The sequence below is a fragment of the Giraffa tippelskirchi genome, chromosome 10 (assembly GCF_054371585.1).
Source record: "Giraffa tippelskirchi isolate mGirTip1 chromosome 10, T2T-mGirTip1v1.2.pri, whole genome shotgun sequence".
Taxonomy (NCBI): Eukaryota; Metazoa; Chordata; class Mammalia; order Artiodactyla; family Giraffidae; genus Giraffa; species Giraffa tippelskirchi.
This window is the reverse complement of record NC_137284.1, coordinates 51,677,465-51,749,553: the sequence shown is the minus strand read 5'-3', so window position 1 is coordinate 51,749,553 and position 72,089 is coordinate 51,677,465. Positions and strand designations below refer to the sequence as shown.

The 72,089-nt window shown below is 37.6% G+C and overlaps 1 long non-coding RNA gene across 1 annotated transcript; it reads right to left on the bottom strand.

Moving 5' to 3' along the window:
* Positions 1–29,191: 29,191 nt before the first annotated feature.
* On the bottom strand, positions 29,192–70,396 carry LOC145523745 (uncharacterized). Its single transcript, XR_014066868.1, has 2 exons — positions 70,257–70,396; positions 29,192–29,404 (listed from the first exon to the last, which is right to left on the bottom strand). It is a non-coding gene; the product is annotated as an uncharacterized LOC145523745 (long non-coding RNA).
* Positions 70,397–72,089: the final 1,693 nt, after the last annotated feature.

Sequence of the window (72,089 nt, the reverse complement as noted above, 5' to 3'; positions counted from 1 at the left end):
GTTTCCCCATCTATTTCCCATGAAGTGATGGGACCAGATGCCATGATCTTAGTTTTCTGAATGTTGAGCTTTAAGTCAACTTTTTCACTCTCCTCTTTCACTTTCATCAAGAGGCTCTTTAGTTCTTCTTCACTTTCTGCCATAAGGGTGGTGTCATCTGCATATCTGAGGTTATTGATATTTCTCCCGGCAATCTTGATTCCAGCTTGTGTTTCTTCCAGCCCAGAGTTTCTCATGATGTACTCTGCGTATATGTTAAATAAGCAGGGTGACAATATACAGCCTTGACATATTCCTTTTCCTATTTGGAGCCAGTCTGTTGTTCCATGTCCAGTTCTAACTGTTGCTTCCTGACCTGCATAAAGTTCAGGGTGTGTCTTTTTAGCCAATCCTCTGTCTGATGGGAATATCCCATGGGAAAACGATGCTGTTGCTAAAATTCAACACCCCACACTGACTTTCTGAATCGACTATTATGGTACCCAAGTCTTAACTCCATCTCTGCTTGCACTGAGTCTGGCCTCTTTTTCTATCTTCCCAAGTTTCTGATCATACTGATTCCATCTGTGTTCTTTGTTCATGTGCTTCTTTGACTTCTGAAACAGATTCAGTTTAGGCCGACTTTTCTTTCTTCTGAGTGTTCTTTTTTTTTTTCTTCATAAATTTATATATGCCTTTCCCACTGTCTAGAACCTTTATCATTAACCATTTCTTCTACTTAATTCCTGACTATCTTTAAGACTCAGCTCCTCTGTGACTTAATCCTTCATCACCTCCAACTGAGCTAAGTGGTGCCCATGTTGCACCAGATTATTCCTGTGTGTACCCTACAGATAAGTGGTGCAAACACCAGGCTATAGTGTTTATTGTTGCATTACATCTTACCATTACACAGTTTTTAGCTTGCCTTTCTGGTCAGTCCATTAACTCTAGGAAGGTCATGGCTCCTTCTTTTGTCACAGACTAACCAAGTAGACTTTAAGTAAATTTTACAGGTTAATTTTTGTGTTTTTTCTGCATGAGAGTGCGTGTGTACTCAGTTATATCTGACTCAGCAACCCTCATGGACTGTAGTCTGCAAGTTCCTCTGTCCATAGGATTTTCCAGGCAAGAACACTGGAGTAGGCTGCCATTTCCCATGCCACTTGTGTTTTTTCTACATTGTTTGAAACACCATTTGTGGTTTTGGCCTCTTTTACCAGACCTGTGGATCCAAAAACTGGGGGAGAAAATGGAGCGTGAACCTCTGATGGAGCAAAGGTGGGCAGACAGATGAGAAGTAGTCAGGATTCAGGTCATTGCATTTAATCCTGCTCTGGGTCTTTTTGCCCCAGGCATGCTTTAAATGCCTGGATAAATATGCATTTTATGGCATCTTAAAAAATAGTTAAACTCATGCCTGGGAAATCTGTACTGTTTTGCATTAATACATTTTTCTACGGTTATGAGAAGAAACACAGAGTGTGAATTATTTAACTGAACATACAAAAAAGAAAATCAGAACTTGGATACATATATTATATCTTGGGGCCACCCGTGATTGTGAGTTGAGTAGGAATAGCTATGGGTCAATCTCTCCTTTCCAAATTCCTGGTGTGAGAGAGATTTATAAAGACTCAATCATCACTCACTAGGCTGGGGAGTCCACTGGGTCTCTACCCAAATGTAAACTTGGCTTTTTACCTGAATGAATAGATGCTTAATGATTCTTGGTTGGTTCATCAATCCCGGCAGATTTTATTGCAAATATAAAATGGGAATTCTAGTGAAACCCAAAACACTGAAAATATCTTTTTATTCCCAAAAGAACTGATAACTGTGGATACTAAGTAACGTCTGCTGAGAGTTATGAAGAGGGATTGTATTTCAGGTGAAAGAAGGGGAAAGCATACTTAAATCCAACCTTTGGGCTTGGATTACATTTGAAATATTCAAGTAAGCATAAACATTTTTTTTAAACTGTTTTCACTGTATTGCTTTAGTTTTGAAAATGGTATCCTGGTGATAAGAGAACTGATAAAAAAGAATCCAAAACCTGTTTACATACAGAGTTGTGATAATTGCTGTGTCTTATCAATAATGATACAAATTTAGGACAAACTACAGAGTTAAAAATATTTTTCCTTTTAATTCCACATATAAATTATTAATTAAGATTTTATTTTGTCAGAGAGCCATAATGTAGTGTGCTTAGAGACTTGGATAGCAGAGAGGGCCTTTGGGTTATAATTTAGTGTTTTGTTGTTGCTGTTTTTCTCAAAGGAAAGCTATTAGAAATGAAAAGTAAAAATTTAACCACTAATAATTATGCTTTAGGAATTTTAAAGAAAATGTGTGGTTCAGAATTTGTTTTAAACTCATGTACATAAGTTATAGCATGCGTTTTCTCATTCAAACTAAAGAACCTGCAGAATTCCCAGGCATCATTGAGCTCTGACACAGTGTGCTAGATATCTCTTGCTTTTCTCTCCAAAATCATTTCCTCTTGTTCTAGAAAGTACAAAGTTTCCTACTTTTGCCTCCACCACTCAACATATTCTTGGTAAAATTTTACATTTTCCTACTTTTCCATCTAGGGTTTCTGGCCAAGAGGGAGGACCTGACCCATTATTGGTGAGTCAAGAGCCCTCTTTCATAGGTTTGCAGCTTGGGCTGAGTGACACTAGGACAAGAGAGTCACAGATGACCACATCCCATTTCTCTAACCTCTAGCTTTTAGATCTGACTTTCCAGATTCCTCATTCTGCTCCAAGTTCTGTCTTTTTGAGGCATCATTCTTCAGATTACACTCGGTTTTGAATAAACCCTTATCTATCCAGTAAGCAACCAAATTGCTTAAATTTTCTAAAGTTCACTTATGTTCATTGTTTACAAAGACTCCTCTCAATACAGCTGACATCCCGTCAGCTGATTAAATGAGCTTATAATTTTACCTTTCTGACAAAAACACTTTGATTCAGATTTTCTTCCTTGGCAAGCAAACTGATCTTGACTAGACATGATGATATTGGTAGCAGCATCCAAATCTGTATAAGATCTGTAAGTACCTCTCTAGGCTCCAGGTATTAAAAGTTTGACCATTTTTTACTAATACATACATATGCTATTGACACTATATATCAGGGACTTTAAGTTCTTTACCTAGGTAAACTCATTTAATTTCTCACATCCTTGGAGTAAATCTAGCTCTAAGAATTTGCTTTAAAAATACAATGTAGTACTCCCAGCAAAGAACCCCAGACGCTCGCATCATCCGCCACCAGCAAGTGGGGGCTGAACGGAGAGGAGCGGGCGGCACTGCCTAGGGTAAGGACAGGGCCCGAGTGCCCCGAGGGCAATCTGAGGGAGCTAACGTGAGATAGTAACCTAAACTGTGGGACAGCCAGAGAGAGAGAGAACTATCCCGCGAAAAGCCCAACTCTAAGGCACTGCCGGCCCGCTCACAGAACAAAGGACTGAGCGATACCAGAGGAGAGCTAGCCGGCTGCGGACCGCCCCATCCCCCGCCGGACACAGTGGGCAGGGGGGGCCCGCCAGAGCCGGAAAGGGGCAAACTCGGCTCCAGAGAGGGCACCCCCTACCAAACTGCAAACAGGCTCCCAGTTTCTAAGCAAAGACTGCCTGAGATCCCGGAGGGTCGACAGCCGCCGGGAGGGTCGCAGCCAGAGACCAGCTCCCCTGAACCGACACAAAGCACACTGGAGCCGGGCGCGCCCGTAAACCGAGGCGAGGACCAGGGAGGTGATAAGCCGCACCGCCCCAACAGGGGAGAGTGTGCTCGCCAAACTCCTGGCCGCCTGAGCAGCTCCGACCGGGAACTGCACAAGCCGCGGGCGAAACCGAGTCTGCGCCTTTGTGGAGTAACCGGGAGCCTGAACCTGAGCGGCTTAGACCTGGGAAGTGCACGCAGCTCAGGGCCCGCTCCCCGGCCGAGTAACCTGAAGCCTGAGCAGGGTAGACGGGGAAAGCACACATGCCGTGAGCGGGGGCGAACCCAGTGCGGCCGAGACACTGCGAGCTTACCACACACACGCCAGATTTGCAGTGTTCCTTCCTCCCCACAGCACGATTGAACAAGCGAACCTAAAGAGATCACCTCCACCGCTTTGTTGCAGGGCGGAAATTAGATACTGAAGAGATCTCCAAACAGAAGCCAAATAAACACAGGGAAGCGCTTTGGAAGGGACAGGCCAACAGATTAAAATCCCTGTAGTTAATACCGACTGCGTTGAAAAGGACCTATAGATCTTGAAAAGTATAAGCAGGAATAAGGATCTATCTGAAACTGAGCAGATCCCACACTGCTCACAACAGCTCCAGAGAAAGTCCGGGATATATATTTTTTTTACTATTATTATTATTTTTTTTTAATTAAAATTTTTTTTTCTCTTCTTTCCTTTTTATTCAAGTCCTCTATTACCCCTTTAACTTTCATTTTCATAACCCACTATTAACTTGCAAAAAAAAAACCCTATTTTTGAAGCAAACTACATACATATATTTATACCTTTTGTGTTTTCTTTTTTTAATGTTTTTTTTCCTGTTTTACTTTTTTTTTTACTGTTTCTTTTTTTACTGTTTTACTGTTTTTTTTCTTTTTACACTGTTTCCTTTTTTCTTTTTTTTTCTATATTGTAAGTTTTATAAGAGTCTAACCTCTACTCTAGATTTTTAACCTTTGTTTTACATATTTGATATCAATTTTGTACATTTAAGAACCCAATCTTTAGGACCCATTTTTACTCAGGAGTGTGATCACTGGCCTGATTACTCTCTCCCCCTATTGATGCTCTTTCTTCTCCCCCAGGGAACCTCTATCTCCCACCCTCCTCCTTCTCTTCTCAACCCAATTCTGTGAATCTCTGAGGGTGTTCTGGGTACCGGAGAACACTTCAGGAACAGGATACTGCCCAGATCTCTCTCTCCCCTCTTGATTCCTCCCTTTCTACTCATGCTCACCTCTATTACCTTCCTCCCCCCTCTCTATGTATCTCTGTGAACCATTCTGAGGGTTCCAAACTGTGGAAAGCACAGAGGGAAGTGCTTACTGGCTAGATTTCTCTCTCCACATTTGAGTTCCCCTCTTCCCCTCCTGGTCACCTCAACCACCCCCCCCCCACCTCATCTCTCCATGTAACTCAGTGAAACTTTCTGGGTATCACTCACTGTGGAGAATCTTTTCACCATTAGCCTAAAAGTTTTATTATTGAGGCTGTATGGAAGGAGAAGTCTTGAGGCTACTGCAAGAATAAGACTGAAAGCCGGGGAAACATTAATTAATAAGAGACCATCCAATAGCCTCCATATATACCCTGAAACCAAGCTCCACCCAAGAGCCAGTAAGTTCCAGAGCAAGACATACCACGCAAATTCTCCAGCAACGCGGGAACATAGACCTGAGCATCAATATACAGGCAGCCCAGAGGCACACCAAATCCATAGACATCTCAAAAAATTAACACTGGTCACTCCATTGCACTCTAGAGAGCAGAAATCCAGCTCCACCCACCAGAACACCGACACAAGCTCCCCCACCCAGGAAGCCTTGACAAGCCACCTGTCCAACCCCAACCACAGTGAGGAACCTCCACAATAAAGAGGAACTTCATACTAACAGAATACAGAAGGGCCACGCCTAACACAGCAATCTAAACAAGATGAAAAGGCAGAGAAATACTCAGCAAGTAAAGGAAAATGAGAAATGCCCACAAAACCAAACAAAAGAGGAGGAGATAGGGAATCTATCTGAAAAAGAATTTAGAATAATGATAATAAAAATGATCCAAAATCTTGAAAGCAAAATGGAGTTACAGATAAATAGCCTGGAGACAAAGATTGAGAAGATGCAAGAAATGTTTATCAAGGACTTAGAAGAAATAAAAAGGAGTCAATATAGAATGAATAATGAAATAAAGGAGATAAAAGACACTCTGGAGGGAACCAACAGTAGAATAACGGAGGCAGAAGATAGGATAAGTGAGGTAGAAGATAGAATGATGGAAATAAACAAAACAGAGAGGAAAAAAGAAAAAAGAATCAAAAGAAATGAGGAAAACCTCAGGGACCTCTGGGACAATATGAAACACCCCAACATTCGAATCATAGGAGTCCCAGAAGAAGAAGATAAAAGGAAAGGCCATGAAAAAATACTCGAGGAGATAATAGTTGAAAATTTCCCTAAAATGAGGAAAGAAATAGTCACAGAAGTCCAAGAAACCCAGAGAGTTCCAAACAGGATAAACCCAAGGCGAAACACCCCAAGACACATATTAATCAAATTAACAAAGATCAAACACAAAGAACAAATATTAAAAGCAGCAAGGGAAAAACAACAAATAACACACAAGGGGATCCCCATAAGGATAACAGCTGATCTTTCAATAGAAACCCTTCAGGCTAGAAGGGAATGGCAGGACATACTTAAAGTAATGAAAGAGAATAATCTACAACCCAGATTACCCAGCAAGGATCTCATTCAGATATGAAGGAGAATTCAAAAGCTTTACAGACAAGCAAGAGCTGAGGGAATTCAGCACCACCAAACCAGCTCTCCAACAAATGCTAAAGGATCTTCTCTAAACAGGAAACACAGAAAGGATGTTTCAACACGAACTCAAAACAACAAAGTAAATGGCAACGGGATCATACTTATCAATAATTACCTTAAATGTAAATGGGTTGAATGCCCCAACCAAAAGACAAAGGCTTGCTGAATGGATACAAAAACAAGACCCCTATATATGCTGTCTACAAGAGACCCACCTCAAAACTAGGCTGAAAGTGAAGGGATGGAAAAACTAATTTCATGCAAACGGAGACCAAAAGAAAGCAGGAGTCGCAATACTCATTTCAGATAAAATAGACTTTAAAATAAAGGCTGTGAAAAGGGACAAAGAAGGACACTACATAAAGATCAAAGGAAAAATCCAAGAAGAAGACATAACAATCATAAATATATATGCACCCAACATAGGAGCACCACAATATATAAGCTAAATACTAACAAGTATGAAAGGGGAAATTAACAATAACACAATAATAGTGGGAGACTTTAATACTCCACTCACGCATATGGATAGGTCAACTAAACAGAAAATTAACAAGGAAACACAAACTTTAAATGATACAATAGACAAATTAGATTTAATTGATATTTACAGGACTTTCCACCCCAAAACAATCAATTTTACCTTTTTCTCAAGTGCACACGGAACTTTCTCCAGGATAGATCACATCCTGGGCCATAAATCTAGCCTTGGTAAATTCCAAAAAATTGAAATCATCCCAGCCATCTTCTCTGACCACAATGCAGTAAGATTAGACCTCAATTACAGGAAAAAAAACTATTAAAAATTCCAACATATGGAGGCTAAACAACACGCTTCTGAATAACCAACAAATCACAGAAGAAATCAAAAAAGAAATCAAATTATGCATAGAAACAAATGAAAATGAAAACACGACAACCCAAAACCTATGGGACACTGTAAAAGCAATGCTAAGGGGAAGGTTCATAGCGATACAGGCGTACCTCAAGAAACAAGAAAAAAATCAAATGAATCAACTAACTCTACACCTAAAGCAACTAGAGAAGGAAGAAATGAAGGACCCCAGGGTCAGTAGAAGGAAAGAAATCTTAAAAATTAGGGCAGAAATAAATGCAAAAGAAACAAAAGAGACCATAGCAAAAATCAACAAAACTAAAAGCTGGTTTTTCGAGAAGATAAACAAAATTGACAAGCCATTAGCCAGACTCATCAAGAAACAAAGGGAGAAGAATCAGATCAACAAAATTAGAAATGAAAATGGAGAGATCACAACAGACTCCACAGAAATACAAAGGATCATAAGAGACTACTACCAACAGCTATATGCCAATAAAATGGACAACTTGGAAGAAATGGACAAATTCTTAGAAAAGTATAACTTTCCAAAACTGAACCAGAAAGAAATAGAAGATCTTAACAGACCCATCACAAGCACAGAAATCGAAACTGTAATCAGAAACCTTCCAGCAAACAAAAGCCCAGGACCAGACGGCTTCACAGCGGAATTCTACCAAAAATTTAGAGAAGAGCTAACACCTATCCTACTCAAACTCTTCCAGAAAATTGCAGAAGATGGTAAACTCATTTTATGAGGCCACCATCACCCTAATTCCAAAACCAGACAAAGATGTCACAAAAAAGGAAAACTACAGGCCAATATCACTGATGAACATAGATGCAAAAATCCTTAATAAAATTCTAGCAAACAGAATCCAACATCATATTAAAAAGATCATACATCATGACCAAGTGGGCTTTATCCCAGGAATGCAAGGTTTTTTTAACATCCGCAAATCAATCAATGTAATACACCACATTAACAAATTGAAAGAAAAAAAAACCATATGGTTATCTCAATAGATGCAGGAAGAGCCTTTGACAAAATTCAGCATCCATTTATGATAAAAACCCTCCAGAAAGCAGGAATAGAAGGAACATATCTCAACATAATAAAAGCTATATATGACAAACCCACAGCAAACATTATCCTCAATGGTGAAAAATTGAAAGCATTTCCCCTAAAGTCAGGAACAAGGTAAGGATGCCCACTTTCACCACTACTATTCAACATAGTTTTGGAAGTTTTGGCCACAGCAATCAGAGCTGAAAAAGAAATAAAAGGAATACAGATAGGAAAAGAAGAAGTAAAACTCTCACTGTTTGCAGATGACATGATCCTCTACATAGAAAACCCTAAAGACTCTACTCGAAAATTACTAGAGTTGATCAATGAATATAGTAAAGTTGCAGGATATAAAATTAACACACAGAAATCCCTTGCATTCCTATACTCCAATAATGAGAAAACAGAAAGAGAAATTAAGGAAACAATACCATTCACCATTGCAACAAAAAGAATAAATTACTTAGGAATATATCTACCTAAAGAAACAAAAGACTTATATATAGAAAACTATAAAACACTGATGAAAGAAATCAAAGAGGACACAAACAGATGGAGATATATACCGTGTTCATGGATTGGAAGAATTAATATAGTGAAAATGAGTATATTACCCAAAGCAATCTATAGATTCAATGCAATCCCTATCAAGCTACCAATGGTATTTTTCACAGAACTAGAACAAATCATCTCACAATTTGTATGGAAATACAAGAAACCTCGAATAGCCAAAGCAATCTTGAGGAAGAAGAATGGAACTGGAGGAATCAACCTGCCTGACTTCAGGCTCTACTACAAAGCCACAGTCATCAAGACAGTATGGTACTGGCACAAGGAGAGAAATACAGATCAATGGATCAAAATAGAAAGCCCAGAGATAAACCCACGCACCTATGGACACCTTATCTTCGACAAAGTAGGCAAGAATATACAATGGAGAAAAGACAATGTCTTTAACAAGTGGTGCTGGGAAAACTGGTCAACCACTTGTAAAAGAATGAAACTAGAACACTTGCTAACACCGTACACAAAAATAAACTCAAAGTGGATTAAAGATCTAAACGTAAGACCAGAAACTATAAAACTCCTAGAGGAAAACATAGGCAAAACACTCTCCGACATAAATCACAGCAGGATCCTCCATGACCCACCTCCCAGAATATTGGAAATAAAAGCAAAAATAAACAAATGGGACCTAATTAAAATTAAAAGCTTTTGCACAACAAAGGAAACTATAAACAAGGTGAAAAGACAGCCTTCAGAATGGGAGAAAATAATAGCAAACGAAGCAACAGACAAACAATTAATCTCAAAAATATACATGCAACTTCTGCAGCTGAATTCCAGAAAAATAAACGACCCAATCAAAAAATGGGCCAAAGAACTAAACAGACATTTCTCCAAAGAAGACATACAGATGGCTAACAAACACATGAAAAGATGCTCAACATCACTCATTATTAGAGAAATTCAAATCAAAACCACAATGAGGTATCATTTCACACCAGTCAGAATGGCTGCTATCCAAATGTCTACAAGCAATAAATGCTGGAGAGGGTGTGGAGAAAAGGGAACCCTCTTACACTGTTGGTGGGAATGCAAACTAGTACAGCCACTATGGAGAAGAGTGTGGAGATTCCTTAAAAAACTGGGAATAGAACTGCCATATGACCCAGCAATCCCACTGCTGGGCATATACACCGAGGAAACCAGAATTGAAAGAGACGCGTGTACCCCAATGTTCATCGCAGCACTGTTTACAATAGCCAGGACATGGAAGCAACCTAGATGTCCATCAGCAGACGAATGGATAAGGAAGCTGTGGTACATATACACAATGGAATATTACTCAGCCATTAAAAAAAATACATTTGAATTGGTTCTACTGAGATGGATGAAACTGGAGCCCATTATACAGAGTGAAGTAAGCCAGAAAGAAAAACACCAATACAGTATACTAATGCATATACATGGAATTTGAAAGACGGTAACGATAACCCTATATGCGAGACAGAATAAGAGACACAGATGCATAGAACAATTTTATGGACTCTGAGGGAGAAGGTGAGGGTGGGACGTTCTGGGAGAATAGCATTGAAACATGTATATTATCATATGTGAAACAGAACACCATTCCATGTTCGATGCATGAGACAAGGGCTCAGGGCCAGGGCAATGGGATGGCCCAGAGGGATGGGATGGGGAGGGAGGTGGGTGGGGGGTCCAGGAAGGGGAACACATGTAAACCCATGGCTGATTCATGTCAATGTATGGCAAAAGCTATTACAATATTGTAAAGTAATTAGCCCCCAACTAAAATAAATAAATTTATTAAAAAAATAAAAAATAAAAATAAAAATACAATGTATACTATGCCCTCCATGAGGGAAAGAACTCAATCTTATCTCATATAGTACTCCATTGTCTGCCATTGTGTATGACTTATAATAGGCCCTCAATACAAATCTGTTAAATTAATCAAATAGCACCTGCAAATCATTATATGCCCATGATTATAATGGATATCTATTAGTTATCAGAATGCATTCTTTCTTAAAATAAATTGCTATTCCTCTCTCTCAGTCCTTTTGTATGCATATATTGTTATTAGAACATCCATGTCAGGCTAGTAATATATGACTCTGTATCACCATCTTTTTCTTTGGGAGATTTGGACATGAACTAAGAGAGTAAATTTGTTCTAAATTCAATGATTGAAGCCATAAAATAAAATAAAGGGGAAGTTGGTTGCCATGTTCTGCATCATGTGGGTAAAGCAATCTTCTTTCTTAAGAAACCAGAATAAAAGTAGCATATTAAATAAAAGCAGAAATGAGAATGAGAAGTCAGGATTTTACTTCTTTCTGAGATCCAAATGAATCCCTGCTTTAGATCAACCTCAAAGCCCATGATACATCTCTTTTTCTTCCAATAAAAATGTTATTTCCCTATACAGATGGCAGCATGAATTGTTATCCTTTTGTTTTGCAATATGGTAGACTTACATTAAAGCATTCCTTTTCAAATGCATAATTTATACAATTATTTACTAGTACCTTATTCTTCATGACCTTTATAACCTGTAAAAACAAAAACCACTACAATATTGTAAAGTAATTAGCCCCCAACTAAAATAAATAAATTTATTAAAAAAACAAACAACAAAACAAAACAAAAAAAATTTTAATTTGCCAACTAAATTTAAAAAAAGTGAAACATTTACCCCTTCAGTCTTGCTTATTATGTTTAGCTATTATTATATAATATCTCTAATGCTCAAAAACAAGTTATAGTCACCGTAACCTGGAATTTAAAGTTTCCAAATATATCTTCAAATTGCCTTTTCATGTTCAGATTCTGCTGCTTCCAATAGGCTCTCTAAACCTCTGTCAGGTGATATTTCTTAGAATTCACCTAAATGTACAGAGTTTTTTGAACTTTACACTTCTGCAAATTCTATTTTCCTATTGAATTGCCACCTTGTAGGGAAAAAAAAAACAACAACTGAATCCTAAGTCACTAAATCCTAGATTTTCTTGGCTCATTCCTCCTGCTTCAGCTGGAGGAATAATTTCAATTCACCTAAATGATGCAGGATATCATTCCATATAACACAGATGACTTCTACAAAGGGATACTTAACAGCAAGCATAGTCTTTTGTGGCCAAACGCTAAATCTTCACTACTTTGATTAACTGTGCTGGCCAAAGGGAATTGATATAGTCTCCTACTGCATATGTAGCAGTGTGAAAGATGAGAAGTGGTTTAAAAGTACAATAACGGAGAGCAAAAATAAAAGCACAATTTATCTCTTTACTCACCATCAAATTTGTCATTTTCTATCACATTTTCCTGGGTACACATTTGACCCACAGCAGAAATGTTCTTCCATGAGTAGAAAAACATAGGAAAGCATAGAAATCAGTAAGAATGAATATTTATTCTATTCTGCACACCCAAATAAATGATAATTCCTTATAACAGTTATATCTCTTTAATTTTGGTAAACCTATAATATTGAACATGGGGCCTTATTTGGTTCAAAACATGCATGCTTGATTAATCTAAACTTTTGAATAATCCCATTTGTAGGAAACATGTACATTCTCACATAAGTCACTCCTTTATGTGTTTGTAAGGAATCTCTTGTTGGCAGGATCAAAGTGAGAACAGTTGAAATTGATAACCCAAATATTGAAATGCATTTTTAAAATAGTCACCTAAATTATATAAAATACATAAAAATAGATATCTCACACTAAATTTTGTCACTTTGTGTATAGCATTTTAGTAATACACAATGATTCACATGGTACACAGACACCAACAAAATGCATAAGGATATAATTATTTGTCCAGACTTTGAAGAAGGGAAGGAAATGGTTCTTTGTTATGTTGGAACAACTGGCACAGAGGAGGGTTCTTCTGGGTACAGTGGCACAGACTTCACTCACTTCATAAACTGCCTTTGCAAACCCACCCAGAATTTTGAAGCATCACAAAATAGACAAACAGGGGAAAAATACTGCTTAGACATGCTGATGTAAACAGAACATGTTCCTTTCAAGAACAATTTTATCTTCAGAAATTATTTAAATATTTAATCATATTTTCATTAATTATTTCACATATGTTGAAATAGAAAAGTTAAAGCACTGATCTTGTGATAAGTGTAGCTTTAATACAAGCAGTGTACTTTTTCAAAGATGTAAGACATTAGACAAGGTAAATGCAGAAAACACTTGGAATGAATTGCTCCAACTTCCAATAAATTATGAAATGTAAGATAAAACATTAAAAATATACTGAAAATTCTGAAATTCATGATCAAAATTATGACTAAAAGGCACATAAAATTACATCTTTGGAAATGTGGAAGGGTTTAATAGTATAAATACCTTTTCCTTAGCTTTTTTTTTCATTTTTAATCATATTTTTGTTGAATATAGAATTTCAGTTTTTGTTTTTCTTTTCCTTAGCTTTGAACATTTGCCCTCTCTCTTTCCCTTACTGTCATTTTCTCTTAATATGTATAGATGATTGTTAGTTATTTGTAAAGCCTCCTCACATAGCCACTTTGCCTTCTGCATTTTCTTTTTCTTTGGGATGATTTTGTTCACTGGCTCCTGCACAATCCTGCGGACCTCTGTCCATAGCTCTTTAGGCACATTGTTAACTAGATCTAATCCCTTGAATCTAGTTAAAAATCTTGCATGCCAGGCTTCAGCATTGTGTGAACCAAAAATCCCAGATGTCCAAGCTGGGTTTAGAACAGGAAGAGGAACCAAAGGTCAAATTGCCAACATTTGCTGGATCATTGATAAAGCAAGGGAATTCTAGAAAAAAAATCTATCTCTGTTTCACCTAGCACGCTAAATCCTTTGATTATATGGATCATAACAAACTGTGAAAAACTCTTAAAGAGATGGGAATACCAGACCATCTTACCTGTCCCCTGAGAAACCTGTATGCAGGTCAAGAAGCAACTGTTAGAACCCTGTATGGAACAACTGATCGACTCAAGATTGAGAAAGGAGTAAGACAGGGCTGTCTGCTATCACCTTGTTTGCCCAATCTATACCTTGAGCACCTCATGAGAAATACCAGGCTGGATGAAGAACAAGCTGGGATCAAGACAGGTAGGAGAAATATCACCAACCTCAGATATGCAGATGATAACACTCAAATGGCAGAAAGTGAAAAGGAACTAAAGAGTCTCTTGATGAGGATGAAGGAGGAGAGTGGAAGAGCCAGCTTAAAAGTAAATATTAAAAAATCCTAAAATCATGGCATCTGGCCCCACTCAGTTCAGTTCAGTTCAGTCGCTCAGTCGTGTCCGACTCTCTGTGACCCCATGAATTGCAGCACGCCAGGCCTCTCTGTCCATCACCAACTCCCGGAGTCTACCCAAACCCATGTTCATCGAGTCGGTGATGCCATCCAACCATCTCATCCTCTGTCGTCCCCTTCTCCTCCCGCCCCCAATCCTACCCAGCATTAGGGTCTTTTCCAACGAGTCAACACTTCACATGAGGTGCCCAAAGTATTGGAGCTTCAGCTTCAACATCAGACCTTCCAATGAACATCCAGGATTGATCTCCTTTAGGATGGATTGATTCGATCTCCTTGCAGTCCAAGGGACTCTCAAGAGTCTTCTCCAACACCACAGTTCAAAAGCATCAATTCTGCGGTGCTCAGCTTTCTTCACCGTCCAACTCTCACATCCATGCATGACCACTGGAAAAGCCATAGCCTTGACTAGACGGACTTTTGTTGGCAAAGTAATGTCTCTGCTTTTAAACATGCTATCTAGGTTGGCCATAACCTTCCTTCCAAGGAGTAAGCGTCTTTTAATTTCATGGCTGCAGTCACCATCAGCAGTGATTCTGGAGCCCAAAAAAGTAAAGTCTGACACTGTTTCCCCATCTATTTCCCATGGAGTGATGGAACCAGATGCCATGATCTTAGTTTTCTGAACGTTGAGCTTTAAGCCAACTTTTTCACTCTCCTCCTTCACCTTCATCAAGAGGCTCTTTAGTTCTTCTTCACTTTCTGCCATAAGGGTGGTGTCATCCGCATATCTGAGGTTATTGATATTTCTCCCGGCAATCTTGATTCCAGCTTGCGTTTCTTCCAGCCCAGCGTTTCTCATGATGTACTCTGCATATAAGTTAAATAAGCAGGGTGACAATATACAGCTTGACGTACTCCTTTTCCTATTTGGAACCAGTCTGTTGTTCCATGTCCAGTTCTAACTTTTGCTTCCTGACCTGCATACAGGTTTCTCAAGAGACAGGTCAGATGGTCTGGTATTCCCATCTCTTTCAGAATTTTCCACAGTTTATTGTGATCCACACAGTCAAAAGCTTTGGCATAGTCAATAAAGCAGAAATAGATGTTTTTCGGGAACTCTCTTGCTTTTTCGATGATCCAGCGGATATTGGCAATTTGATCTCTGGTTCCTCTGCCTTTTCTAAAACCAGCTTGAACATCTGGAAGTTCACGGTTCACGTATTGCTGAAGCCTGGCTTGGAGAATTTTGGACATTACTCTACTAGCATGTGAGATGAGTGCAATTGTGCGGTAGTTTGAGCATTCTTTGGCATTGCCTTTCTTTGGGATTGGAATGAAAACTAACCTTTTCCAGTCCTGTGGCCACTGCTGAGTTTTCCAAATTTGCTGGCATATCGAGTGCAGCATCATCTTTGAGGATTTGAAATAGCTCAAATGGAATTCCATCACCTCCACTAGCTTTGTTTGTAGTGATGCTTTCTAAGGCCCACTTGACTTCACATTCCAGGATGTCTGGAATGATTCTAGGTGAGTGATCACACCATCGTGATTATCTGTGTCATGAAGATCTTTTTTGTACAGTTCTGCTGTGTATTCTTGCCACCTCTTCTTAATATCTTCTGCTTCTGTTAGGTCCATACCATTTCTGTCCTTTATCGAGCCTATCTTTGCATGAAATGTTCCTTTGGTATCTCTAATTTTCTTGAAGAGGTCTCTAGTCTTTCCCAATCTGTTGTTTTCCTCTATTTCTTTGCACTGATCGCTGAGGAAGGCTTTCTTATCTCTCCTTGCTATTCTTTGGAACTCTGCATTCAGATGAGAATATCTTTCCTTTTCTCCTTTGCTTTTCGCTTCTCTTCTCTTCCCAGCTATCTGTAAGGCCTCCACAGACAGCCATTTTGCTTTTTTGCATTTCTTTTCCATGGGGATTTTCTTGATCCCTGTCTCCTGTACAATGTCACGAACCTCTGTCCATAGTTCATCAGGCACTCTGTCCATCAGGTCCAGTCCCTTAAATCTATTTGTCACTTGTACTGTATACTCATAAGGGATTTGATCTAGGTCATACCTGAATGGTCTAGTGGTTTTCCCTACTTTCTTCAATTTAAGTCTGAATTTGGCAATAAGCAGTTCATGATCTGAGCCACAGTCTGCTCCCAGTCTTGTTTTTGCTGACTGTATAGAGCTTCTCCATCTTTGGCTGCAAAGAATATAATCAATCTGATTTCGGGGTTGACCATCTGGTGATGTCCACGTGTAGAGTCTTCTCTTGTGTTGTTGGAATAGGGTGTTCGCTATTACCAGTGCGTTCTCGTGGCAAAACTCTTTTAGCCTTTGCCCTGCTTCATTCTGTACTCCAAGGCCAAACTTGCCTGTTACGCCAGGTGTTTCTTGACTTCCTACTTTTGCATTCCAGTCCCCTATAATGAAAAGGACATCTTTTTTGGGTGTTAGTTCTAGAAGGTCTTGTAGGTCTTCATAGAACCGTTCAACTTCAGCTTCTTCAGCGTTACTGGTCGGGGCATAGACTTGGATTACTGTGATATTGAATGGTTTGCCTTGGAAACGAACAGAGATCATTCTGTTGTTTTTGAGATTGCATCCAAGTACTGCATTTTGGACTCTTGTTGACCATGATGGCTACTCCATTTCTTCTAAGGCCCCACTACTTCATGGCAAATAAAAAGGGAAAAGGTGGAAGTAGTGACAGATTTCTTCTTCACAGGCTCTAGAATCAGTGAGGATGGTGACTGCAACCATGAAATCGGAAGATGATTGTTTCTGGGCAGGAAAGCTATGACAAACCTAGGCAGTGTGTTGAAAGCAGAGACATTACTCTGCCAACAAAGGTCTGTATAGGCAAGGCTATGGTCTTCCCAGTGGTCACATATGGTTGTGAGAGCTGTACCGTAAAGAAGACAGAGTGCCAAAGAATTGATGCCTTTGAACAGTGGTGCTGGAGACTTCTGAAACTCCGTTGGACAGTAGGGAGATCAAACCAGTCAAACTTAAGGGAAACCAACCCTGAATAATTATTGGAAGGACTGATGTTGAAGCTGAAGCTCCAGTATTGTGGTCATCTGATGCGAACAGCCGACTCATTGAAAAGTCCCTGATGCTAGGAAAGATTGAAGGCAGAAGGAGAAGAGGATGTCAGAGGATGAGATGGCTGGATGGCATCACCAATGCAATGGACATGAACTTGGGCAAACTCTGAGAGATGATGAGGGACAGGGAGGCCTGGCATGCTGCAGTCCGTGGGGTCACAAAGAGCTGGACAAAACTGGGTAACTGAACAACAACAATACGTAGTTAGATGATATGTATTTTACAGATAGATAAATTCAGTATAAAGTTTTTCAGAAGATTAAGCTGTCCTTTGTCAGAAATCTTGCCTAATTACACCTTTCCGAAATACTATGCAAATGCAGAATGCTATAATCGGTATGTGAAATAAACAAGAAAAAAAACAAACAAACGCTTTCTCTGGTAGAAAGCAAATTGTTTCCATGTGCTTGTAGTAATTGTGTCTGATAAAAGAGATGCATACCTTCACAGAACCAGCTAGAAAAGGTAAATGAATAAACACCTAGTGTGAGAGCCTGCAGGTCATAGGGGCCCATCACATCCTGGGGAGGAAGCATAGGCCCCAGTGCAGGCATCCTAATGGCATCATGACAGGCATCACACTCAGCACTTCTGAGAAGTAAATATGGCTCTCTCACTACCAGGCTGTAAGCTTTTGAAAAAGGAAATGTATGTAAAGCAACTAGAGGAGAGTCGACAGGAATGAGTGCTCATGAGTGAAATATGCTAAGTTCCCTATCTCCTCAGTCACAAGTCAGTCATACATCTATCCTTCAGAGAATATGTTGTTGATCAATTTTGTAAATTAGGAAATTGAGGCATCATGCTTATAAATTACTGTTTTTAAGTTATTCAAGCAGTTTTCAGATCAGCTAGCAACCTCTAAAGTTTCCTGACACTGAAATCCACTATACAAATATGACAGTAACTCCCTCTGTATTCATCTTCAGCTTTTGAAAGCGATGCTTTTTAAGGACCATCATGCACAAAAGCATCCATGGTACAATTCTGAGCGTGAGCGTTGGGTCATGTGAGTAGGAATATTGGGTACAAATCAGAAGAGTGCTCTTTTTGTAACTAGTATGTATTATTATACCCGCTGAGGACTTTGTCCATTTTAACATTTAGCAAATAAAGTCTTAAGAGCTCTTGAATCATCTGGCAAAGTTGATTAAAAATGAAGCCTAAACACTGATATAATGTAGTCTCAGCTAAGTAGAACCATAAGCCATGGCAAGGGTTGGTGCTTCTAAATCTGCCAAGACTAATGTAAGTGAATTACCATTGTGTTCCAATAGCATATGTTTGGTCAGAGAGAAAAATGACACTAGGTCCCACCTGAGGCTCCAGCATTTCCTTTAACAATATATTAAAAGATTTAAATTGTGAAAAATCTTCCCAGACCTAAGATTTGCTATGTGCCTTTAATGCCAGTTAAGAGATACATGTTGATAGATAAATACAAATAATAATAATAATAATAATAAACTAATATTGCATTAAGGACAGAAATTATTTAAAACACATTTAACTCTGGAAACCCCTTGACGGTTATTAACAAATATTAAGTAACAGAGAATAACAAAGATGAGAGGTAAGTGGAACTAATCTTCATTAGGGCTTCACTTTATGCCAGACCCTATAGCAACTGGTTTAAAAGACAAGTTTTTATTAATTGATTTATTGTTAAAATTTTTATTTTATATTGGAGTATAGTTGATTAACAATGTTGTGTTAGTTTCAGGTGTACAGCAAAGTGATTCAGTTATACATATTCCTATTCTTTTTTTGGAGGGTTGAATTTTTTAATTTATTTTTTAATTAGATGAAAATTGCATTACAAAGTTGTGTTGGTTTCTAACATAAAACAATGCAAATCAGCCATAATTATATGTATACTCTCCTTTTTGAGCCCCCCTCCCCTCCCTCAACCCTCCCCTCCGATCATCACAGAGCAACAGGCTGGGTTCCCTGTGTTGCATAGCAACTTCTCACCAGCCATCTATTTTGCATGTGATAGTATATATACATTGATACTACTTTCTGCATTCATTCCATGCTCTCCTTCTCTCACTGTGTCCACAAGTCCATTCTCTACATCTGTGTCTCCATTTGTCCCCTGCAAATAGGTTCATCAGTACCATTTTTCTAGATTACAAATATATGTGTTAAAATATGATATTTGTTTTTCTATTTCTGACTTACTAGATTCTGTATAATGGATCTAGGTTCATCCTCCTCACCAGAACTGATTCAAACTCATTCTTTTTTATGGTTGAGTAATATTCCATTTTGTATATGTACCACTTCATCTTTATCCATTTGTCTGACAATGGATATTTGTTGCTTCTATGTCCTGGCTATTGCAAACAGTGCTGCAGTGAGCACTGGGGCACATGTGTCTTTTAGAATTGCAGCTTTCTCAGGGTATATGCCTGAGAGGGTATATGCCTAAGTGAGATTATTGGGTCATTTGGTGGATTTATTTCTAGATTTTTAAGAAAATTCCATACTCTTCTCCATAATGGCTGTATCAGTTTACATTCCCACCAATAATGTAGAAGGGTTCCCTTTTTTCCAAATCCTCTCCAGCATTTATTGTTTGTAGATTTTTTGATGATGGCCATTCTGACTGGTATGAGGTGATACTTCATTGTAGTTTTGATTAGCATTTCTCTAATAATGAGTGATGTTGAGCTTCTTTTCATGTGTTTTAGATCTTCTGCATGTCTACTTTGCAGAAATGTCTGTTTAGATCTACCCATTTTTTGATTGGGCTTTTTTTTTTCTGCTATTGATCTATATGAGCTGCTTATATATTTTGGAGATTAATCCTTTGTCAGTTGTTTCATTTGCCATTATTTTCTGCCATTCTGAGGGTTGTATTTTAGTCTTGATTATTATTTCCTTTGCTGTGGAAAAGTTTCTAAGTTTAATTAGGTTCCATTTGTCTATTTTTGCTTTTATTTCCATTGCATTAGGAGGTGGGTCAAAGAGGATCTTGCTGTGATTTACGTCAAAGAGTGTACTGCCCATGTTTTCCTCTAAGAGCTTTATATTTTCTGGCCTTACATTTAAGTTTTTAATCTCTTTTGAGTTTATTTTTTGGCATGGTATTAGGACATGTTCTAATTTCATTCTTTTACATATAGCTGTTCAGTTTTCCCAGCAGCACTTATTGAAGAGGCTGTCTTTCCTCCATGGTATGTTCTTGCCCCCTTTGTGACTGCTTCCTTTGTGAAATATGAAGTGCCCATAGGTGCATGAGTTTATCTCTGGGCTTTCTATCTTATTCCATTGATCTATGTTTCTGATTTTTTTTTTTTTGTGCTAGTATCATACTGTCTTGATGACTGTAGCTTTGTAGCAGTATGAAGTCAGGAAGATTGATTCCTCCAGCTTTGTTTTTTTTTTCTTTTCTCAAGATGCTTTTGCTATTTAGGGTTTGTATGTGTGTGTGTATTTCCATACAAACTGTGAAATTTTTGTTCTAGTTCTGTGATAAATATTATTGGTAGGTTGATAGGCATTGGATTGAATCTGTAGGTTGCTTTGTGTAGAATACTCATTTTCACTATATTGTGTTTTCCAATCCAAGAGTATGGTATATTTCTCCATCTATTTGTATCATCTTTTATTTTTTCATAAGCTTCTTACTGTAAGAAGGATTTTTGTCTGTTTAGACGGGTTTACTCCTAGGTATTTCATCATTTTGCTGCAATGGTGAATGTGAAGGTAATTTCTGTTTCTGATTTTTCATTGATAGTGTATAGGAATGCAAGCAATTTCTGTGTATTTATTTTATACCCTGCAACTTTACAATATTCATTGATTAGTTCTAGTAATTTTCTGGTGGTATCTTTAGGGTGTTCTTTGTATAGAATCATGCCATCTATAAGCAGTGAGAGTTTTACCTCTTTTCCAATCTGGACTCCTTTAATTTCTTTTTCTTCTCTAATTGCCATGGCTAGAACTTCCAAGATTATGTTGAATAATAGCGGCAAGAGTGGGTACCCTTGTCTTGTTCCTAATTTAGAGAAATGCTTTCAATTTTTCACCATTGAGAATAATGTTTGTTGTGGGTTTCTCATGTAAGACCTTTACTATGTTGAATTAGGTTTCTTCTGTGGTTACTTTCCGGGCAATTTTGTCATAAATGGGTATTGAATTTTGTCAAAAGCTTTCTCTGCATCTATTGAGATGATCATATGATTTTTATCTTTGAATTTGTTAATATGGCTTCTCACACAGATTTATTTGAGTATATTCAAGTATCCTTAGATCCCTGGTATAAGGCCCACTTGATCACAATGTGTGATCCTTTTAATGTGTTGTTGGATTTTCTTTGCCAGAATTTTGTTATGGATTTTTGAATCTACTTTTCTCAGTGATATTGGATGCTGTGATCTTTGTTATGGCTTTGTTCCTGACTCCTTCCATGTGACAGTGACCTAAGCAATTCATTTCATCTGAATACTAATACATTCTCATCTACTCAACTTTGTGACTCTGGTGTAGGGATATGTCATTATGCATGGCTGCCTAAAATATTATAATTTAAATGGAAACAAAATGCTAATATGTTGAAACTGGGATAATTTCTAATAAGAGTATCACTAGAGATAACTGTTTTTTTTTTTTTTTTCCAAATATAACAGAGGCAAATGGATATGATTGTACTATTGTAGAAAATGTTCTTTAAAATTATACTGCCTGAGAGATTGATATTTTCATATAATTCTCAATATAGAAATTTAAAAAATGTAGTATCTAAAAAAAAGAGACATCAACAGGTAAAGAAATGATACAGGGTCCACCATCTATCGACATCTTTACAGCTGGCATTTCAGGTCAGATATAGGTGGTCTGCATGCCCCCTGGCCAGCATTCCCTAGAAAAGACCCACCCCATTCATGCTCTCAATAATTATAGGGTGAAGGGCAGGAGAGTTAAGTGACTGTGTAATCAGGAAAGTGTCCAGAACCAGGAAGGGGCATCACAGGAAAAGAGCCTCTAAGCTTAGTGGCTGGGGCTTGCCTTTTTTATCTGACCTGAGATTTGCTGGGCCAGCTCTCACTAATTTACCATAATCTGAGAAAGGGGGAGCCTCCAAGACTATACAAATTTGTCTTCTCAGCTCATCGAAGGAGAACTGAGAGTGTCTTCTATCAAACAGATGAACCCTTCTCACCTGGAAGTGGTCTCATTCCCTAGGCCACCATGGAGGATGGTGGATGAACACCCTCAGGGAGCAGAAACCCCTAACACTTTTCTAGAAATAAGCAGAGATGGTGTTTTTCAGAGCATGAAATAGCAGCCTGAGGTTCCTGACTGCCCTTCTGCAGCTCAGGGAGCCTGCTTTCTCATCCACTGTGGTGCTGAGAACAATTCGTCACACTCATTACAGCAGCTACAGTGCTTTACAAACACCCTTTAGGATTTTGTTCTTTTCAATGTCTTGCTGTAGGAAAAGAAATGTTCTTGCTCTTGTTCTACAAAACATTTAAAAATGTTGCAGATGACTACTCCCCTGGAGGTGATATCATGACTTTATGTTTTAAAAACTAAATGGATATTAGAAATAGGAAATAGTGGCAAGTGGTAAAATTGTCTTTGCTAACTTGAAAGAGTCCTAGTTAGCTACTATATTAACATATATGATTTAAAATTAAATTTTGCTTGGCCACAAAAGTAATGATGATACAGCTACCAACATATGTAGAATTAGAGATTATTTATATACTTATTTGCATACACGATGACTAACTCAAGTATAAATGTATAGGACTGCTGCTAAATTTGCTCTCTGAGTCCTTGAAGAAAGATGCTCATTTTTACTTCCTTTTCATTATTTTCTAATAAATCAATTATGTATATTTGTTTTCTTGGAAAATTCCACCTGTACTCAGAATTCTATGTTTCTGAGTTCTACTTTTTTTCTACAAATGCTAAACACAATTAACCTATGTATAGTAAATTCTTCTGAATTCCAAATGAAGCAACTAATTTTGGCTGGGATTAAAAAATAAAATTTTCAATTAAGACTAAAACATCAGCATGATTCTTCCAAAACTTACTCCGAGTATCTGAGAAAATAACAAAAAGAGGAAGAAAAGGAAAGCTAGGTTATGCCTCCATATAAATTAGTATATAATAGCTACTAAGGGTGTTATTCATTAAACCAACAATCCAATAGACAGAATCACAGAAGCATGTTGGTTTGTTTGCTATCCATTTAACATGTATATATTAATATATATATATATATATTTATATATTTTTTTGACTGAGTTTGGTCTTCCTTGCAGCATGTGGGCTTTTCACTGAAGTGCATGGATTTTTCTTTAGTTGTGGCACACAGGTTCTCTATTTGTGGTGTATGGGTTTAGTTGCCCTGCAGCATGTGGGATTTTAGTTATCTGACCAGGAATCAAACCCACATCCCCAGCATTGGAAGGTGAATTCTTAACCACTGGACTTGGACCACCAGTGATGTCCCTAATGTATATTTTTGAAAGGAAGACACAAGATTGACAAACTAATCTGTAAGTATTGCTTTCTCACAAATGAAATTAATAAACAGTAGAGAAGTGTACAGTATTTCAAGTGATTTCCTATACCAAATCCATTCCTAAAAGAGCAATTATTAACCTACATTCATAATTTTAGTTTCACTCCCATTTGTAAGTATGTTTATCATTAATTTTAAAATAATTTGGATTTTGCATAAGGAATAGATTTGGTAGACTTCTTATTTTTGCATATTTGACCATTATGTTGACTATCAAAATTATCAGAGTCTTATTTTCTTAGCCTCTCCAATCCAGTTCAATTTCAATGTTAAGTAGAGCAACACACATTTAGATATTTATGGTTTAGTACATGGAATTGAATATTCTTTATTCAAGCTTAGTATTTTACTCTAATAATGTATTATTTGTTTTTCATAGTCAAATGTAGATTTTAATAAATTATATACACTATTAAAATTATGCCACATATTCTAATTTTTCTTCAGCTACTATGTTATTGAATTTGGGAGAAAATAAGATTTTTGGTATTGTCTGTTTTTGAGGCTATTCAAAGTTTTATTATTATGCAAACATTATTTTAACATCATATTCAAGGGCCCGGCAGCACACAATAAACAGAAATGACTTGCAATACTGCACTCAATATGCTAGCATATATTTTCAGTTATAGGTGTGTATTTTATCAGAGAAAAAGGCATGCAGTCAAGAAAACTCCTATTTCATATTTCCCATCCTTTGAATTTTATAATAGGGACAAGCCATTTCCAATCTTGCTCCTGGGCTGATGCTGCTTTGGAAATTGGAGTCTGTCTTGAACTCTCAGAGCTATGCTATAAAGTCATGTAAATTGGAATTTATAATGGAAACAGCACCATACTTTACTGTAACTGCAAAAGTTAGGCTCCCCTTGGATAAAATAAAACAAAGGGCATGGTAGACTACCCTCCACTGTGCTTTTACTAACTTTATAGTTCCAACATAAAAGTGATCACATCAGTAATGAAAGCATTTCAGTTGACTTCCCAGAAAGCATTTTGCTTTAGATGCACAAGTCTCTGAAAGTGGCATTTTACTTCATCAACCACTGTGCTTTTGAGAGCCACTCAAATGTGAGAAACACAAGTCTAAGGTTTTGGCTCTCAGTAAATATGCAGAGAGATATAACTCTTCTGCATTGAATTGGAAAGCTAAATTTGACAGATCTTGGGAATAAAATAAAAGTCATTTCTTTTTATGTTCAAGAGGTATAAAGCTTCACTTTTCTGTATTAGTTAGAAAATGAAAAGTTATTAGGTAAGTATGGGGATGACTTTCATCTTCTGCAACAAGGAATTACCAGGAAAACTGACTCTTTAATATGAGATTAAGGAATTCAGAGCTTCTGTCTCATTTATATTCATACATTATTTGGTGGGTCAGTTAGATACTCTCAGAAATAAGACACTTATGTCTCAGGGCTGCAGTTGGACACATTCAAGACATTGAAGGTTCTCTGTTCAGGCTGTTGAGTGGATAGTCAAAGATGTCTGTAAGGAATACAGAAGGTACTTATACATAAGAAAAGCATTGTATTTAAGTGCACATAAACCCATGTTAGATCAACAAAGCCTGAGGCAAGGGAAAGTAATCATGGCAGATCTTAATGGACACTAACTCCTGCAGTAGGGAAAGGGTCAATGAACTGAATTCAACTGTGGTCTGTCGACAAGTGACAGGCATTTTAAGGCAAAGAAATGAGGAAGGAATGGGGTGACCAGGGGCTCCAAAGCATCAGGGAAGTGAAAAGTTACAGAAAGTGGGAAGGAGTGGTTGGACGTGTGACACACAAAGGTTTGCACCTGGCACTTCTGGAGGTGGGGGAGGGGGGCAGCAGCCCCATCTCAGGTGTTGGCTGGAACAAACAGTAAATTCTCTGTCAGCCTTGAGTTTTCTTAAGGAGGGCAGCCTTGAGCTGTTAGAAGCTATGTCAGTGTTTGTCCAAGTCTTCAGGGGCTGAGGAGGGAGGGCTAGTTGAGAAGAGGACTCAGAAGGCCCTGCCTGGAGTCTGGTCAAGGAGAGAATCTTTGCTACTTCCATCCAAACAAGTGAAAAGCTGGACAAACAGCAAATTACAAAGGTTTCTTGGAATTTTCTGAAAACAGATGTTACAGAGCAAACAGCTAACCTGAAATCTAGAAAGACAGCAGCCTGGAGAGAGAAGCAGGACCTAGGGATTTTCCTACTGGGAAGACATCATCAAGGCCATATCAGCCCAGGGGAAGGTTCAGCCAGACATCTCTAACCAACTGCCGATGGATTACTATGGGCCAGCCTGTGTGTGCAGCCATGTTGGCTACAGATGTGGAGGGATTTGGACCCTCTTGAAAGCTTTTCCTCATGGTGGGTTTGCACACACCTGGTGCTCACAAGGAATACTGTGGAGAGTCCTTAGAAAGTTTTCCATGGAGACCTAGGAGAGTGTAACAGCAGTCTTTGAGACAATTCTGCCCAGAAACATCCCTCCATATTTCTTTATATGGAGCCAAAGCCTTAATCTGAAGGAGGAGAGGCAATAAAAACTATTGAGAACACTGCTGAGCACATAGTGAAAAATCACTGTAATTAAGAGAGGGAAAGAAAGGAAGAAAAAAAACTCTACCCCAGCTTAGGGGCAGGAGTAGGTTTTAGGTTCAACATTAAATCCAGAAAAGAAGCAGAAGAAATTCTAGGTGACAGTGCCCCTTCCTAGTTCTGAGGTTTCATCAGAACATCACATAATGTACCCTTCCCTGCCCTGCAACCACATTGACAAGCTTTAAGTAGAATACATCAGGGGAGCTACAAGAGATGGATTTTCTCTGGGGAGGACCTAAAGCCAAACCCAGACTAGGCAGTGTGGAAACCCCTCTGTGGTTGGTCCTGTCCATGGGGATTCATTGCTAGAGGGACTGGGAGCCTCCATTGCACTGAGGGTAACCATAGCAAAAGCACACTTATAACCTAGCTCAACTCCTAAGCAGATAAACACAAATCCACACAGTAAAGTCTCAGCAGAAGGAAGTGTGTGCTTATCCTGAAGCATAATTATTTATCTGAGTACTATACAATGCTTCTGGCTTTCAATGGAACATTACAAAGTGTACAAACATGGAAGAAATAGCACCATCTGAAGAGACACAATAATCATCAGGATCAGATTGATATGAGGATTACTGAAACTATTAGAATTTAGATGACTATGATTAACATGTTAAAAGCTCTTATGGAAAAAGTCAGCAACATGTGAGATCAAATAAGTTGTTTGAGCAGAAAAATGAAGAGTATAAAAAAGGGTCAAATAGCAATTTGAGAAATAGAGATACAGGGATGCTGAATTCTGATGCCAGGCTACATTCAGCCTTTAAAGATGTGTTAAAAGTATACCTCAGACAGAGAAGGAGAAATATTTTATAACATACCTTATAGGTGGAGTCCAAAAAGAAATATACAAAAAAACTTGTTTACAAAACAGAAACAGACTCACAGGCTTTGAGAATGAGCTTATGGTTACCAGGGTGGAAGGATAAGGATAAGGGATAGTTAGGGAGTTTGGGATGGACATGTAAACAATTCTACATTTAAAATGGATAACCAACAAGGACCTAATTTATAGAACAGGGAACTTGATCCATGTTATGTGGCAGCATGGATGGGAGCGGAGTTTGGGGGAGAACTGGATACATGTGTATGTATCACTAAGGACCTTTGTTATCCACCTAAAACTATCAGAACATTGCTAATCAACTCTACTGGAATATAAAATAAAAAGTTTAAAAAATGGAAGATTAGAAATAATGTGATATTTAGTATAACTATTGAAATATTAATTTAGAGAATAGAGACTAGAATTGAAATTAAAAGATGCTTGCTCCTTGGAAGAAAAGCTATGACCAACCTAGACAGCATATTAAAAAGCAGAGACATTACTTTACCAACAAAGGTCCATCTAGTCAAAGCTATGGCTTTTACAGTAGTCATGTATGGATGTAAAAGTTGGACTATAAGGAAAGCTGAGTGCTGAAGAATTGATGTTTTTGAACTGTGGTGCTGGAGATGACTCTTGAGACTCTCCTAGACTGCAAGGAGATTCAACCAGTCCGTCCTAAAGGAGATCAGTCCTGAATATTCATTGGAAGGACTGATGCTGAAGCTGAAACTCCAATACTGTGGCCACCTGATGCGAAGAACTGACTCAGTGGAAAAGACCCTGATGCTGGGAAAGATTGAAGGCAGGAAGAGAAGGGGACAACAGAGGATGAGATGGTTAGATGGCATCGTCAACTTGATGGACATGAGTTTGAGCAAGGTCCGGATGTTGGCAATGGACATGGACGGCTGGTGTGCTGCAGTCTATGGGGTCGCAAAGAGTCAGACACGACTGAGTGAATGAACTGACTGATGTTACTGGCTAAATTGAATTTAAGTGTATTAAAAATATCACATAAAAAGCAACATGCATCATTCTGAAAAAAATTGTGCTAGTTTCAAGAAATTCAGTTTAAAACAAAGACATGGAAAGACTGAAAATGAAAGAAAGTAAAAAGTTACATCAAGAAAACAGAAATGTACATTGAAATAGTCACACTAGTAACAGAAAGAAAGAAAAAAAACATAGTTAAGAGAAGAAGAAATAAACATTTCTGAGAATTAATTGATATACTTGATAGCAATTTCTATTTAAATGCAAAATCTAACAATTTTTATTTTGAGTATGCCTAATAATTTAGTTTCAATTTTTATGTACTATCAAGTCCATGAATTTTAATGATGAATAATGGAACTCAAACTAGTAGTAGAAAATATTTCAAACATCTCAATAATTTATAAAGCAAATTGACTGTAAATAGAAATTTTGACCAACATTATCCACAAATTTGAGCTTGTCATCCAGAAAAGCTAAAAATCAATGAATTAAATATCCATATAAACAGTTTTAATCAGAATAATAAAAAGATGCAAAAATGATAAAAGAAATTAATAAAATGGAAACATAAGAAATGAAATAAAAAATTTTTCTCGACATTTCATATAAAATTTGGTAAGTCTTTAGAAAGATTAAGAAAATGGAGCATCCCTTAGTAATACATCAATAATCATTTTTGTTTCTGATAATAAAAAAATAGAAACTAGAAGCATAATATGAACAATTTTTTGTCAGTAAAGTACAAATTTGCTTATTTAGGAGAAATGTCTAAACTCATTGGCTAAAAATTTGTAATAACTGATGTAAAAAACAAATGAAAATATGTTGATAGTACTACATCACATCCTATTCTTAAAACTTTGCATGAAACATCTATAGACTCAGATGACTTCTCTAGTAAATTCCATTTATTTAAGGAACAGCACACACGGAGTAAAACATTTAAAGAATAAAACCATAAAGATAGCCTCTTCCAAATTTAAACTCAAGAATATTCCTGACTGATTTTTTGAGGTCAGCACAATGTTGATTCCAGTTCTGGAAAAGTACATCATGGTGAAATGTGATGAGTTTTTCTCTTAAACAGCAAGGCATGTTCCTGAAGAAGATATGAACAAATTTAATATAACAATATAGAGAACATTAATTTCAACATTAACAAAATAAAAAGAAGAAATATATATTATAATATTAATAGACATATAAAAAGTTTGACACAATACAGCATATTAAAAAGCAGAGACAGTACTTTGCCAACAAAGGTCTGTCTAGTCAAGGCTACGGTTTTTCCAGTGGTCATGTGTGGATGTGAGAGTTGGACTATAAAGAATGCTGAGCACAGAAGAATTGATGCTTTTGAACTGTGGTGTTGGAGAAGACTCTTGAGAGTCCCTTGGACTGCAAGGAAATCCAACCAGTCCATTCTAAAGGAGATCAGTCCTGGGTGTTCATTGGAAGGACTGATGTTGAAACTGAAACTCCAATACTTTGGCCACCTGATGCGAAGAGCTGACTCATTGGAAAAGACCCTGATGCTAGGAAAGATTGAAGGCAGGAGGAGAAGGGGATGACAGAGGATGAGATGGTTGGATGGCATCACCGACTCTATGGACATGGGTTTGGGTGGACTTAGGGAGTTAGTGATGGAACTGAAACACATTTATAATTAAAATAAAACATAAACAAGCTAGAATTTTCTTAATACTCTATGAGACATCTTCCAAAAAATGACATATTAGAAGTTTTCTCTTTGGGATAAGTGATGAAACTACAGTTAGAGATGTCATCATGTTTATCCAACTTTGCTCCAGAGGTCCTAAGTAGGACATTAAATCAACACAAATGAATGAGACATTTGTATTCACATAACCAAATAGCCCTTCAGGTCTCCCTGTGTTAAGCCCTAGATGGGGTATACATTTAGAGAAGGACATTTATTCTGTTTGTCTCTCTGTCTCTCTTTCTGTTTCTCTCTCCCTGACATCAGCAGATAACTTTGAATAACTGCACTTAGGTGGAGAATTAAAAAAGTCTTTCTAGAAAGCTGAGTATTATTTGCTTCTCAACCAAAAACATGCATATAAAAATTCATCTTTAATTTGTCTTATAAAATAATTAAATATATAATAGCTATATAATATAAATATATAAGAATATATAATAAAATATCAAATTTGTCTTATAAAAATAAAATAAAAATTGACACAATAAACTTCAGCAAAATAAAAATGTTGTTGTTCAGTCTCTAAGTCATGTTCAATTCTTTGCTATCCCATGCTACTCTTCTCAGTGCACTAGGCTTCTTTGTCCTTCACTATCTCCCTGAGTTTGCTCAAACTCATGTCCATTGAGTCAGTGATACCATCCAACCATCTCATCCTCTGTTGCCCCCTTCTCGTCTTGCCCTCAATCTTTCCCAGCATCAGGGTCTCTTCCAGTGATTCGGCCCTTCACATCAGGTGGTCAAAGTACTGGAGGTTCAGCTTTAGCATCAGTCCTTCTAATGAATATTCAGGGTTGATTTCCTTTAGGATTGACTGGTTGGATCTCCTTGTTGTCCAAGGGACTCTAAAGAGTATTCTCCAGTACCACAGTTGGAAAGCGACAATTCTTTAGTGCCCAGCCTTCTTTATGATCCAACTCTCATATTCATACATGACTATTGGAAAAACCACAGCTTTCACTATACGGACCTTTGTTGGCAAAGTGATGTCTCTGCTTTTTAATTCACTAAGTTTGTCATCTGTTCTTCCAAGGAACAACCATATTTTAATTTCATGGCTGCAATCTGTGTCTGCATTGATTTTGGAGCCAAGAAAATGAAATCTGACTGTTTCCATTGTTTCTGCATCTATTTGTCATAGAGTGATAAGACCAGATGTTGTGATCTTAGTTTTTTAAATGTTGAGGTTTAAGCCAGCTTTTTTCAGTCTCCTCTTCCACTTCATCAAGAAACTCTTTAGTTCCTCTTCACTTTCTGCCATTATACTATCTTCTGCAGATCTAAGGCGGTTGTTATTTCACCCAGCAATCTTGATTCCAGTTTGTGATTCATCCAACCCAGCATTTTTCATGATATACTTTGTATATAAATTAAATAAGCAGGGTGACAATACACAGCCTTGACATACTCTTTTCCTAATTTGGAACCAGTCCGTCGTTTCATGTCCATTTCTCATTGTTGCTTCTTCTCCTGCATACAAGTTTCTCAAGAGGCAGGTGATGTGGTCTGGTATTCCCATCTCATTAAGAATACTCCACAGTTTGTTGTGATCTACACAGTCAAAAGCTTTAGCATAGTCGATGAAACAGAAGTAAATATTTTTTGGAATTCCCTTGTTTTTTCTATCAAATATAGTGCTGAACAATAGACACCTTTAATGAAGTTAGCAATGTTTCTATTGTTGTTTTTTAGTCACTAACTCATGTCTGACTCTTTTGTGACCCTATGGACTGTAGCCCACCAGGCTCCTCTGTTCATGGGATCCCCCAGGCAAGAATCCTGGAGTGGGTTGCCATTTCCTCCTCCAGGGGATCTTCCCAACCCAGGAATTGAACTCTCATCTCTTATGTCTTGTGCACTAGCAGACAGGTTCTTTACCACCGAACTACCAGGGAAGCTCGTGTTTGTATTAGAAAGCCAATTAGGTTTTGCAGCTTACTATGGGCTATCTCCTTTCTCTGAAGAAGACCATGACAGATACAGATGGGAACCCATCAGTGAGTCATTTGCAAGCAGAGGAAAAATCTTTTAAGCAATACAAGGAATAGAGATGTTCTTACTTTTGTCTCAAGCAAGTTTTACATCATTGAGTGAGCTCCTTTACACTTATGGGTCTTTCTGTCACTATCTGAAATAGAGGAGATGGGCCACATGAACTCTGAGTGGCCTCCTACCTCTGAAATGATATGGTACTGTGATCTTCAAGAGAAAACCTGTTTTCTGTCTATAAAGGTTTGTTGCAAGCATAAAGCTATTAAAATTGCAGATAAAGTGCTCTACTAAAAGTCTGGTAAGATACTAAGTGTCTCTAAGGTTTTACTTTAAGAATTGTGTTTTCTCTCAAGTGAAGACAACTTCAGTATTTTTATAATGTAAACCAGGAACAATAACACTATTAAACAATTAAAACCATCAAAGAGATAAGAGTCACTTTCTCAAGCATGTTATATCTTCTTTAAACTGTTGAATTTCCCAATCTGAATGAAGTGTAGATTCTCTTCAGAACAACTGAAATGTAGATTCTCTTTAGCAGACAAAAGCTGACTGAAACTTAGTTTTTCTAATCTCACAAGTACTTATGGAAAATCTGAGTATGGTATTTGGGAAAAGCATGCATTTTTGAAGTCATAATTGAAATTGAAACACATCAAGCAAATTTTCTTATCTCATAAAGTAAGATGGTTCTCAGTCTCAGTTTTGTTATTAATAAAATGGGAAAAATAGAAGCTGCTTCTGGCAGCTCTTGATTTTGGAATATGTGTGTTTGTGTGTGTGTGTGTGTGTGTGTGTGTGTGTGTGTGTGTGTGCAAAGTCACTTCAGTTGTGTCTGACGCTGTCACTCTGTGGACCATAGCCCACCAGAGTCTCTGTCCATGGGGTTCTCCAGGCAAGATTTCCTTCTCCAGGGGATCTTCCTGACCCAGGGACCATCATCTCTTAAGTCTCTAGCATTGCAGATGAGTTCTTTCCCATAAGTGCCAACTGGGAAGCCCCTGATTTCGGGATACAAGGTTTTATATGTAAAATTTCTGAATCATCATATGCTCATTAAAAGCAATTGAGTTATTACTTTTAATCCTATGTATTACTTGGTCTCTACTTTTTAAAACCTTCCTCTCCTTAGGGATTCTTCTTTGTTTTACCTTGGGAGGCTACATAGCTGAAACAAAGTAGACTGCAAGTGCAGTGGCTCCAGTGAAATACACAGTTATTTATCAATCAGGTAACTATCCAGCTAGGCTGAGGCCAGAGCAGGAGGTGTAAGCATACTTCTAAAGCATGGATAGCTATGTAGAAATTCAAAGCCAAAGTATCCAAAGTCTTTACCTAATGCATCCTAGAGGGTTCAAGGGAAGACAGCAAAGGAAGAGAAGATGCCCACATGGAAGGGAGATTTATCTTTGTTCCCCCAAATTCATCTACTCCCAACAGGGGAGGCTTGGAAATGTCCTGATATGTTTCTGTGTTAAGATAAAAGGAGGATAATGCCTAAAGGAGGGAGATATCACCTCTTAGGGAATCCACACTGCTCTTCCTCCCCACAGAACACCACAACACGTTTCTCCATGGGTCTACTATGACCAAACTCTCAGTGTTTGGACTCCGAAACACAATGTCAGAAAAATATTCCTAAAATACATGTTACATCTTTATGTCTCATTTGGAAGATTCAGGATAATTTCAGTTTATTTACATATGAAAGCCCAGAGACTGGGGGACTGTCTTTAGCTAACATTTCATTCCATTTTCCTGCAGGTGCTTTTTGAATCTGGAGCCAAGTTCACACTTATTCTTACATGATGCCTGGTTGAATTCATCCTGGGTTGAAATGAGGGAGGGAAGAGCTGAATTCCTAATATGTATTCTTCCTCCTGTGTGTCTAGCTCTTCAGTTATGTTGTTCTTAACTACACTATCATTTTTCTGGTGTCAGGCAGAGACTTAAGAGATTTTTGATACTAATTAAAAACCTTATCTCTTATTATAGCATGAATGCATAACAGAAGAGCATGAAAAAGACATGTACATTTTAAGGAATGTATTAAGAGGATATTTGCCATTACCACGTGGCTGGTTTTGATCCGTTTTCATGATATTTACTGTCTGGCAGCAAAGCTCCTTGGGAGAAAGGAGAAATGGTGAGAAATGGGAATATGGTGGATTCTGAAAACAGGCAACCATAGGGTTGGAATTGGAATCCATATGGTTGGGTTGGAATACTGCCCTCTCCTTCACTTACGGTCAGTTAAATCTCTCCATCTCCCTGAAGCTTAGTTCCTGCTAAATTCAGTTAAACTGAAGTGTGCTACAAGGGAATAATAGGAGGCATTGTACTTGGAAATGGGCTTCCCAGGTGGCTCAGTGGTAAAGAATCTGCCTGCCAATGCAAGAGACACAAGATGCAGGTTCAATCCCTGGATCAAGAAGATCTCCTGGAGTAGAAAGTAACAACCCTCTCCAGTATTCTTGCCTGGAGAATCCCATGGACAGAGGAGCCTGGTGAGCTACAGTCCATAGGGTCACAAAGAGTTGGACATGACTGAAGTGACTTAGCACAGTACTTGGAAACAACTCAATAAATATGAATACTTGTATATTTTCAGGTAAGCATCCCTAAATATGCCCAACCTATAAAATTTGCCAACTCTCAGAAATAGCCTAAACTTCCTTAACTATTCCTAAACTATAATAGTTGCCAGCCCTCAGAAATGTTCTCATGTTATGTATTTAATTTTTTCTTATGCCACACCTTTACATGCACATTGCTTTAATTTTATGTGTATATCTCATTTAATTTGTGCTTTTAAATGTACCTGTTGTATATGTACATTTTTACCATATTATATTTTAATATAGATGTTGTTTTGGCTTTTTTCATGTGTATAGACCCACTATTTACAGTGGGATTAGAACTACTATCTTCTATTATACAGATTTTGTTACTGATTACAAGACATTAAAAGAGTATCATTGAATGCTAATATTTAACATTAACTTGTCAAAATAGTCTAGAGAAATTGATGCTGATGAACTTGGATATATACGAATGTACAAAATTTTGATTATGAAAGAGGGATGAAATCAATTAAAGCAGTGAACTAAACATCAGCAACAATGAAATAAAAGATGTCACAAATGTTAATTAGGTAATTGATGCATAAAGACCAGTTGATCAAATTTTAAGTCTTCAAGTTCTTAAATATAGCCTATATCCACTCTCTCTTTTTTTCACACACACACACACACACACACACAAACACATACCTCTGAATATATAAGGAATGATTTCAGATTACCTACTAGGTGTGTGATGAGAGGCACACAGATGAAATCACCAGACATCACTTCCTGGCAACATGGAAGATCAGAGAAAACAGCTAATCCTCAACATAGAAACAGCCTCCATCATGCTTCATAATCTGATAACTTTGGTTACTCAAATGAGAACAATGCAGTGAAAACCAGAACCTTGAGTTTAAATGAATAACCCTTCTGTGAAGTATTATGTAGATATAATTGAAGATTATAGTCCATAATCAATTGACCGTAAGGGAAGTTACCCTAGATAATTGGAGTGAGCCTGATTTAATCAGTTGAAAGTCTTTAAAAGAAGGGCTAATTCTTCTCTGAGAGAAGAAATTCTGCCTGGGAATAGCATTATTGGCCTGTGTGTTCCAGCCTCTTCTTCCTGACAGCCTGTCTTACAGATTTTACACTTTCCTAGCCAGTTTGTGATAAATCTTTGAGTGAACATTTCCTCCTGCTTCTGCTTCTTTGATTGGACTTTACCTGATAAAAATCTCATAGGAAGTGCAGAGGGGCATCATTCCTAAAGTTCTGACCTTAATAGAATTGCTAAATCTGTAACAAAAGAACAAACTCGGAAAGTTATTTTAATATATAACAGACAGACACGACACATTGGTCACTATACTACACAATAGGCAAGTTTGGAGAGTTTTTAGGATATAAAACAGTGGTTCTCAATTTTCAGATATGTACATTCACCTAGAGTCTTTAAAATTCAGGTTCTGATTCAGTAGCTCATAATGGAGTTTTTCAATTCTGTGTTTCTCACTAATATGCCTATGATGCAGGGGCTCTGATCCATGGGAAGAACACACTTGGAGTAGCAAGAACTTGAGGGGATCATGTGGTCAAGTAAAGCGTCTTGAACTCCTTTCTTTGGCCAAAGTGTTGTAATGGGCAATGAGTTAACTAGGCTATAGGAGAAGACCGATAGAGGTTTTGCCCAGCTCCAAATCTGAATCCCTGGAAGACATAGGTGTTGCTAAGGTGTTGTTATCTCAGAGCTAGGTAGGGAAAACCAACACTGTAAAAGAGAGGCAGTTGACAGCTGAGCTAGATACTTGGGTCTTGGATTCAAAATGCCTTTGTGTTTCTCACCAATAAATCCAGGAGTCTTGGGTTCTCTTTTGAGAACCTATCTGAAAAGCCACAGAGGTATGCACAGATAGAATGAGTGGTATCTGGAAGCAGGAAACAGAAGCTTTACAACTAGGGCAGATGACAGAAATCTTAGATCCTGTGATGGATGACAACACATCACCTTGAATGGAGAGACAAACTGACTTGTCAGTGATCACCCAAGAGGGATGATATTCATGCTGCAGCCAAAACCAAGAATGACACAACAACATTGTGGAACACTTGGTAGTGTAGACCTTAGGGCTACAAATCAACAAACCATCTTGGGAAGACACTAGGGAAGAGAAAGGAAACAAGACTCTACAGACATTTCCAAAGTGACTAAAAGCCTTCATTATCATAAAAATGTATGCTGTAATTCCACAGAAGAAAAAGAGGTGGATTTAAATGATTAATAGGCGCATTACTGATAGTATGGTTCAAGAGTCTTATAAATTAAAAATACTTTGTGGCTTGGCATGTAACTAATCAATCTTTATTACTTTATTTCTTAGAAAAAAACAAACTAATTGCGAAAAGTGAAAATTTGGAACTCAGCCCAAAAATAAACTAGACATTGAATGAACAACATTGCTCAACACGTGTCTGCAAGTTCAAGGTTGTTTCAGATCAGAGTTCTGCTTCTGGCGATAGCAAAATACATTCTTTTGTAAAATCCTTCCTCCTGAAAATGGCTAGAAAGTTGGATAAAATGATTGCCAAGAACACATTTGTTTGGAGTTTCTTAGACAAGTGAAGAATTAAAGGCTCAAAATCTGGAAGAGACTAGAACACATAGTTCATAGCACCATTTGGTCTCTTTTTCTCTTTGAAGCAACTGAGCACACTGAATATATTGTCTAAAGTTCAGAGATTTCACAGAGTTTTATAAGAGTTGCTTAACAGGGACCACAAAAACTGGGATTCAGATCCTTTCATGGAACAAAACAACAGTAAATAACCAGACATATTCTAAGTAGAAACATGAATGGGAAGCAGACAGACATTTAACGGGATTGAATGCCAATTTCAAATTTTCTCTACCTGTAATCTAATTAAAGTGATTGTACTTATTAGTATAGCTAACTTAGCCTATTCAATAATACACCCCCCCCCAAATTAAAAGGAATAGAAAATGATTAAAAAGTTTGTACATTTATGTTCACCTGTAATCATGTTAAATATTAATGGCTAAAATATCCTAGTTATAAGGAAGGTTGTTTCACTGTATCATAAAAATATATACTTCTAATAACAGACTCACCTGAAATATAAGAAAACAGAAAGTTTATAATTTAAAGCTTGAAAAATGAAAACATGCAAACATACAACAGAAGAAAGTTGTAGAGTCATACTCAAGAAAGTTGTAGAGCCATACTCAAGTCAACCTTAAAGCAAAGGACATTTCTATATTTAAACAGGAATTTTCCAAATGACTACATGATCAAAACAACCAGAAATGGTTAAAATTACAAATCCATACATATATAAAAATATGACCATATATTATGAAAGAAGTAGCAGAATTAATAGGGTAAAGGCATATTCTCAATCACTGTAGGAGATTTTAATACTTTTATCTGTAACTGAAAGAATGACTTAAAAATAATCAATACCAATATAGAAAATTTGAGCAAAATAAATAATTGACATAGCTGATCTTAGAATTTCCAAAACTTCAGAATATGGTTTTCAATTACACTTGCAATGGTTATTAAAATTGACCACATTCTGTGCCTTAAATCAGGTAAAATGATTAATCTGGTACAGCCCTTCTGAAAACCAATCTGTACAAATATTTCAAGAGTTTTAATATATTTTTATCCTTTTACTTTGTTCTTTCTTTACTAAGAATATAATGATATGAAGACAAATGTTGATAAAGAAATACTTTTTTATGATATGATAACTTATATTTTCATTAGGCTGAATGGTCCAAATGGGTGTAAAATCACATTTTAGATATATCTATAAATTGATATTATGCAATGATTTAAGTAATATTTTAAAACAAATTTAAGGTTTCCAAATATGTTCAGAATCAAGTCTTAGAATATAAAATATAAAAATTGCAAATATGTAGAGTAAGAAAAATGCTATCACTCAGCTTCTATCAACTGACTCTCATATACTAGTTATTCAATTATCTGAAGGTGTTCCCAGAAAAAGAGTATTTGTTTTCTGTAATGTTCTATGGAGCATTGTTCTTTCTATTCTCTCTCCTGAATTAGTCATTTGTGAAGATGAGATCCTCAATATTGATATATTAAAAAGCCCAGTACTAAATTTAAGTATATTATCAAATCTTATTATGTTTATTCATACTCTAGATGTGAGAACACCACTCGTTTAATGTACTTTGATTTAAAAGAAGAAAAATATTATAATCCATACTTTAATGTGTGCAAAAATTTCAAGGCTGTTATTGAGTAGCTGAATTTGTTATACACTAGCTTGGAAGTATATACATGGAAGTAATGCATTCTGAATATATTGTATTTTTGGCACAGTAGTCATCTCTTGATTTTTTCAACTTAAAAAGAAAATATGCATGTTGCATTAGTCAGTTTTTCTGGGAGTAGATCAAGTCACTGATTTTTTTCTATCCACTATTTTCTTTTATGACCTTACTTTGCCCTGGGTCACATATTAACTCAGAAAGGAAACTACACCATTACTCCAAAGTCTAGAATAACTCTCTACTGAGGCATTACCTGTCATGCATTCTGCCTTGGAAAATGTGAGAGTGCATCACATTTCTTAGATATCTCTTTTGTGATGAACACTTCCTCCAATTGAAGAGATTTATCATCATGAAACACTATTTCCTGGCTTTATATTAAACTATCTACAGGGGAAAATTACATATTGTGACATAAAAAATCTCTCAAGCAAATAAAGAAGAGTACCTTGTCACTTAAGAAATACACCCAGAGGACAGCATTGTGACTGATGAACACAAAGCATGAATGGAAACTAAAGAGTAAAATCTTCTTGAAACTGGTGGTTTTCCTATTGTTGTCAGGTTGTTTCTATATGCAACTTTTCAAATTTCTTAATAGAAGAAAGACAAATACAAATGCTTTACATTGACATTTCTATTCCTTCATTTTTATGATACTCAGTGGTTCTATGAAGATCTACAAGACCTTCTAGAACTAACAACCCCAAAAGATGTCATTTTCATTACAGGAGACTGGAATCCAAAAGTAGAAACTCAAAAGATTCCTGGAAAACAAATCAGTCAATGTAATACATCACATAAACAAATTGAAAAATAAAAACCATATGATTATTTCCATAGATGCAGAGAAAAGCTTTGACAAAATTCAACATCCATTTATGATAAAAACCCTCCAAAAAGCAGGAATAGAAGGAACATACCTCAACATAATAAAAACTATGTATGACAAACCCACAGCAAACATTATCCTAAATGATGAAAAACTGAAAGCATTTCCCCTAAAATAAGGAATAAGACAAGGGTGTCCACTCTCATCACTACTATTCAACATAGTTTTGGAAGTTTTGGCCACAGCAATCAGAGCAGAAAAAGAAATAAAAGGAATCCAGATTGGAAAAGAAGTAACTACTCTCACTGTTTGCAGATGACATGATCCTCTACATAGAAAACCCTAAAGACCCCACCAGAAAATTACTAGAGTTAATCAATGAATATAGTAAAGTTGCAGGATATAAAATTAACACACAGAAATCCCTTACATTCCTATACACTAACAATGAGAAAACAGAAGGAGAAATTAAGGAAACAATTCCATTCACCATCGCAATGAAAAGAATAAAATATTTAGGAATATATCTACCAAAAGAAACAAAAGACATATATATAGAAAACTATAAAACACTGATGAAAGAAATCAAAGAGGACACAAATAGATGGAGAGATATACCGTGTTCATGGATCAGAAGAATCAATATAGTGAAAATGAGTATACTACCCAAAGCAATCTATAGATTCAATGCAATCCCTATCAAGGTACCAATAGTATTCTTCAGAGAACTAGAACAAATAATTTCACAATTTGTATGGAAATACAAAAAACCTCGAATAGCCAAAGCAATCCTGAGAAAGAAGAATGGAACTGGAGGAATCAACCTGCCTGACTTCAGGCTCTACTACAAAGCCACAGTCATCAAGACAGTATGGTACTGGCACAAGGAGAGAAATACAGATCAATGGATCAAAATAGAAAGCCCAGAGATAAATCCACGCACCTATGGACACCTTATCTTTGACAAAGGAGGTAAGAATATACAATGGAGAAAAGACAATCTCTTTAACAAGTGGTGCTGGGAAAACTGGTCAACCACTTGTAAAAGAATGAAACTAGAACACTTTCTAACACCATACACAAAAATAAACTCAAAATGGATTAAAGATCTAAACGTAAGACCAGAAACTATAAAACTCCTAGAGGAAAACATAGGCAAAACACTCTCCGACATAAACTTCAGCAGGATCCTCTATGACCCACCTCCCAGAATACTGGAAATAAAAGCAAAAATAAACAAATGGGATCTAATTAAACTTAAAAGCTTTTGCACAACAAAGGAAACTATAAGCAAGATGAAAAGACAGCCTTCGGAATGGGAGAAAATAATAGCAAACGAAGCAATGGACGAACAATTAATCTCAAAAATATACAATCAACTCCTGCAGCTCAATTCCAGAAAAATAAACTACTCAACCCTCTACTCTCATTTGGGGCCAGAAAATTATCAAAATCCCTTGAAGGTGAATGGTGCCTTATGGCAAAAAAGAAAAAAAAAATGAAAATAACCCTTCAATTTTTCTGGTCTCTAAATATCTATTGTTTCTGTTGTTGGTTAAGGTTCCTGTGTTAGTTGTTTGGGGACACGCAATTTTAATTTAACTGAGACAACTTTGAGGGCTACATACTGACACTTTCATTTGCTTCAATTCTGACATCAAACAATACAAGGAATCATTTTGCTTAAAGTTGAAATGTTGAGTGTTTTCTGACAGTCCAGTGGTTGGATTCTGTGCATGAACTGCAGAGGGTGTGGGTTTGATCCCTAATTGGAGAACTAATATCCACATTCTGCTCAGCAGGGCCAGAAATTAAAATAAAAAATAAAGTAAAATTGCAATGTTATTCCACCTAATAGTCCAACATTGAAGTTGTGTGATTCTGAAACATGTTAAAGAAAAGTGAAGAGAAACAGAGCATCAAAAATAGAAAACATCTGCCAAATTTAAATTGTAGTCACCTGCACATATCCACACAATGTTTAGTATATCATGGCGAAATACTGTTTCTATATCCATTAAATTAACATATATAGGTATTAGTGACTAAATATTATTTGGTGTGACATAGATCTTAATAATGAAATTGCTAATAAATAAAGGCCAAGGAGATCAAATCAGTCAATTCTAAAGGAAAGCAACTCTGTATATTCATTGGAAGGACTGATGTTGAAGACCCTGATGCTGGGGAAGATTGAAGGCAAAAGAAGAAGAGGGTGGCAGAGGATGAGATGGTTGGATAACATCACTGGCTCAGTGGACATGAACTTGGGTAAACTCTGGGAGATAGTGAGGGACAGGAAGGCCTGGCGTGCTGCTGTCAATGAGGTTGCAAAGAGCTGGACACAACTTAATGACTGAGCAACAAAAGGCTATGATATGGAATTTCTGGCCATGTCTTCACAAGCCTGTCCCACTCTCCTCTTACTTCCTAAGCACATTGATGGTGGTTTCCTATGGTGTGTGCTCTTCTCTGGGCTTGTAGTTCACCTTGCTACTCTTTGTTGATATGCTCCAAACCCATTTCACCAGCTCAGGTGGTTTCTTGATCTCAGGCTCATGATAAAATATGTACACAAAACCCTTCCCCTCCTCTCATATCTGTTTTTCTTCAGTGGTTACTGACTTCAGGTAAGAATGTGCCCATTAACACATCTGCCTCCACTGCAAATTTGGTGGCAAGGTCTCTTCCTCAACTTCAGTGAATCATATACTTCTCTATCTCAGGACATTTTAACAATTAAAAAATTACTGCGAACCCAAAGTGTTTTTGTGGGTGTGAGTTGTATCTTTTCACACTTACCAAAATAGAAGTCAGTTGGGAGATATTTTTTTAATGCTTACTCATCAGTTTGCACGTAAAAAACAGTAATCCATTTCATGTTAACAAAAATAACAATATCTTTGTGAAAATATAACTATAGTCTCCAAAACATAGAAATTTGTTGAAAAAAATGGTGTTGCTTAACATTTTTGTGAATCTCTTTAGTGTCCAGCTTATATTTAATAAGCTGGATGGAGTTTCAGATAGGCTTCTAAATTCAGTCTGCCTTGGGAGATGCCTATTGTACTCTCATGAAACAATGGGAATAAAAGGGTAAATTATGTCTTATTATTATTATGGAAAAAATTCTGAGAGATAAGAAAGCCTTCCTAAGTGATCAATGCAAAGAAGTAGAGGAAAACAACAGAATGAAAAAGACTAGAGATCTCTTCAAGAAAATTAGTGATACCAAGGGAACATTTCATGCAAAGATAGGCACAATAAAGGAAAGAAATGGTATGGACCTAACAAAAGCAGGAGATATTAAGAAGAAGCGACTAGAATACAAAGAAGAATTACACACAAAAAATCTGTAAGACCCAGATAACCATGATGGTGTGACCACTCATCTAGAGCCAGACAGCCTGGAATGAGAAGTCAAGTGGGCCTTAGGAAGAATTACTACAAACAAAGCTACTGGAGGTGATGGAATTCCAGCTTGGCTATATCAAATCCTAAAAGAGGATGCTGAAAAGTGCTGCACTCAATATGCCAGCAAATTTGGAAAACTCAGCAGTGGCCACAGGACTGGAAAAGGATTGGATTGGATTTCTTTCCAATACCAAAGAAAGGCAATGACAAAGAATGCTCAAACTATTGCACAATTGTACTCATCTCAGCCACTAGCAAGATAATGTTCAAAATCCTTCAAGCTAGGTCTCAACAGAACATGAGTGAGAACTTCCAGATGTTCAGGCTGGATTTAGAAAAGGCAGAGGAATCAGAGATCAAATTGCCAACATCTGCTGGATCATTGAAAAAGCAAGAAAGTTCCAGAAAAACACCTACTTTTGCTTTATTGACTATGCCAAAGCCTTTGACTGTGTGGATCACAACAAACTGTGGAAAATTCTTCAAGAGATGGGAATACCAGACCACCTGATCTGCCTCCTGAGAAATTTACATGCAAGTCAAGAAACAACAGTTAGAACTGAATATGGAATAGCAGGCTGGTTCCAAATAGAGAAAGGAGTACGTCAAGGCTGTATATAGCCACCCTGCTTATTTAACTTATATGCAGAGTACATCATGAGAAATGCTAGACTGGATGAAGCACTATTTGGAATCAAGATTGCCAGGAGAAATATCAATAACTTCAAACTAAAGAGCCTCTTGATGAAAGTGACAGAGGAGAGTGAAAAAGCTGGCTTACAACTCAACCTTCATAACATGAAGAAAATGGCATCTGCTCCCATCACTTCATGGCAAATAGATGGGGAAATAATGGAAAGAATGAGAGACTTTATTTTGGGGGGCTCCAAAATCACTGCAGATCGTGACTGCAACCATGGAATTAAAAGATACTTGCTCCATGGAAGAAAAGCTATGACCAACCTAGACAGCATATTAAAAAGCACAAACATTACGTTGCTGACAAAGGTCTGTCTAGTCAAAGCTATGGCTTTTCCAGTGGTCATGTATGGATGTGAGAATTGAACTATAAAGAAAGCTGAGAGCTGAAGAATTGATGCTTTTGAACTGTGGTGTTGGGAAAGATATTGAGAGTCTCTTGGACATCAAAGAAATCAAACCACTCCATCCTAAAGGAGATCAATCCTGAATATTTATTGGAAGGACTGATGCTGAAGCTGAAGCTCCAATACCTTGACCACCTGATGCGTAGAACTAACTGACTGATTGCAGAAGACCCTGATTCTGGGAAAGATTGTAAGCAGCAGGAGAAGGGGACAAGAGAGGATGAGATGGTGGGATGACATCACCGTCTCAGTGGACATGAGCAAGCTCTGTGTGTTGGTGATGGACAGGGAAACCTGGTGTACTGCAGTCCATGGTGTTGCAAAGGGTCAGACACGATTGAACAACTGAACTGAGCTGAATGTGAGAATGGCACAGAAGGATCTCAGGACTCACAAAAGTCTTCCTGGCTATAGAGCAGCCTCTGTCTTTACCCTGTGCTGCGTCAAGTAGGACTAATTCTCTATCACACTATCTACAGAAACCTACCCATAGAAAATATCATGGGAATCTGAGGTGAGGTTTTACATGGGACACTTCATGTAATTTTTTAAAACAAGGAAGAAAAAAGAACAAAGAGGGGGAAAAGTCCCCACTGGACACTCACCATGTTCTCGCTTCTCTGTGATGTTCATGAAAGTATTCTCTATTACTACCCCACCTTCCTTTGGTCTGTAATTGTCTTCTGGCTCTAGGCTTTACTATTTTTCCCTTCCACTCTTGATTTTGCTTCCCAGTGGAAAAGAAAAAGATTGTCCTTATGAAAAGTTAGTAGGCATTACATGATTCTATTGCAAGCAATAAAACATTTTATAGCCTTACTATATACATATTTTGATCTGCTCTGAAATAATATCCTAACTGTTGCATTGCCAAGCTGACATACCTGAAAAGAAAGTCAAACTAAACCTATTCTTTGTGAATAACAGTTTTGCTGTCTTTGCTAGACACTGGGATAGTGGAGGATATATCTGGCACCCAGTTAATCCGTTTGGTGCCTCTTGGTCCTGTTCTGCCCAGTTTTCATGGTAAATGTAAAAGCGCAACAGCTCAACATGAAAAGACTGTGCGGTCCCAGCTTCAGACCCACAACTACTGAGATGGATGTTAGAAATTTTGCTATTGACCCACAGGACTTTGAAGTGCTATTCATTTTTTTTTCTCTATGTTGTCCACATTGGGTCATTTCTATTGATCTATCTTCAGTTTCATTGACTCTTTATTCTCTTATTACATTCTGCTGACAGACCCATTCAGTCAGTAAGTTAGCAGTTCTTCTTCACTACTCCTCCTTCTCCTTCTTCATTTCTATATTTTCAGTTCTAAATTTTCTAGTTAGCTTATCTCTATATCTTCTATTTCTTTTGTGGAGACTATTCTTTTTTCTTCATTAGTCTCAAAATGGTTTGCAATTAACTGTTTGAACATTTGTATAGTAGCTGCTTTTAGTGTTTGTCAAACAATTGATCTCTCATTTTGTCATTGCTATCTCTTGCGTGTGTTTTCCTCTGTTAAGTTGAGATAATCTTTTTTATTCATATACAGAATAATTGTGGATTGCATCTCCCGTATTCTTGCCTGGAGAATCCCGGGGATGGCAGAGCCTGGTGGGCTGCCGTCTATGGGGTCGCACAGAGTCGAACACGACTGAAGCGACTTAGCAGCAGCAGCATCTTTGATATTTCAGTACTATATTGCAGATCTTATTTAAATTCTATGGAAAATTGTTTTTTTCTAGCAAATGGTCTACTTACTTAGGTTCAGGTTGCAAGTGTCAATCTTCATTTTGTGGTTTGTGGTCCCAATGTCATTTCATTTCAGTTTTCAAATTCTTTGCAAGTGTTATTTTGATCTATCCCATCTGCATGCCATCTTATGCCCAGACTGGACCTTGGGTGCTGTGTTTGGTTTCAGGTCTCAAATTCTTCTGAATAGGATCATATATAAAGGTGGCACTAGTGGTAAAGAATCAGCCTGCTGGTACAGGAGATGTAAGAGATGCGGGGTCAATCCCTGGGTCAGGAGGATTCTCTGGAGGGGGGCATGGCAACCCACTCCAGTATTCTTGCATGGAGAATCACATGGAGGAGATTGGCAGGCTACAGTCCACAGGGTCACAATGAGTTGGACATGACTGAAGTGGCTTAGCACACATGTACACATGAATAACTAGGTTGCAGGTCAGCCCAGGAGTCCATAAGTGACTTTTTGTGGTTATTTTCCTGAGTTCTCTTCTGTGTCATCTCCCCAGAATTTTATAGCTTGCAGTGCTTCCCTTTTAAGTCTCTGTCCAGAAAGCTCGTGCTTTAATTATCCTCTGCTGAGCATTATTGTCACTGCTTCTGCAACTAGAAAACAGGTAGATAAACTACAGACAGAGGAAAAATATAGCAATGGGGTTTTCTCATCATTGCAGGACCATAACTTTTCCGATTTGAGAGGAGAGTTAAGAATTCTCTCTTTAGAATTCTCAGAATTCTCTCCTCAGTTCCATCAGAATTCTGAAATCTTTGTGTTCCCATTGCTGCCACTGCTACAGAAATATTCAGGGACAGAGGCTGAAAAGGAAAGAGTAGAAGGCAAACAAAACAGGGCATTTCCCTCTGTCTCTGGATACTAGAACTTTCCTTCTCTCTGAGACATTAACTACAGGCTTCTCTAGAAGCTTCACTTCTAATGTTAGCTATTTAAGATTAGTTCAAGGGCTTGTAGAAAATAAAAACAATGATGAATTAACTGTCATTTAGATGATAGTTCAAATTCTTAATGAACTTGCTATTTTCTGTGGAATCCTGAAATAGTAGACCCTTGCATTCTGTTCAGGTTTCATAGTTGCATGGGCTGACTATTTGTTCATAACTTGAACTGAAACTCTAACATTTTGTCCCAATATATTAACAAATAATGCAGAATGGTTATGGTGTTATTGCCATTGTTTGAAAACTGGTTATATTATCGCACGCATCTTGTTGTTTCAATGAGGAACTATAAGATGTTTGTTCAAAGCTGGGTCCCCATGGAGAGTGTTCAAAACCTCATGGCAACCCTGGTCTGACAGAAACCTGTCACTGCCTTTACTGTTGGTCTGAGCATCAGAGAAAACACCTCTAGGAGTAACTTCTCTGTCAGAAAAGCAAAAGATATTTTCTCAGATTCAAATATTTCACCATCATCTATTATTAATTATGCAATATCTGTGTTGTTGTTGTCAGTCACTAAGTCGTATCTGACTCTCTGTGACCCCGTGGACTACAGCACACCAGGCTTTTCTGTCCTCCAGTATCTCCTGGAGTTTGTTCAAGTTCATGTCCATTGAGTGAGTGATGCTATCTAACCTTCTCATTCTCTGCTGTGCTCTTATCCTTTGCCTTCAGTCTTTCCCAGCATATTTGTGTGTGTGTGTGTGTGTGTGTGTGTGTGTGTGTGTGTGTGTGTGTGTGTTAGTCACTCAGTCGTGTCCGACTCTTTGTGACCCCATGGACTGAAGCCCACCAGGCTCCTTTGTCCCTGGGATTTTCCAGGCAAGAATACTGGAGTGGGTTGCCATTTCCTTCTCCATATTTATGTACTCTCCTTCAAAAAATTTACATTTTAATTTTTTGTTGATGGACTCTTTGAGTAAAATTGAATCTTGAGTTAAATTTTGACAGCTATCCCACTCCCCAGCACGCCCAACTCTGATTCTTAGCACAGCCATGGGTCTCCCTTGAAATAAACACACTCCAAAAAGAAAGGAACTATTTATCGCTCCTTCTGATTGAAACAAACATTGCTTTTTTTATTTTCTAACTCTTAAGTCACCATTCATCAATATTTGGAACAGTTTAATTTCCTCTCTCATTTTTTTTCATTTACAATTAAAAAAAACACTTAATTGAAGTATAATTTACATATAAATATCTGTACATATTTAATATATATAATTTGATGAGTTTGGAGATAATTATACGCTGGAGAAACCATCGCCACAATCTATGCCATAGGCATATCCATTACCTCCAAATGTTTTCTCATAACCTCTTTGTTATTATTATCATTTGATAAGAACATTTAACATACAATCTATATTATCGTGAATTTTAAAGTACACAAAATTGTACTGTTAATTACAGACTCCATGGAATACAATTCATGTCTACAGCTTATCAAACAAGGCTTACAATGTTTGAATTATTTAAGATGTCCACTTCTTAAGATTGGGAACAATGTATTTGGAAAGAATAGGGAGAATCATTATGACAAATAATAATTTCTTCCAAAAATATTACTCAAAAGATTAAATTAAATTCCAAATATGATGACCAGTTTAATTTTAAGAGAAAAGTCATAATTAAAAACAGCTTGTGAAGTATGCTACTACTTTTCTTTTAAGCATTAATACCAAATCTTTGTGGCTTTCAAATGTCCATCATCTTTTTTTTTCTTACTGTTTCTTTAAATTTAGAGAGTATATGCTTTGCATGAAAATCTCTTACTGTGTATTTCTGTTCTGCATAAATAGAAAGCATTTTAAAACTTAGCAAGAGATTCCCATTGTTAGTGCTTAAGGTTAAAAGCATGCTGAGATAAAATAAAACCATCTTATGTGGAAGCAGAAGTTCTGATCCTGTGACTTGACATCACATGTCAGTGTGAACGAGGCCATAGAGGGCTCACAGTGCAGGAGTCCCAGAGTGGTATCACTGGGCTTGTTTTCTTTTTAAATAAATATTCATCTAAGCTTCTATCTTACTGAATCTAGGGGAAATATATAATAGAAACATTAGTACATTTCTTTCTCTTTAAGTGAATGCTTTCTTGCACTCAGTTTGTGATGGTAAGAATGCCTGTGAGTTTGCTACTAGTATTACTCTCATGTTATCAGTAATAATATGTTGCTCAGAGATGGCAAAAAAGATGTATACTTATAATTATTGGAAAAAAGTCAGAAGATAGGTCATCTTTCTCCGTTATCAATTTGTTTGTGTGGTATTTATTATAACAGGATTGGAATTAAAATTAAATCAATGGATATGTGATCGATAATAATGCTTCACTTTAGAGAATGTTGTAAAAGTCTACTAATTTAACAATGAAATAGAAATATGAACCTTTCCAATAGTAATCTAGAAAACATACTTTATGTGAAATCAGTTTTGGTAGACCAAACTTGTGGACTTCATTTAAAGGATGTCAGATAAAACACCTGAAAGCTACCATCACTGAAGGTACTTATGGAGAAGTGACAGAAGGGAGGTCTTTAAAATGCAAATGAGATACAAGTGAAAGAACGCTATGTTTAACAGATGAAACCAATTCTGAAGTCTCCATAGCAACTACTAAAACGTTAAGCATAAATTATGTCATTAAAGTGATCAAAGATAACTTTCTTTCAGCCTAAGCAATTTCAAGCCAGATGATGAGCCTGATTCCTTTTCAGAAAGTCCTACTAAGTACCCTTCTAAAAGATAAATAGAACATCTTTTTATCTATGAGGTATAATTCAGGCTAATAACCTTGGAAATAAATGTATTGCTTTAATGGAAGCGAAATCTAGGACTATTCTCTCTATTAAAGAAGATGCGCTTGTGTGAGTTTTGGCAACCATGCCACATAATGACTCTGTTCTAAAGGAAATGAGGGAAAAAACCCCTTTATTACATACCATCTCAATGATGATAAACACAGTAAATGCAACTCCATTAATTTTAGGTTTTATGTTGCTCTGTGTGATATTAGTATGTGTGTGTGTGTTTGTGTTAAATACATGTCTTGAACAACTACATAGTAATGTTTTGGTTTCAATGTTAACTACATTCAATTCAGACAGTGAAGAATCCACCTGCAATGCAAGAGATCTGGGTTCGATCCCTGGATTATCTCTGGATTGGGAAGATCTCCTGGAGAAAGGAATGGCAATCCATTCCAGTATTCTTGCTGGAAATCCCATGGCTAGAGGAGCCTAAAAGACTATAGTCCATGGAGTCGCAAAGAGTCCAACAGACTGAGCAACTAAAACTTCAGTATTAACTATGTTCTAAATAATGAAATCACAGCTTCCTTGTTTATATCTGGAACATTGTTTTGTGTGTTTTCTACATCTTTGCCTTGATCCTTGACATGTATACCAGACAACTGTGAAATATTTAATACTCTGTTCCACAAAATTCTCTTTATTCACATATAAAGTCACCATAATTATTTCAGGTGTCCTTTTTGCATTTCTGTAATTTTGGTTAATTTTATTGAGTTTTCTGACTTCTAGATGAATCAAATAAGTTGACTAGGGCAGTTTATAAATTATGTCAAAGTAAATAATATTGGATGGCAAAGAATATTGCATTTGGGTATAAGAATCCGCTATATAAAAATGAGGCAGACAAATTGGAAACAAATATTACATGTGCATGTGTAAATAGAGCCTCACAGAAAATAATTTGAACCAAGACAGAATGAAACACAGATGTAATGCCTTGTGGTAAAAGAAAGAGAGAAAGAATCTGGGTTTGTCTAGCTGGCAAGAATTTCCTTTCACAGAAAGAGGAGTTTTTCCACCTTGGGAGGTAGATTAATTGTCGCTTTATTTTTGTCTGGGCTTCCCTAATAGTTCAGCTGGTAAAGAATCCACCTGCAATGAAAGAGATCTCCCTTTCAATTCCTGGGTCTGGAAGATCCCCTGGAGAAGGGATAGGCTGCCCACTCCAGAATTCTTGGGCTTCCCTTGTGGCTCAGCTGGTAAAGAATCCGCCTGCAATGTGGGAGACCTGGTTTCGATCTCTGGGTTGGGAAGATCCCGTGGAGAAGGGGAAAGGCTACCCACTCCAGTATTCTGGCCTGGAAAATTCCACGGACGTATAGTCCATGGGGTCACAAAGAGTCGGACAAGACTGAGCGACTTTCACTTCACTTAATTTTTTCTTACCTGTTTTACTTTCAGACCCATAGTAAATTACCATATTAATATTTAAATCATTTCCAGTAAGCTAGCCTTCCAGTAAATTAGCCTTCTGAAGTTTAGGCAAGAGAGTTTATTTTTAATCTCCAGGAATAAGTACCTCTTTCAAGTTCTATTCTTCCAACATCCCTTGAGGTGTTGTTTTTATCTATTATTTGTCCTCACTATAATCTGTACTTCTCTTTTTGGAACCTTTCATCATCTATTTTATTCCTAATAAGTGGAAAAGTGAAAGTGTCAGTTGCTCAGTGGTGTTTAACTCTTTGCAACCCCGTGGACTGTAGCCCACAAGATTCCTCTGTCCATGAAATTCTCCAGGTATAATATTTGAGTGGGTAGCCATTCCCTTTTCCAAAAGATCTTCTTGACGCAGGCATTGAACCCAGGTCTCCTGCACTGCAGCCAGATTCTTTACCTCTGAGTCACCAGGACAGCCCCATTGTCTTAATAGCTTTTCTCTTTCTTTCACCTTCATTTTTAGAAGGTGTCTTGACTTTGTCTTTCTTATTTCAGAAGTGATGATTTTACTTCTGTTTTATGTCCACTACTGATTTTTAACTTCCTTTCATTCCTTTAACCTTGCAGTTTATCCATGTTTCCATTTTCAGTACATTCTTCTCAACTCTGCTTGTGCTTCTTTGTTTCTCCTGTATAAAAGTTCAGAGTATTTCCAGTCCTTGTATCCCTTCCATTCTTATATGAAAAGCAGATGGAAGGAGTAAGCATCTGTTTTCATCTACATGAAGGCTTCATACATCCTGAGTATTGTGATTTTGTAGCCAGTGGCTTGCAGTCCTCACGGGCTATTCTAAATCTCCCCTTACTGGTGTGTATACCTATTTGAAAATCTTTCTCTCAACTCTGATGCATCCTATTGTCCTCCTCCTTTTATGTCCAGCACTATTGCCAAGCTTTATTTTTGAAAGGTGTTGGGAAGTTGTTTTTTTTCTGTATGTCTGAGAATTTGTAACAATGTCTTTAGTTTTTCCTTCTTTTTTTGGTGTGCATGCAGTGGTCAACGTTAAAAACTATAAAAATAAAAATTAGTATGTTTAATTGAATCCTCACCACTTGTCAGACTTCCTTTAAGAGCTTTATATAAATTCATTTGTAATGATCCTGTAAAATATAATATATACTGTCATTCCTCAAATTTAAGTTAGGAGAAGACTGAGGCGGACAGAGATCAGACAACTCATTCAAAGCGTGTTTTTGCAGGCGGTAGGACAAGGGTACCAGCCCAAGAAGTGTGGCTCCAAAGTCCAGGCAAGTTCACTCTGCCAGGCTGCTTCTTCCATTTTTGATGTATGTTCGTTGTGTTAGTGACTCAGTCGAGCCCGAATCTTTGAGACCCCATGGACTGCCAGGCTCCTCTGTCCATGGAATTCTTTAGGCAAGAATACTGGAGTGGGTTGACATTTCCTTCTTCAAGGGAATCTTACCAACCCAGGTTTCCAGCATGGCAGGGGAATTCTTTACCATCTGAGCCACCTGATGGCTGTATAGCCTCATAAATTTCTGTGGCCTAAACTTCAAATGTGGCTCGGTGTTCTGGTCCCCAACTTCTTGTTCTCTCCTGTGTAAACCGTTTTCTATAATAATCCACTCTGTATTCTAATTCTATTTATTTAATATGCTCTCCATCCCTATAAAATCAGAGTTACAGTCAGGTCAATTTCTCTATCACTGTTGCCCACATGGTCTTCATCTCGCTCCCCAAATGTTAAGTCCAACAAGGTCCCAGAAGGCTCTACACCTGAGCACAACACTGTAGTTCATTTAATACAATTTAAATGGAAAATTCTGCAAGCCTAAGCCATTCAGGAAACATGGATATGACAATAGGACCCATCTCTGATGGTCCATAACCTGCTCTATGTACAAATTCCCGACTACTTATGGCATATTTCTTGAAGCTCTAGTTCAGAAAATAAAGATAAAAAAAGAGAGAGACAAAAACATATACCTAAAATAAGTATTTATATTTAACTGGTAGTTGTGAAAATTTTTGCTTGTATATAGCTCATATAAGACATAGTAAAGCCTTGTTCAGAGACAGAGGCATCATCATAAATGGTTTTTCAAAAAAAAATAATAAAAGTCTATCTTATATACAAAAGAAATATATTCATTGGAAGAAATCTACAATTTAAATTGTGAACTAATGCCATGAGCTTTGGAAGGTTATATGGAAACTGATAAATACAGAGGATGTAAATTAGGCCCTAACAAGTTACCATTTAGCAAAGAGGTGATAGTCATAGCTTGTTTGGGGGGTGGACAGCTTTCATAATTTAGGGAAAAATGTTTTTTTTTTTTAAATATGAAGGTAATGCAAAACAAAGAAAAAGGCATTTGAATAATGAAGATGCACTGTTTCCCACAAAACCACTGTGCCCCTTTGGCTCATTTGGAAGGTGATTGATAGGTCTTCTTCTTGAGAATCCCTTGGACTGTAAGGAGATCCAACCAGTCCATCCTAAAGGAGATCAGTCCTGGGTGTTCATTGGAAGGACTGATGTTGAAGCTGAAACTCCAATACTTTGGCTACCTCATGCGAAGAGTTGACTCATTGGAAAAGACTCTGATGCTGGGAAGGATTGGGGGCAGGAGGAGAAGGGGACGACAGAGGATGAGATGGCTGGATGGCATCACCGACTCGATGCACATGAGTTTGGGTAAACTCCGGGAGTTGGTGATGGACAGGAAGACCTGGTGTGCTGTGATTCATGGGGTCGCAAAGAGTCGGACACGACTGCGCGACTGAACTGAACTGAACTGATTCGTCTTCACCGTATACACTAGAATTAGAATACAAACCCATATATTCTGTTCCTAGGAAATCCTTAACATTTGACTATCTTGAAGGGCTGGGCCCACTCTGGGTTTTAAAACCAACCACATTAAAGCTAGAGAATTTCAGATCATGTGATTTTGGACTTTTACTCTGTAGACATAGGATATTAAATTAATTGATTTTGAGTGTTAAAATGAAGTTGGGTTATTGGGATAAATCCCACTTGACCACAGCCTGTAATCCTTTTTATATATTATAGAGTTTGGTTGGTTAGAATTTGTGGAGGATTTTTTGTATTCATAAGAGATATTGGTATGTAGGGTTCTTTTCTTGTGATGTCTTTGATTTTAGTATCAGGGTAATATCAATTTCATAGAATGAATTGGGAATTTCCTTTTCTTTCATTTTTTTGGAAGTGTCTGTGAAGAGTTAATATTTATTCTTCTTAGAATGTGGGTTAGGATTTACTAGTGAACCCATTTGAGGTTAGACTTTTGTATTATTTTTTTCTTATTTTTGACATCAAAGATTTTTTTTTTTTTAGTTTACAAATTAGATATTCACATTTGCTATTGGTTTTAAATTGTTCTTATCAAATATATAAATCATCAAAAAATCAGGATTCTATTTTCAAAATTACAATGGTAACTTACATGATAACAGTAGAAACAATTTTCTTTGTAGCTTTTTGATTACTAATTTAATTACTTTATTTATTCTAGACCTGCTCACATTTTCTATTTATTTTCCAGTCAGTTTTGTAGTTTGTGCCTTTTTAGAAATTTGCTCATGTCATCTAAGTCATATAACAGATTAGCCTATAATTATTCATAGTATTCCTTTGTAATCATTTTTTATTTCTGTAAGGTCAGCAATTATATGCTTACATCCATTTCCAGTGCTACTAAATTGAGTCTTCTTGTTCTCTCTCTTTTTGTTTTTCTTACAATTTTATCTTTAATCAGACAAAAAAGCTGTCATTTTGTTGATCGTTTTAGAGAACCAGGTTTCATATCATTGAATTTCTCTAAAGTTTTTATTTTCTATTTCTTTATTTCCCATTTTAACCTTTGCTATTTTCTCCTTCAGCATTCTGTATGTTTAGTTTGCTCATCTTTCTCCAGTGTCTTAAGGTAGAAGGTTAGGTTACTGGTTTAAAATCTTGCTTCTTCTTCACCATAGTGTTTTTGCAGTTATGCTATCCCTCTAAGTACTACTTTAGCTACATCAATCCCATGGGATCTGATGCTTTGTGTCTTCATTTGCATGCATCTCCATGTTTCTTTTTTCCCTATAATTTCTTCTTTGATCCATTGGTTATTTAAAACTATGCTATTGGACTTCCCTGGTGGTTCAGTTGTTGAGAATCCACCTGTCAACACAGAGTGGATCCCTGGTCTGGGAAGATTCTACAAGCCATGCATGCCACAGCTACTGAGCCACACTCTAGAGACTGTGTGCCACAATTACTAAGCCCGCATGCACAGCTACTGAAGCCTCTGTGCTCTGGAGCCTGAGCTCTGCAACAAGAGAGGCCGCCACAAAAGAAGCCAGTGCACTACAACAAAGAGTAGCCTCTGCTTTCCACAACTAGAGAAAGCCAGTGCCCAGCAATGAAGACCTGCTGCTGCTACTGCTGCTAAGTCGCTTCAGTCGTGTCCGACTCTGTGCGACCCCACAGACGGCAGCCCACCAGGCTCCGCCATCCCTGGGATTCTCCAGGCAAGAATACTGGAGTGGGTTGCCATTTCCTTCTCCAGTGCATGAAAGGGAAAAGTGAAAGTGAAGTCGCCCAGTCGTGTCCGACTCTTAGCGACCCCATGGACTGTAGCCTACCAGGCTCCTCCGTCCATGGGAGTTTCCAGGCAAGAGTACTGGAGTGGGGTGCCATTGCCTTCTCCAATGAAAACCTAGGTCAGCTAAAAAGAAAATAAATAAATCGGTATTCTTTATCTTCACTTTTTGTGAGTTTCTCAAATTTCATTGCTAATTTTATTTATTTGTGATCAGAGAACATATTTGATTTATTACAATTCATTTAAATTACTTGACATGTTTCATTTCCTAGAAATGATCTATTAGAAACATTTCACAAGGCTATATATTCTGCAATGTTGAATACAGTGTTCAGTAGACAGGTCAAGAATATTTGGTTTATAATATAACTTTGCTGAAATTCTGCTTAGTTGTATCCACTATTGAGAGTGAAAGTGAGGTATAGAAATCAACTATTATTATTGAATTGCTAATTTCTCTCATTTCTATTTTAATTGTGTCCTGATGTATTAAGCCACTCCAGTATTCTTATAGTTGCTTCTTCCATATACATTTCCCATCCTTTTACTTTCAATGTCTTTACATATTTGAATCAAGAAGGAATATCTATAAGTAACATATATTTGGATTGTTTATTTGTTTTTGTATCAGGTCTGACAGACTGCCTTTTAGTTGGGTTAATTCATTCACACTTAATTTTCATATTGGTATAATGAAACAAGTGGACTTACATCTACCATTTTACATTTTGTTTTCTGTATGTATCATGCATTTTGTTCTTTCTCTATTCTTTAGTCACTGCATGTTCAGTTCAGCTCAGTTGCACAGTCGTGTCCAGTTCCTTTGTAACTCCATGAAACGCAGCAGGTCAGGCCTCCCTGTCCATTACCAACTTCCGGAGTCCACCCAAACCCATGTCCGTTGAGTCGCTGATGCCATCCAACCATCTCATCCTCTGTCGTCCCCTTGTCCTCCTGCCCCCAATCCTTCCCAGCATCAAGGTCTTTTCCAGTGAGTCAGTTCTTCACATCAGGTGGCCAAAGTATTGGAGTTTCAGCTTGAAAATCAGTCCTTCCAATGAACACTCAGGACTGATCTCCTTTAGGATGGACTGGTTGGATCTCCGTGCAGGTCAAGGGACTCTCAAGAGTCTTCTCCAACATGACAGTTCAAAAGCATCAATTCTTCTGTGCTCAGGTTTCTTTATAGTCCAAATTTCACATCCATACATGACTATTGGAAAAAACATATCTTTGATTAGACTAGATTATTTTCTATTGTAACATTTCAATTTATTTATTAATATTTTATACCATATATATTATATACTGACTTTTTTTTTAGCTATTTCCTTAGTGGTTCCTTTAGGATTTACCATATACAACTTAAAGTATCCAAATCTTCTTCAGATTTATATTATCGTTGTTGTTTAGTTCCTATGTCATGCCTGACACTTTGGGGCCACATGGTCTATAGCCCGCCAAGCTTCTCTGTCCATGACATTTCTTAGGCAAGAATACTGAAATGGGTTGCCATTTCCTTCTCCAGGGAATCTTCTGGCCCAGGTATTGAAGCAGCATCTCATGCCTTAGCAGGTATATTCTTTACCACTGAGCCACCTTTTATACTGACTAATTTCCAGGTATTGTTATTAATAATATCAGTATTTTATTAATAATATTAATGATATTATTAATAGTATCATATTATACATATAACATCATATTTTAATTATATATCATCTTAATTATTATATATCAATATATTATATTAATTATATATAATTATATTATATGTATTATATATAATATATATTATAATATTACATTTAATTATTTTTTATTTTAATAAAATATTTTATTTTATAATATTTATACATATTCAATATAATATAATATTATATTTAAATATATATTTTATAATAATTAATATTGATATGTTCAACATAAATATTTAATATCTATAATATTTATAAATATTATAATATTTAACATTTTAAATATTAAATATTATAAATATATGTTACATATTATATTGTATAATATATATTATGTATGTATACATTTATATTATAATATATAACTATAATATATAGCAATATATAATATATAATAATATATATAATATATAATATATTATATTATATTTATAATATATGATATTATATACAATTATATATAATATCTTATAATTATATAATACAATTAATATTATCAGTGTCATCATATTATAATATCTAATATTATATTATATAATATATAAATTAACATATATATGTGTATTATATATTATTTATATATTATATAATATAATATGATAATACTGATAATGTTAATTATTTTATATAATTATAAGATATAATATATATGTATATATAATATATATATCCATGGGGTTGCAAAGCATCAGGCACGAGTGAGCAACTGAACTGAACTGAACTGAACTTAATCATACATTTTTTTAAAGAAGTTGAAAAGAGGAGAACAATTACATATTTATAGTTTGGTATAGTATTCTTATTTAACCTTTCTGATTCTCTTCACTAAGTTCTGTGGGTTCCAGTTACCATCTGGAGTCATTTACTTTGCCAAAATGGCTTTGTTCCCACATGACTCCTTTGTGTTATTATTGGCAAATATGTTATATTTGAAATGTTATAGGTTGAAAAATAAAATTATATGCATACTGATTTATATAATTGTTTTCAAAATCACTTAAGAGAAGAACAGAGAGGAAATATGCATCTCCTATGTTGTGTAATTCCACATTTAACTTTACCACTGATCTTTCTTTTTCTGTTTGATTCAGATTGCTGTCAGGAGTCCTTTACTTTGATCCTGAAGAACTCTACTTAGTACATCTTATAAGCTGTATCTGTTTACTAGAAGTTCCTCAATTTTTGCTTATCTATGAGAAACCTTACTTTGATTTTATGGTTGAGAGATAGTTTTGCTGGATCTGGAGTTCTGAGTTGGCATGTTTTCGTTCTTTAAAGATTTAAATATGTCACCTCACTGCCTTTTGATGTTTCTGGTTTCTGATGACAAGTACGGCTGTTAATCTTACTGGGGCTCCTTTGTAAGTAATGAGTCAATTTTCTTTCATGTCTTCCAAGATTTTCTTTGTTGTTGGCTTTTACCATTTTTATATGATATATCTACAATGCATTTCTTTGAACTTACTTGGAGTCTTTTGAACTTGCATATGTAGATTCATGTTTTTCACCAAATTTGGAAAGGTTTTAAATTATTATTTCTCCTAATATTTTTCTGTCTCTTTCTCTCTCTCTTGTCTTCTGACAGTCAGATTATGCATATGGTGATATCCTTCAAAGTACCCTATTTTCTTTGAGGTTCTGTTCATTTAATTTTTTTCTTTGTTCTTTAGATTGCATAGTCTCTAAATTCACTAATTCTTTCTTCTGTCAGTTCAAATGTTCTACTGAGTCTCTCTAGTGAAATTTTCACTTGCTAATTATAATTTTCCACCCAGAATTTCCAACATAGTCCTCATTATAACTTTATATACTTTGTTAAACATGGTTTTATTTAGTTATCTGAATATATTTGAAACTGGGCAGGACCCTGTGGGGAATGCCTGGGTAGAAAAATATTTCCATGTCCCCCATGTCAACTACAAACTGGCACTTGCCAAGACTACTGTCAATGGCTGAACAACAAGGGCATAAGGCCCTTCCCTGGTGGCTCAGATAGTAAAGAAGCTGTCTACAATGTGGGAGACCCAGGTTTCTTCCTTGAGTCAGGAAGAGCCTCTGGAGAAGGAAATGGCAACCCATTTCAGTATTCTTGCCTGGAAAATCCCATCGACAGAGGAGCCTGGTGGGCTACAGTCCATGGATTTGCAAAGAGTCAGATACAACTGAGCATTTAACACTTTCTGTGGAGATTGAACCCTGTGCTGCTGCAGCTGTTAACCTTTAACACCCCCTGAGGGAGTTCAGGCTGGAGTGAGGTTCTCTGTGCTCCAAGGAATCAGGTGGGACAGGATTTAGATAGTTAGGTATTTTCAGGAACAGATTTTATGATCCCAATCCTTGCATCTCCTCATCTAGAAAAGCACTAAATTACCCTTCATGATGACATCAGATCCTTGTAACTAGCAGAAAACCTTTTGCAAAAGGAATGCTTAATTGTATTGAACTCCCCCTTCACCAAAATCTTATATATTGACTGTCTTGCACTGTGTCTTTGGAGCAGTCTCTCAAAGCTATCTGAGGTGCTGTCTCCTGGGCTGCAGTCCTCATTTTGCCTCAAATAAAACTTAACTTGTTGTGCATCTTTTTTAAGTCAACATCCATTTCTTGTTGTAGAAAAAATGGTTTCAACCATCTAGACCTTCCCTGAGTTCCAAAGGGCAGACTCAAGCAATTACTAATTAGGGAAATGAAGGAATGCAGAAACAAAGGAAAAATAGTCAAGAAATAATAGTGCAGCAATAAAGCAGAGTCCTACTTCCTCCACAAAGGATACACATAACAATATCTCTGAGTTGTTCCACAGGAACTAAGGCCCTCACCTAGGTGGAGGATGGTGACTTCAGGCTGAGCACAGATTCCTGGACCACCACTCTGTTACTTCACCACCAACCAATCAGAAGAATGTTACACACCCTTGACTCCAAATTTTGCCTTTAAAAACTTCCCTGAAAACCATCAGGGAGTTTGAGTCTTTTGGGCATGAGCTGCCCATTTTTCTTGCTTGGTCCCTGGAATAAGTGTTTCTCTGCTCCAATTCAAATTTCTGTGTTTGGCATTGCTGTGCATCAGGCAATTAACTTGAGTTCCACATATTTGTTATGGCTATTTTGAAATATTTTTCTGTTAAACCTTGACATCTGGTTGCATTCACAGACAGTTCTGCTTTTTCATCTGCATTTAGGAAGGACTTTTATATTTGTTGGCAAGACCCGTAAGTTTTGTTGGAAACTGGACCCTTAAGACAATACATTATAGCAACTCTAGATACTGCCCTACTTCAGGGCTTGTTATAATTATTTTCTTGTTTATTTGTTTAGAGAGCTAGCTGGATTATTTTGATGAAGTCTATTCTCCCCCACCTTCCACCCCCCAGTCCTCATGAATCTTCTGTTGCTTTTCCTCGTGGGCAAAGTCATCCTGGGATGACACCCTGGGGCTACAGTTTGGGCAGCCTTTCTTCGACTGAACGCTCTTAAGCTTCATTAATTGCTATTTGATTGCTTTGTTGTTCTCAGTAATGCTCTGAGGAATAAACTGCTTCTCAGCCTGACCCTATTAAAAGTAGATTCTCTTACAGGGATAGCAAATGTTGTCATCCAGAAGGATTATTATCTATTTCTAAGGTCTTTTCTGGTAAACTTTTGGCCTATGGTTTAGATTTTCTCTCCAATAAATCTACCAGACTCCTCTTAATTGTTTCTCATCATAGCCCTCATTGATCTTGAGTATGTCCACAAGCTTGAACTTCCATACATTTTGCTGCAAATGAGGTTAATTCCTTTGGAAAGAACTTTGGATCTTTCTACTTTATAGACTGTTTCTCCTTCTGTATAAAATAAAGTCCAGCTGAGGCTGGGATGGGGATGGTGGAATGCTTCTGTGTGACAGTCATAAAAATTATTTAAGATACTGAGCCAATGTTTATTCTTCCTCTGAATGTATTAAATAAAGAATCCAATGCAAAGAAAGTAGATACAAAAAAATACATATTTATGTGTGTGTGTTTGTATAAACAGTGGAGGTTTCAAACATTGGAAATCCTGTTGCTAAGCAATTTATTATACTTACGTAGGCTGGAATACTTTAAAACATACACAAATAAGACTCTCAAAGAAATCTAACAGTTTTAAAATTCTTATATTATCATGGCTAAGTAAAACAAAGCAAACTAAAAGCAAACGAGACATAGTTTCATACATAAGAGGATAAAATGGGTTAACTTCTCCCACCATCCACTACTACTAAGAAAAAGAAGACAGAAAAAAAAAAAAAAAACAACGAAAAAAAACTAGGCAAAATGAAATTTTGGAAAGAAGTGTATCAAAATATTTTTAAAAAAATTTTAATGCTAAAAGTATGGATAGTATTTTTTTTTGGTCTATTTGTAGACCTTTTGCATGTTTTATAACAAGCTTGGATTAAGTATGTAGTGCAAAGCACAATGAAATAAAATAAACATAGTATTTATCGGTGCTCTAGTGAGATCACTGTTAGATGTAGATGAACACACCATTGCTTTTCCCAATTGCCCTTTTGTTTTCCCACTAATGATCAAAATGTCACATTCGTAGATACAATCATCTGCACAGGGCAAAATAAGTTGTTTCCATTTCATGTCACAATGAAGTGTTTTGATAATCTAAGTCTGGATGATTGAAGTGTCCCATTAGAACCACCTGGTCCAATTTTGAAACTTCTCTAAATTTATTTCACGTTTATAACTCAAGTAGCTAATTTGGATTTCAAAACAAATTTATGTTAAATAATAGTTTACTGTTACCACTTTAGTGAATGCATAAGTGTTTTCCATTCCTAAGCTCTAAATAATATTAATAAATTACTCCATTTACTCAATAATGCATAATACATAGAAAATTTCTTAAATTGTATTAGTTTCAAAAATGTAATTACATTTAGTCATTATTTATATAGTTATATTTTTATAATTTACTTTAAATATAATATTAATTTATATTAAATATAAATTTATGAGTAGAATTTATGCTTTTGAACTGTGGGATTGGAGAAGACTCTTTAGAGTCCCTTAGACTGCAAAGAGATCCAACCAGTCCATCCTAAAGGAGATCAGTCCTGAGTGTTCATTGGAAGGACTGATATTGAAGCTGAAATTCCAATAATTTGGCCACCCCATGTGAAGAGCTGACTCATTTGAAAAGACCCAGATGCTGGGAAAGATTGAAGGCTGGAGGAGAAGGGGACGACAGAGGATGAGATGGTTGGATGGCATCACAGACTCAATGGAGATGAGTTTGACTGGACTCCAGGAGTTGGTGATGGACAGGGAGGCCTGGCATGCTGTGGTCTATGGGGTCACAAAGAGTGGGATACGACTGAGTGACTGAACTGAAATGAATATGCGTAATGAGTTAGGTAAAAAAGAATAGAACATAAAATATGTGTGATAAAGTATATATGTCAAAAATTTTATAAATAGTTTATAAATACTTGGGACAGTTAAATAACAAATGGGTAAAAGATGAAACCTCCATGAAAAACTAGTGATTTTGAGGTAACTAATATTTGAAGTTGGTGTAACTTCTGCTTTACCATCTCCATCAATAAGACCTGTGCTTATTTCTGCTTCTACTATCATTGAGACCAACTTAAACCACCGCCACTTCTTGCGTGAACCACTGTACAGCCACTTAAGTGATTTTGCTCCTTCTACTCTTTCCCTCACTGCAATTTCTTCCCCACTCTGAAACTGAGTGATACACAAAAAATTGTCAGGGATTAACCTTTGTACTTCAGTTCAGTTCAGTCCCTCAGTCATGTCCGACTCTCCACGACCCCATGAGTTGCAGCACACCAGGCCTCCCTGTCCATCAACAACAACCGAGTTTACCCAAACTCATGTCCATCGAGTCAGTGATGCCATCCAACCATCTCATCCTCTGTCGTCCCCTTCTCCTGCTGCTCTCAATCCTTCCCAGCATCAGGGTCTTTTCCAATGAGTCAACTCTTCGCATGAGGTGGCCAAAGTATTGGAGTTTCAGCTTCAACATCAGTCCTTGCAAAGAAGACCAGGACTGATCCCCTTTAGGATGGACTGGCTGGATCTCCTTAAAGTCCAAGGGACTCTCAAGAGTCTTCTCCAACACCACAGTTCAAAAGCATCAATTCTTGGGAACTCAGCTTTCTTTATAGTCCAACTATCACATCCATACACGACCACTGGAAAAACCATAGCCTGGACTAGATGGATTTTTGTTAGCAAAGTAATGTCTTGCTTTTTAATATGCTATCTAGGTTGATCATAACTTTCCTTCCAAGGAGTAAGTGTCTTTTAATTTCATGGCTGCAATCACCATCTGCAGTGATTTTGGAGCCCCCAATAATAAAGTCTGACACTGTCTCCACTGTTTCCCCATCTATTTCCCATGAAGTGATGGGACCAGATGCCATGATCTTAGTTTTCCGAATGTTGACATTAAGCCAACTTTTTCACTCTCCTCTCTCACTTTCATCAAGAGGCTCTTTGTTTCCTCTTCACTTTCTGCCATAAGGGTGGTGTCATCTGCATATCTGAGGTTATTGATATTTCTCCCAGCAATCTTGATTCCAGCTTGTGCTTCTTCTAGCCCAGTGTTTCTCATAATGTACTCTGCATATAAGTTAAATAAGCAGGGTGACAATATACAGCCTTGACGTACTCCTTTTCCTATTTGGAACCAGTCTGTTGTTCCATGTCCAGTTCTAACTTTTGCTTCCTGACCTGCATACAGGTTTCTCAAGAGGCAGGTTAGGTGGTCTGGTATTCCCATCCATTTCATAATTTTCCACAGTTAATTGTGATCCACACAAAGACTTTGGCATAGTCAATAAAGCAGAAATAGATGTTTTCCCAGAGCCCTCTTGCTTTTTCGATGATCCAGCGGATGTTGGTAATTTGATCTGTGGGTCCTCTGCCTTTTCTAAAACCAGCTTGAACATCTGGAAGTTCACGGTTCACGTATTGCTGAAGCCTGGCTTGGAGAATTTTGAGCATTACTTTACTAGCCTGTGAGATGAGTGCAATTGTGTGGTAGTTTGAGCATTCTTTCGCATTGCCTTTCTTTGGGATTGGAACGAAAACTGACCTTTTCCAGTCCTGTGGCCACTGATGAGTTTTCCAAATTTACTGGCATATTGAGTGCAGCACTTTCACAGCATCGTCTTTCAGGATTTGAAATAGCTCAACTGGAATTCCATCACCTCCACTAGCTTTGTAGTGATGCTTTCTAAGGCCCACTTGACTTCACATTCCCGGATGTCTGGCTCTAGGTGAGTGATCACACCATCGTGTTTATCTGGGTTGTGAAGATCTTTTTTGTACAGTTCTTCTGTGTATTCTTGCCACCTCTTCTTAATATCTTCTGCTTCTGTTAGGTCCATACCATTTCTGTCCTTTATCGAGTCCATCTTTGCATGAAATGTTCCCTTGGTATCTCTAAATTTCTTGAAGAGATCTCTAGTCTTTCCCATTCTGTTGCTTTCCTCTATTTCTTTGCATTGATCGCTGAGAAGGCTTTCTTATCTCTCCTTGCTATTCTTTGGAACTTTGCATTCAAATGGGAATATCTTTTCTTTTCTCCTTTGCTTCTTGCAAAGCAAACCTTTGTCCTTAGAATGGCAAATAACCTTTGTACTTAGAATGGCCTGTAAGTACAAGACCTGGACTCTGTCCTGCCTTGACTTCATCCCCTAGATGCTCCTTCTTTCAAACACTTCCTAACAACTCTGGTCATCTGTTTCCTGCTCCTTTTGCTCGAAAAGTCTTCCCACAGCACATTGAGTCCTTATTATCATAACTCAGAGAACTTCCTAAGCACTCTAGCTAATAAAGACCCTATGATTACCCCCAGTCCCTCTGTACCACCCCACACAGTTCACCCCCTCACAGCAGTCATAACTACTGAACTTACTGTACTCATTAATGAGTTAACTGCATATTGGCTGTTTGTCCTTGATACCAACCAGGGTTATTGATGTTCTCCAATCAACAGAAGTTGACTAGAGGCCAGGCAAGAAAGTCAGGCAGGGCTTTATTGGAGTTTCTGTAGGAGCGAATGAAAACAAGTAATAGACTTCCTTGCTTGCTCCCCAAGGAGGGCTGTGCTCATTCCTTAAGTAGGATGAGAGGTGGAGTGTGTGCAGGGGTCAGGCTGAGGAGTGGCTGGGTGGTCTGACTATCCCTTAGGCAGTGCTGTGTTCAGGGGCAGGAGCAGTACCCTGCTTTTGCTCCCAGAACACCCCCTTTTTGCTTCTGGCTCTTTCCAGGTGCAGTTGGGCTTTTCGCGGGGAGTTTCTGTATCTTTTGTTCAAAATTGCTCCAACTGCAAATGCACCCAGTTATTTTTAGTGCCGTATAGTTTCTTTGTATTTTGTTGTTGGTGGAGAGGTTCATCCAGGTGCAAGCATTGCAACACTGCAGCAAAAGTTTTCAGATCCTTGCCTGTCACATCTTCACTGAGACGTAGCCTCCATGGAGGGAGAGAGGCTTCCATTCTTGTTCCTTCTGTGTTTACAGTAACTCATACATTGCAGGACACATTCTTGACCTTCATGAAGAACTGACGTTGAACAAACAAACTTATTTCAAGTCTAAAATCTGCCTTGCTCCTGAACTCTTTAGTGTGTCTACCAGTGTTTCTGTGAAAAGTAATTCAGCATTTGAAATTTTCACAGTGAATAAAACCCTGGAGGGGTTTTATTCAATCCCTGGAGGTAGCATGATGGCAGTGTGAATGAGACTGAAGGAACTAGGAGTGTCAGAAGTGCACCATCTGGGTTCTTCTAAGACCCTACTTTAGTGATTGCTTAAGTGTCAAGATCTTATGTTGTAGAAGTAGCTTTAGCTTCCTTGAAACCAACAAAAGTGTGACCACACATGTACACTTCTTAGTTTACTGTAATATTCCTGTGATGATGCACAGTGAGTGATTCGCATCAATTGATGTGCATCAGAATCACAGATGGAGGTTCAATCACAAGGACTCCACTGGGCTGCTCTTTTGGGCATGCTCTGTGTATTCAACAGGTTTGAGTGGAATCAGGGTCTCTGTATGTTGAGTATGTCACACAGATATTTGATAGGTAGAGGAGATTGAGAACCACCTCCCTGGGAAATCAGCATCTTTGCAAGGCGGGTGATAGTAAGCACAAATTCTCTGCCTTGCCTGTCATTATCAGAGATGTTATTGGCTGATTTTAAACACAGGATGAGTGTTTGGGCCTGGTGATCTTCACTGATATTTCCAACTCTGAAGTCTTGAGAATATATAAACAAAACTCTGGAAAGGTATGGCTTCCAAACTCCTTTAAAGATAATAATTTCAGTGATAGTTCTGTTAAGTATTATAAATCCCAGAAGCTACTTTAGAAGTCTCTTCTTTCCCAAAAACCAAAATCTCATTTTTGAGGAATGAGAGCCCCAGGAGATTTACATACACTTTGAGTATGTAAGACTCCATAGGCATTAAACCATCCTGCTACAGCATTGCTTCCACATCTTCTCACTAGTAATTTCCCAAGTCTTTGCCAGATTCCGGGATCAGGAAGCATTATATTTATTTACCAGCTCTGTGAAGCATCTCTATGAAATGAAACTATGAATCTGGTTAATGCAATAAATTTTAAAATATTTTAACTTTACTATTGGTAGAAAGTTTATGTTATTTGGTGTTAGAAAAATCACAGGACTCTCTGTGAGATTTGCTGCTGAAAAAGTATCACATCACTCTTTCCTGAGCTTAATTCTGGCCTCCAGAGTTTCCCTGCCACTGAAATGCACGGCTGCTGCTTGATTCAGGCTGCAGCTGCCGGGTCTGTTTTCCATTTGTTGTCATTGACTGTGCCTTGGATACCTATAGATCCTTCTCGGTTACCTGCCTCACTGCTGCCCTGTTACTTTAAAGCTCCAATCTATATACAGATATTCTTCTTTTTCACATTCTGATAACTAAACATTTTTTAGTACACTGCCTAACGGCTAGAAAAGGAAAGTTTTAAGATTTCTTTTTTTTTTTTTTCTCTGAATTAAAGGTATCTGTTTCCTGGGAAGCACTGAGTCTGATAGCAGCCTTTTTTTTTTTTTTTAATCTCCAAAGGCCACAGTGATTTTAAATTCTATTTAAGGGAGTGGGGGGAAAATAAGAAACTCTGTTTATTTGAATTGCTTTCTAAAATTCTTCAAACTTTGACATAATGAATTCAAGCATTCACCTACATACTTGATAAACACTTTGAATTACACAGGAACTACAATTTGCAAGTTTTCTTTTTCATAAACACTATACTTTGATGTGCTATGTATTGTATTTTTATTTTATCAAATACATTCTCTTTCCAGTGCATATTTATGTGCATTTTTAAAAGCTAAAGCTCAATTAGAATTGTTAATTCCATCCATTCAATAACTATTTCTTCAACACAACCATTTCCAGACGCCACACTGACAGCATGGCCTCTCATAGCACATGACAGTGAGAACTACAGAGAAATGAATAAAGAGTTAAGTGATCGAAACATGCTTCCTTTGAAGAACAACTTACCCTGCCATGATTAGGTAGCACTGTTTCAACACTTACAGGAAATAAGTCTAGGCTGATACTTGAATTGAAAGAAAGAGAGTGAACAGGACAGAGTGGGTGTGAATTTTGGAGGGTGAGTTGACTGGAAAACAAGAGATGGATGTTTCCACGCAGATAAATGTGTGTTCTCAAGTCCCGGAAATGACAGAAAACGTGCTTTTTCAAGATGCATGTGGTCAGGGAGGCTCAGGGCTGCTTGGAAAGTAGGTCAGAGAGAAGGGAAGCTACAGTAGGAATTTTCCTAAAATGAGGAGGGTTTCTGATTTGATCCTGAGGGCGTCAGAATGCAGAGTCAGTCCCAGCAGAAGGCACCGCTGCCTAGAAGTAAAGGATAGACCCTGCGGGCCTCCCAGCAGGAGCCTGGATTGGCATCTCGCACAGGAATCCAGGTGAGTGACAGCAGCCCAGACCAGTGAATGGGCTTCTGGAGAAAGTGGGGGGGACCAGGACACAGTTAGGAGGGAAAGGCCTGAGCACATGTAGTGGTCCGTCAGGGGTGAGGGATGGAGGGAGCTGCAAGTGAAGGAAGGGTGAGGCTGGGTGCTTGGTGACTGAGGAGGTGGCTCCAGGAAAAGACTATGTGTGATTTTCCAGGTCTGATCGCCAAGAGTATACAAGGCTTGCTTGGGAGACCTCTTGGGGAAGCTACTCTCCCCACAGAGACCTGGGGGCAGCTTGGGTATTTCTGGAGGGAACTGCAGGCAAGGACTCCCCGCCCACACATCCCACCCTCCCAGCCAGGCCCCTGTGCATGTCTTCATTCACATGTACACCTGCATTCCTCACCTTATGAGACTCTTGGCTGAGACATTTGCCTCCTCTTAGACTCGGTACCTTTTCACCTCTAGCCCTTGCCTCTGTCTTCCAAGGTCTTGTTTCCAGGAAGACAGAGGAGACACAGAATGAGGGCTGGGGAGAAAGTCACTGACTCCACAAGGTCAAGGAGGGAGGCCAGGAGGAGGACATGGTGCTGCGATTTGGGAAGCTCTGAGTGGAGCTCAAATAGGGCAGTGAGAGAAGGAGTGAAGATCACAGGGCCTCCCTCCTGGTCATGAGTGATGAAAGGTAGTGATTAGGTTTCTACTTATATCTAATAGCTTCAGTGTACATCCACCATTCTTTTAAAAGGAAACAAACAAGTGTGGTTTGATCTGTTTGTTGGTTTTTAGTTGCAAAGTTGTGTCTGATTCTTTGCGATCCCATGGGTTGTAGCCTGCCAAGCTCCTCTGTCCATGGGATTTCACAGGGAAGAATACTGGAGTGGGTTGTCATTTCCTTCTCAAGGGGATCTTTCTAATCCAGGGATTGAACTCGCATCCCTCTCCTGTTTTGGCAGATGGATTCTTTATGGCTGAGCCACAAGGGAAAGCTAGCTTTAATTTTACCTTCTTCTCTCTCAATCTTTTCAAATATTCATTTATTTATTTATCTGAATTTTAATATTTTAGGGAGTGGGTTCATTTTTCCCCTAAATTTTAATATAGAGGTTTTTAAAAGTTTAGCTTTATTCTAGTTACTATAACAAGATTCTATGGTCTGAATGTTTCTGTCCCTCCCAAATTCATATGTTGAAATCTTGACCCCCACGGTGATGGTCTTAGGAGGTGGGGTCTCTACAGGTGGTTAGAAAATGAAAACAGGGACTTCCTTCGTTGTCCAGTGGTTAAGAATTTGCCTTGCAATTCAGGGAACAAGGGCTCAATTCCTGGTCTCGAAACTAAGGTCCTACATGCTGCAAATCAACTAAGCTCACAGCTAGAGAGCCTGTGTGTCTCAACAACTGAGCCTGTTCATCACAACTAGAGAGTCCACAAGACTTTAGTCCACAACTGAAGATCCCTCATGACACAGCAAAGATCCTGAATGCTGAAACTAAGACCTGACACGGTCAAATAAATAAGAAAAAGAAAATGAGGGAAGAGTTTTCATGAGGAAATTAGTGCCTTTGTTAAAGAAATCCTGAGTGCCCACTCCTTCTGCATATGAGAACAATGAAACGTAAACAGTCTGCAACTTGAAAGAAGACCTTCACCCAACTATGCTGAAATCTTGATCTTGAACTTCCAGCATCCAAAACTGTTAGAAACAAAGTTCTACTGTTTATAAGCCACCAAGTCTGTGGTATGTTGTTACGCAACAGTCAGAGATGACTGCCTTTAGTCTTCAGACTCACATGACAAGCTCTGCTGGGACTCCATATGCACTGTTAGCTCTCCTTTGCTCTGCAGACTGCCAGGGTCCAAGCTATAGATTTGGGACTTGCCATCCTTTGTAATCACAGGCTTCTCTGGTAGCTCAGATGGTAAAGAATCTGCCTGCAATGCAGAAGACCTGGGTTCTATCCCTAGGTCAGAAAGATCTCCCTGGAGAAGGGAATGGCAACCCACTCCAGTATTCTTGCCTAGGGAATTCCATGGGGTCATAGAGTAGGAAATGACTGAGAGACTAACACTTTCTTTCTACTACTTTTATCCTTAGTAATCATGTAAGCAAATTTCTTTTATAAAACTCTTTTTATGTGTTTACACATTCTATGGTTTTGCTTCTCTAGAGAACTCTAATACAGATGTTGGTACTGGGAGTAGTTCTGGAGAAAAAGAATCTTAAGGATGAATTTTCTGAATAGGTTTTGGGGTTCCTACAACTGGCTCACAAATATGATTAGATCTAAAGATGCTAATGACTAATTCCAACAGTAAACATAGGACTCATAGTCTGTGATGTTGTGTTGTGCTTAGTCACTCAGTTATGTCCGACTCTTGCAAACCCATGGACTGTATCCTGCCAGACTCCTCTGTCCATGGCATCCTCCAGGCAAAAATACTGGAGTGAGCTGCCATGCCCTCCTCCAGGGGAATCTTCTCAACCCAGGGATCAAGCTCAGGTCTCCCACATTGCAGGAGGATTCTTTACTATCAGAACCACCAGGGAAGCCTGTTAGTCTGTGATACCATCTGAAAATAAAAACACACAAAATATCATCAGTCACCTCTTGATCAAACACTTATAGGAAGCAAAGATCTAAGTGACCATAAATATGACTCTTTCATACATCTTTCATCAAATTAATAAGTATAATAAAATTGGCTGGTTGTTCCTCATGTCATTGGATAAAGTAGGGAAAGAAAAGAATAATTTCATGCATTCAGATTCCTAGCTAAAGTGCTAGAGATGAGGTAGCACCCTGGTCAGGCACCATAGCAACAATTTGCATGAGTTATTTAACGACAGGGGGTCTTGGTAAGGAATATGGAACTAGTCAGTCAGCACCAACCATGAGAGTTTGGGAAAGGTCAAAAGGAGACACCATGTGTCTGACCACTTCCCAGCATCCTTCTAGCTGGCATTCAACTTGGCTGAGCAATGCGTGCACCACCAGGAAGAACCCTGAATCAGAATGATTGGCCAAAGACAACCTAGAAACTAATCTCATCACCATAAAACCCACATGGCAGAGCAGTCCTCCTGGGTTCCCTTCCCTTATTATTCTCCACCTGGGTGCCTTCCCAATAACTCTCCTGCTTTGTCAGCATGTGTATCTCCTCAGATAATTCATTTCTGAGTGTTAGAAAAAAGCCCAGTTTTGGCCCCTGGAAGGGGTCCTCCTTCCTGAAACAGAAGCTGTATGTTGATGATCTAGAAGCTTCCATGTCTACCCTGAAAGAAACCTTGTCTTCTTTAGCCTTAGGGCTGAGACTGTTGAAAACCAAACCTAGCATCTCATTCTGAGAGTGACAGACTCACAAGGTGCACTGAGTTCCTAGTCTTACAGGGTGTCTATTGTTAAAGTGAGGGCAATTCCAAGAAATGGAATCATGAAGTTGGAATGGAGGCACCATAGGAGACCCGAGGAAGTGGGGATACTGAGCCCCTAAGTCTTTGATGGATCTGCTTTGCCAAGAGCTGTCTCCACCCTCCGCTGAGGGAGTTCACTCTGGATTGCTAGAGGAAGATACAATGACTTCCGTGTGACAATTATCTTGCAAAATACCGTTTCCTCTCCTCA